Raw genomic sequence first — 72089 nt, 5'->3', positions numbered from 1 at the left:
TGCGTGTCATACACTCTAAAAATGTCTATGCGTCTACTTTCACGCACAACATTCGGAGAGCCAATTAGCGCAACTTACGCGGGCAGCTCCGCGAATGACGATGCGGAAACATATGTTTAGACCAAAAAACGCATTGCTTAATGTCACAACTCAGACTCCGTTTTTTGGTCTAAGCATATGTTTCAACATTGTCATTCGCTGAGCTGCCTCCGTAAGTTGCGCTGATTGGCTCTCCGACTGTTGTGCGTGGAACTAGACGCAGAGACGTTTTTTAGAGTGCAAGTCCTTTAATTTCTGCGAATTGAAAAATTCGCAAAATTTAAGGGCACGTGATAATTTCGGGCCTGAAGAGTTTCAATGCAGGCCTCTCGAATTTGTGAAATTTAGTGGCCGCGATTATGGTCTTTGTAACCAATTCAAGAAAAAAAGTGGCCACGAAAATAAAGATTTTACAGTATATCAACCTTCCCAATTTTTATGTTTTGAGGTAGTCCTGCTACGGTCGAAGATACAGAAACATTTTCTATGTAGGTATTTTTTCTGAACATATCGATAAAATGCGAGACTGAGGAATGCGAAAGTTCAAACCAAGAGAAAAGAAGGAGAACGTCGCAAACCTAGCAATGTGTTTGAAAATCTCGCACTTGTGCCGCGTTCTTCTGTCACCTTGTCCGTTCTTGCCTGACCTGTCACTCAACGACAATTGTAGAAAGCCCAAATACAAAAACGAGTCATATTTCTGAACTTCTTTTGTGTTTTCAAGGCTAGAGATCTTGCTTACAGCTCCCTTTGTCTTTTGCTCGTCATTTTCTCACGTGTTCTTTTTTTTTTTTTTGAAAATGGGGGAAGGGGCGTGGTTGTCGGATGTGCGTACAAAGGAATACAAAGCATTGTTGTGAAGCTCTCTGCCGTCCTTGGTACGCGGCATATTTCCAGGAGTACACGAATTTCCACCACTGCTTCCTTGGAACGATCATGGTGTCTCCAAAATTGCTGTCACTCCTGGCTAAGAGCGAGCGAGTCAGTTTTCATTAATAAATATACGCGAAAACACGTGTAAAATTTCTTCGTACCGCTAATTTAGTTCCGTATTTCTTTCGCCTTATGATCGCATTAGGCGATGTTCATCGGCGAGACCGAAAGAGACAAGTAATACTATTCAGAGTTTTACAGCGACTGATATCGGAAAGCCTCTCTCGGAGGCAGTCGAAACTTTTCTGAACAATCTGGTGGAGCCATTGTCTTCGTCGCTGAAGATTTTTTTGTTCCGTCAGGACGGCAAAAAGCTTCTTCCCTTTCGCAACGCTGTTGGTTCAATCAACAGCGCAGCATGATGGTATTGCGTGTCCGCCAAAACCGCAATAAAAAATAAATAAGAATACCTTCGGCCCGGCCGTAAGCAACCAAACAACCGCCACGCATCGCACAATAATGGCGTCGATTTATAGCTGACCACCGAATCGCGAGGTATCATCGGAAGGTAACGGTCACGTGTCGCCCACAATCCAGTTGATGCGAAGGGGAGATAACTTTTGAGACGGAAAGGCATGGTCGAAGATAAATTTCTCTTTCCTATTTCAGGCTATGGTTTGCGCTCCCTTTTAGTATATAGGGACCTCATCTGGTTCGGACCTCTAGCGCTACCTTTGGGCAAATCGTTGTGCGATGCGTAGTTTGTTTTTAAAGATAATTAAATCCTCCACATTGTTTGGGGAGAACACCATGTGGAACTTTCTGTTATAATGAGTTTAGTGATAATCAATGACGATTGGCATGTGTTTATTGTCAAAAAAGACCACATTTTAGGGCCTTCTAAGTATTACTCGATGAAGCAGAAGTCATCGTGAGACGAGTGACCTTCTGAAACGAGGTTTAAATGACTTGGTGGTGTCGTGTGCGGCTGCTGCCGCTATAGCAAATACGCAAAAAAGAAAGAAAAATATACTCTAAATAACTAATATTCGTGTAATAACACTCGAAGCCTGAAAAGCAAGTAAAGTTTTGAACCCGCGTGTTCCCTTTGGCCTTCACCAGTCACACTGGTGAAAAAAAGGAGGGGTCAACACGTTTTTGCGTGAATTATCGAAGACTTAATGATGTCACCAAGAAGGACTCCTTTCCATTGCCTCGAACTGACGATATCTTGGACGCTCTCGCAGGCTGTGAGTGGTTTTCAAAGCTTGACCTCAAGATAGGAGATTGGCAGGTTTCCATACACCCTGATGATCGACAAAAGACTGCCTTCACTACAGGTCATGGCTCATATAAATTCCGAGTGATGACATTCGGGCTCTGCTACGCCCCGGCTACATTCCAGAGACTAATGGAACCTGTGCTGTATGGTACAATAGGAACAGTTTGTTTGTATACCTCGACAACATTGTGGTATTGGGAAGACATTGTCCGATCACCTGACGAATGTCGAGCTTGTGCTTGCAAGCTCGAAAAGACCGACCTAGAACTTACACCAAAGAAATGCTCGCTGTACACAAGCCAGGTTGAGTACCTCAGGCACATCCTTTTGGCGGACGGGGTTTCCACAGATCCTCGGAAACTCTCTGCAATTGCCGGGTGGCCAACCCCGAGATCTACCGCTGACGTTGAAAGCTTCATTAGGCTGGCATCGTGCTACCGAACACTCGTCCCTAGATTCGCCCACATCAGCAAGTCGTTGTATAGACGCCTTCTGTTTCCTCTCCTTCTTAGTCACGTGGGTTCCGTATCTGGTATGCGGGACGAAAAAAAAAATGAAACATTTCAATCTGGAATATGCGAGAAATGTAGGTGGGGCAAAGCAAGAATGTGTCACAATCACGCATTTTTCGTAAACACCTTCCAGCGGCGTGGAGAGATCAAAACGATGTTTTACCGCTCACCAGAGGTGACGACGTTCAAGATGGCTGCGCCGTTGTAGAAAAGGTGTATATACCGAAAGAAAAGAAAGCTCCGGTCCCCAGAATGCCAACTGGCCTTCAAGACACTCAAAACGGCCCTCACGTCTCCACCAACTCCTGCCTTCCCAAATAGACGCAACACCATTCGTCCTTGACACGGAAGCTAGCGCCTCGGCAGCCAGTGCTGTACTATCGCAAGAACAAGATAGGCATGAGCGAGTCATTGCGTATTATAGTAAGGTTTTTACGAAGCCAGAACGCAACTACTGCACCACACGACGCGAACCTTTGGCCATCATTAAGGCCATAACCCATTTCCATCATTATCTTATGGAACGGATATTCATTATCCGAACCGAGTGCACATAATTAACTTGGATGTTGAGTTTTAAGACCCCAGATGGACAGGTCGCCCGATGGCTGGAACGCCTTCACCAATACAACTTCGACATAGAGCATCGCCCCGGCTCACTCCACACCAATGCCGACGGCCTTTCGCGTCCCCCATGCGGTGAGGAGTCCTGCAAGCAGTGCACAAGCCTTGGAAAACACAGCTGCATGTCGCTGAAAGCAATTTTTTGTGACAACGAAGCGTGGACACCGGAAAGTCTTCGGGCAGCTCATCTTGAAGATCCAGACATCGGCCTGCTTTACAATAGAAAATGAAGAATAGACGACCTAGAGGCAAAGAGGTATACAGCTGATCTCCTACCCTTAAGGGCTACTTGGTGCAATGGGACTCTTTATACCTTCGCGACAACGTTCTCTATAGACGCTGGGAGTCCGCTGCGGGTGGCTCTGTCGTCTGGTAACTGGTAGTACCACACAGACTCTGCTCCCACGTATTTCAACAACTGCACAGCAGTTCAGAAGGAGGGCACTTCGGCGTGAATCGCACGATAAAGAAGATTCGCTAACGCTTCTACTGGCTGCAGCGCCGCAGTGACGTGAAGCTGTGGTGTCGTCAGTGCGACATATGCGCCTCCCGTAAAGGACCTCACGCCAAACAGCGAGCACCACTTCAGGAGCATGTGACGGGGGCGCCTTTTGAGCGCGTTAGCATTGACGTGCTAGGCCTACTTTCCCGATCTAAATCTGGTAACAGGTTCTTGCTAGTCATTGTTGACTACTTTACTAAGTGGCCGGAGGTTATTTCAACTCTAAACCAGACCGCTCCTGAAATTGCTGACGCCCTGGTGAAGACATGGATCACCAGGTACGGGGCGCCCCTGAGCATTCACTCGGATCAAGGCAGGACGATATTCGACATCGCCAAGACGAGGACTACACGTTTCTACCCACAGTCAAGCGGCTTGGTAGAAGGAATGAACCGCACCATCTTACAACATCTGTCGATGTTTGTAAATGATCGTCAAGATGACTGGGACAGCATCGTGCGCCTATTTTTGTACGCATACCGTACAGCAGCTCACGAGGTCACCGGTTATACACCAGCGATGATGCTGCTCGGCCATGACCTTCGTATACCCTGTGAACTAACCATTCCACGAGCATCATGCCCGCTCACAGACCCTGTGCCTTTCGTGAGCAAACTGAGAACAAATCTCGAGCGATTGCACTCATTTGCCAGACAACGGCTGTCAGGCGACCTCGCTCGCATGAAAACCCAGTATGACGCACATGTCACAAAACGCCCTTTTTCACCAGGCGACAGCGTATGGTTGTATAACCCTATTCGGAAACGAGGACTGTCCCCAAAGCTGCAGTGTCACTGGCAAGGACCCTTTACAGACGTGATACGGCTCAGTGACGTGGTCTATCGCATACGTCAAAATGATCGATCCCGTGCTCTCGTGGTTCACCGTGATCGACTGTCCTTTTATGAAGGACTTCGTTAAACCTGGATAAAATTCCAGAAGACGGGAGTGGGATGATGTAGCGAAGGTGTTGTCGCGGAAAAAGAGACAACGAGGAAAAGAACCCAGAGTGCTCGCGACGTACCGTAGTGGGAAGCCTTCGAGCAAAACAAGCGGACGTCCAGTAAATGAACAGCTTGTTAGCTGTAAACGCTACAGTTGGTTTTACAGACAACATTGCTCAGCTTTTTAAGGCGTGTCACGTTCTAGAGCGCAGCTCTTAGGCGCCCGTTTCCGGCTTGAGCGGCGTCGCCTTCGGCGTCGGCGTAACCACCCGTCGCATGCAACCCATGGTGCATTTAGATTAAGTTGCACGCGACCCACGTTGCATGTTGCCCAACGGAGTCACCGGGTTTCATGCAACCCGGCGACGCCCCCGAGGTCACGTGACCCCCCCCCCCCCGAGTTCACGTGACCCCTTCTTCCTCCCCCCCCCCCCCCCCCCCCGAGGTCACATGACCCCAGTCAGTACCCTTCCCTCCTGCTCCTCAAGAGCTGCGCTCTACTTCGGCGTTACGGGCAGTTGTAAACGGCTTCCATTTTTTTTAATTCTGAAGCCATTTCACACCTTCATTTATCGGTACGATAAATTCAGGCGTGATTAACAATAAATTAAGGTCCCCAAAAATGCCAGGCGCCGGATTTCTGAGGGCTATTGTTCATAATTGTACGAGAGTTGGTCTGGCCGAGATGAACTCCACAAGCGCGCTCTTGAAAGCGAATTCGTTTTAGTGAAACACAAAGTGCAAGCAAAAATGATACGTTGAAACCCTGCACAGTGGTACAGGAAAAAATTCAAGGCTGTAAGAGTTAAAACTTTTTTTATTGTGCGGGACAGTACCGCAGATATTGTAAAACGACAAGACGTACAAGCGGCCCATTTTATACCACTGCACAATTTCAATCCTCGACTGCGTCACTCCTAGCTATAAACTCTAGAAACAGACTTCATGCGGATAAATATAATATAGTCTGTCAAACACCAGGAGATATTCAAATGAGACAAGACCTCTTTAGCTTCACTTTAAGTGTACGCATGTGTGAAGAATAATTCAAATGTTTAGATTATTGGCAATCGGGATTATAATTAAGAAGGGCTGCTTTTTTTGCGTTTGATATGTTGATGTTTTTGTGCGTGCTTCCACTTTGTGCTGGCGCTGTATTAATTATCATGCAGTTCCGTATATTTTTATATGGTATTATTGCTATATGTATTTCTATTCACATTTGAAGATTCGTGCTCTCAGTGTTGGATAAACAACGTCCTCTACTCGATTATTTCCGTGTCTGAGCACGAATCCGTGGAAGTGACCAAGATTTTAGATTACCTACAGCAATATACCCTGTGACTGCCGGAAAACGAAAATTCTGCTTACAGAGTTACGGGAATTAGCGTCCACGTGACCACCGGACCACACTTCTAAACTCCGTTCCAAAAGTCCGTCTTCATACAAAAATAAACCAAACTCCCTAAGTTTAAATAACGCGATATAAAAGAGTTAAAAGTGTCGTGACTCTTTCATGTGCCGTTAGATTGTGCTAGTAAGGCTATACAACATATATAGAGCGAAAGATAACACAAACTAACATCGGATTTTTTAAGTATATAGTTAGATTAGGTGAAATCGTATCTATATTGGCGTTAACATCGAATGTCCCAAGGAGTAGATTCTGTAAAACCCTGAATGTTGGCAAGCCCATAAAGGGGTTTTTACACCCCGAAATTAAGATATAAGACAACAGTACCGCAAGGACCAATTGTATGTTCCTATAATCCTGGTATATTAGTTTCGTGGATAAATCGATTTATATGCGGGTCTCTCGGAGGGGCGGATTCGGGCGGAGCTGGAGGCTGGTAACGTAGCCAGCCTCCCGCACGGTGTCTCTTTGCACGCACTCTCAGACTTGGCTCTCTTGGCGTCTCGAGCTTCAGGTTCCTCGTTTACGTCCTGCATTTTGATCATGCGCTACGTGACGATTACATCTACGGCATCGCTCGCCTTGTCAAAGTGTTCGACACTTATCGCACCAGCGGTGAGAGTGATTGCCATCACGAGATGTTGGAAGCTGTTCATTTTGACTGCGACCAGCTCCAACGACGGCGAGTTACGAACGAACTCGCCGTGGTCACCGTCGTCCGGGAATATCTCGCAAGCGCATGCAGGGTAGAATGTCCACGGGCGGGTTGCGAGAGCGAGAATAGCGTTCGGGTTACCGAGTTGCGTGATCGGTTTTGATCGTAACTTGGCGAGGATAGCTTGGGCGATCACGGGGGCGACTAGAATGAGAGAGCAGTCATGATCACGCGGTTTATGGACACCATGGGTGTCACTAACTTGGACAGTGTTGCCTGGTCGCCAGATGAAAATAATACAAATTCATAAATTGAATATTGCAATTACCAAAGCTCTAAAAACCGCGTAACTTGGCGCATATACTGCGTATTCCATTCCAAGAATAATTTATCCGTTTAATTTGCGTGTCATAACGCCCTTAATTTTCGCGAATTTCCCGAATTGCAAAATTTGAAAAATTTAAGGGCACGCGAAAATTTCGGTCGTTAAGGGTTTCAATGCTCGCGTCTGGATTTCGCGAAATTTAGTGGCCGCGATTATGTCCTTGGTGACCGATTGGAGAAAAATAGGGGCCACTAAAATAAAGGGTTTTACAGTATATCAACCTTCCCAATTCTTATGTATTGAAGTATTCTTGCTACGGTCGAAGATACACACACTTTTTCTATGTAGCTATATTTTCTGAACATAACGAAACAATCCGAGACTACGGAATCTGAAAGTTCACACCAAGAGAAGAGAAGGAGAACGTCGCAAACACAGCTATGTGTTTGAAAATCTCGCACCTGTGCCTAAAGGCTTTCTTCTGCCACCTCGTCCGTTCTTTCCTCACCTGTCACTCAACGACAATTCTAGAAAGCACGAAATCAGAATCGAGTCGCATTTCTGAACTTCTTCTGTTTCCAGTTTAAGGCTAGAGATCTTTCTTACAGCTCCCTTTGTTTCTTTCCTTGTCTTTTTCTGACGCGTGCTTTCTTTTTTTTTTTTAGAGGGGGATGTGCGTTGTTGGGTGTGCATACAAAGGAATACATAACATTGTTGTGAAGCTCTCTGCCGTCCTTGTACGCACCATATCTCTAGGAGTACACTCATTTCTGCTACTGCTTCCTTGGAATGAGCATGGTGTCTCCAAAATTGCTGTCACTCCTGGCTAAAAGCGAACAAGTAAAGTTTCATGATCAAATACGCAAGAAAAGGCGTGTCAAAGTTCTTTGCGCCGGTAATTTAGTTCCGTGTTTGTATCGCCGATCGCAGAAATATGTTGCAGAACAAACGTGCGAGCTGCTCGGTCGTTGGTGACTCTCCTTTCACGGACGCAATATGCTCGCGGTAACACTACAACTCTCTTTATTATATTGACATCCCAGTCTCTCACAAATCGTTCTCAACTCGGCCGACTCAAAGCAAGCAAGCTAAGAGCGAGTCAGTTTTCGTCATTTAATACGCGGGAAAAGACGTGTAAAAGTTCTTCGTACCTCTAGTTTTGTTCCGTATTTGTCTCTTCTCATGATCGTATTAGGCGATGTTCATCGGCTAGACCGAAAGAGACAAATAATACTATGCAGAGTTTTACAGCGACTTACCTTGGAAAGTATGTCTCGGAAGGAGTCGAAACTTCTCTGAGCGATCCGGTGGAGCCATTGTCCACGTCGCTGAAAATTTTCTTTTTCCGTCGGGATGTCGAAAAGCTTCTTTCCCTTCGCAACGCTGTTTGTGCAATCCACAGCGCAGCAGGATGGCATCGTGTTGCCGCCAAAATCGTAATAAAAAAAAACAAAAAACCTCCGCCGGGTTGTAAGCAACGGAGCAAGAGCCACGCATCGCTCAATGATGGCGTCGATTTTTAGCAGACCACCGAATCGAGCGGTTTTATAGGAAGGAAACGGTCACGTGTCACGCACGATCCAATAGACCATTTGCAATATTCCCAAGCGCCCCGCACCGCACTGAAGAAATCATGGGAACGGTGTTCCTTCAGCTTTTAAGAAATATTTTATTGACGTTGGGCACAAGGTCACGGAGGGTACAATGACGGGGCGAAAACAGGCCCAAGGAGGGGCGGACTAGACTGTCTCAGAAGAACGCGACACGACGCCAGGAAAGTACAACAAAACCACCGGTATTCCACCGGACAAAGGGGAAAATAGGGAATTGTAGTAGACCGTTTCCGCAGCCCGCTAAGCAGCCGGAGAGCGCTCCGTAATCCGCCACAAGACCTTGAACTATAGATACGATGGTGGTAACGCGCATGCGCAGCTGCGGCGTTTTTTTCGGGGATACCGTAGCGGAGGAAAAAAAACGATCTACTATAACTCCCCAATGAAACGATCAAAATAAAACTCCACTCACACCTGGGCGATGTGAGCAAACGATAAGGAAATGCGGCGGTGGACTAAAGTAACGTAGCCAGGAGAAGCAAAGCCAGGCCACCCCGTAAGCACTGGCCACCGAGAGCGAAGGCGGACTCCGAAGGGGCGAAACCCGTGGTGAACGAGGCGCCAGAGAGTTTGCGCTACTGGACATTCTTGGAAGATATGCAAAACAGTCTCTACTTCTCCGCAGTTGGGGCAACGGGGGTCTGGGAGTAAGCCCCCGTGGTGGTGACGTTGCTTCGTGGGCAGGATTTCCCACCCCCGACGCCACTCAAAATCGTCCACAGGCCCAGGCAGACGGCGGGACACCAATGAAGACCACGGGAAGGCGGTCGCCCTTCGGTGCTCCACGGGAGTGACGCGCTCAACGCAAAGTTCTTCGACAACACGAGCAGAGACCACGTCCCGAACCACAATGTTCGGGAACGCGCGCAGCAGATCGTTATGGAGGCTCACCACCTCCTCCTATAGAACGCGGAGTGGACTCGGCGCTAGGGTATACAGGTTACACAAAGCGCGAGGAACGAGCTCGCGGCGCGAGGTTCCCAGGAAATAGAGGGCGAGGGAATGCGCAGTCCAGTACTCCCAAAACTGTACGAAGGGCCAACAAACGGGTCATGATGCCGACACACGGCATGCCTCTGCCACGGAGGGACGTGGGGAGACGAAGCACCCCCCGGCTGACATGCTCGGAGCCCCCGTTCTAATAAAAGCGGAAGATACAAGAAGTGACGCGGTGAATGAACCGGAGGGGAGAGATGGCGACGTGAGTGGCGAAAAAGAGAGGACCGCAGAAAACGGCCTTAACAAGGTAAGCACGGCAATATGAGGTCTTATATATATTGGCGTTAACTCGAAAAGAGAATGTGACGAGTGACCTTCTAAAACGAGCTTTAGAAGACGTGGTGGTGTCGTCTGCGGCTGTAGCCGCTATTGCAAATGCGCAAAAAAGGAAGAAAAACATAGTCTGAATTACTCACGATTTGTAAAAAATACTCGAAGCCTAGAAAGTGAATAAATTTTATTTCGTGACCAATCACTACCACCCGGTTTGCGCGGTGTAGTACGCTCTCACGACTCGCACACATCAATACGGCGGAAAAAGACAGTACCACGCGGTGCCAGCATCGTCCAAAAATGGCAGCTCCCAGGAACCTCTGGTGCCAGTGTCTGTACATTCACAACAGGATAAAGGCTGGGAGGTAGGAAACTTCACAAACCTATTCAACTGGATCGGCCACTTGCAGTCATCTTTGATTTCAAATTTCCTCGGCCAAGGAAGCATTTAAACGACTCAAAGAAACCGAATGATAACGAAAATGGTTGGTTTTACAGAAAACATTTATCAGCTCCTCGAGACGTGTCACGTTTTTATTATCAAGCTTTTCACACCTCAATTTATCCTTCCTTATCCCACCCCTCTCTCCCCCAAAATCAAAGTGCCGGATTTCAAAGGGCAATTGTTGAAAATTGTGAAAGGGTTAGTTGGGCGGAAATGGACTCCAGCAGCGCGCTCTTGAAAGCGGATTCGTTTTAGTACAACGCAAAGTGCAGTAAAAAATGCTACGTCAAAAACCCTGAACAGTGGCACAGGAAAACGATTAGGCTCTAAGAGTTCAATTTTTTTTTGTGCGAGACATTACTGTGGATATTGTAAAACACCAAGACGTGAAGGCGGCCCATTTTATACCACGGCACAATTTCAATCCCGGACTGCGTCTCTCCTAGCAATAAACCCGAGAAACAAACTTTATACGCATAAATATATTATAGTCTGCCAAACACCAAGAGATTTTCAAATGCGAGAAAACATCTTCAGCTTCACTTTAAGTGCACACATCCGTGAAAAACAAATTAAATGTTTAGATCATTGACAATCGTTATGACAATTCAGAAGGGCTGCTTATGTTTGCTTTTGTTATCATGATGTTTTTTTCTGTGCTTGCAATTGGAGCTGGTCCTGAATTAGTTATCATATTTTTATCTGGTATTATTGCTATATGTTTTCCTATCAACGTTTGAAGATTCATGCTCTCAGTGTTACACAAACAACGTCCTCTACTCGATTATTTCCGTGTCTGAGCACGAATCCGTGGAAGCGACGAAGATTTAAGATTACCTTCAGCAATATACGTCGTGACTGCCAAAAAACAAAAATCCGGCTTACAGCGATACAGGAATTGGCGTCCGCGTGACCACCTGACTAAACCTATATAGCTTCTAAACCCCATTCCGAAGACATGGTTTCCAACAAAAAGAAACCGAAACCTCTAAGTCAATATAACGCGATTTCGAACTGTTTATAGTGTCTTGAATCTCCTATGTGCCGTTAGATCGTTCTAGTAATGCCATATACAATATATAGAGTAAAAGAGGACACAAACTAAAATCGGTTAAATTACATGAAGTCGTATATAAATTGGCGTTAACTTTGAACGCCCCAGAAAGTACATACTGTAAAGACCTTAATTTTTGCGATCACTTAATTTTCGCGAATTTCGCGATTGGAAAAACTCGCGAAATTTAAGGGCACATGAAACAATGCCACGAAACTAAAGGGTTTTACAGTAGTCTTTATCAATATTGAAAATATCGCAATTGTGCCAAACGGTTTTCTTCTTTCACCTCGTCCGTACTTGGCTCACCTGTCACTCAATGACAATTGTAGAAGGGACACAAATAATATGGAGTCATATTTCTGAACTTGTGTGTTTTCAATTCAAGGCTAGAGATCTTTCTTGCAGCTCACTTGGTCTATTACTTTGTCTTTTTCTCACGCGTGCATTCTTTTTTTTTTTCTTTTTAAGGGGGATGTGCGTTGTTGGGTGTTCGTACAAATGAATACAAAACATTGCTGTGAAGCTCTCTGCCGTCCTTGTACGCAGCATATTTCCAGGAGTAGACGAATTTCCGCCACTGCTTCCTTGGAAGGATCATGTCGTCACCAAAATTACTGTTACTCCTGGCCTTAATTGTTATAATTGCAACTGTGGAAACGTATTTAAATTATTCATAAACCAGAGCGCGTTTTGAGGATGCCGAGGAAAAAACAACGTACTTTGAGTTTTTTTTTTAACTGAATTTACTATATGAATTGTAGAAACTATTAACCACCATATCGACTCCGAGTAATATGGAGGGTGAACAAATTTGCGCATAAATGCTTGATGTTTAATAAAGATGTGTGCCAAATGGTGGAGAAATATTTAATATATTATAGAATTAAGGTAATGCTTTCATATCTTGGCATTTATTTTTGTTGAATTTTCTTTTCTAATTTAGGATTATTTTTAAACTATTTGTTTTTGTTTCTTTTCTATTTTAAATACAGCTATAGAACAGGATAAAAACATAAATAAATCCAGATATTTTGTCGAGCTTTTTTAATATTAAGTAACATTACTGGTTGACCTTCACTTTTAATTTCAGTGTATCACATTCACCGATCACATAAGAGCATTTATTATTAGTGTTGGAGCAGATAAAAAATAATATTGCGTTAAAAATGCAGTAAAACATATACACGTATGATTGATATGTTGTACGGCGGAGAACTGCAGATCTATGATTTGCAGTGTTGATCATCAAATCCTCAAAATTACACAAGGTTGAAAGTATTTTGCGTTTCGCCGTACATATAAAAGAACCGAAAGCTCTCCTTGTGTGCTTTAAAATTATCTGCTTCGTAACGTTCGATTTTAAACAATGTAACGTCTCAGTATAAAATTCATTTCCACGCATCACGACGTACAATGCGAAGTTAAAAGATTAAAAACTAATAATTAGTTCACTGCCTTGAAACGCTGGACGTAACAAATATTTATTATGCGCTAGATATACTGAACATTTTTGTACTTAACAGCCCCAGAATTGAAGAATCGCAGTCCCAGCCTACCTGCAGTATTATGCCTGTGAGTTTGTGTGCTCTGAACAATTACAGTATATTTGGAGAGTTCTTTACAAATATAAGTTTTCTGTCAAATTAGATCCCTGGCATAAACGCTGGTGAGCATTACGATTTAAAGGCACAGCGACTTGTTTCCGTAGTCTGTCAGAGGATGTTGGTTTCTGCACTAGCTTAGTGACAATAATAATACAAGTAGCTGTAATGTCGATGGAGCTATGATGAGCATTATTTAGAGGCCCTTTCAGTAAAGTGAAATATGGTGATCGGTTACAAAGACAAATTGGTGCCGATCTACTTTATGATTTAGAATATCCTATCACACTGAATAACTAGGCATTTACTCACCCACGTTATAGACATTCCGGTTCCTGTGGTCTTTCAATTGCAGGTATACTGCCCGCAGTTTACAGAGAATGAAATCACTAGAATTGTCACAGGCTTGGTTAGAAATACCCTGAATGGTATTTAAAAGATACAAACTAAAACTGGGATACATTACTGAGCAAACTTCCCTGCTCGGTTTCCTCCACTGAGCGCTACGCCATGCAGCAGTTCTTCGGCCACCTAGCGTTTCATTACCATGATATCAGACACAGTGCGCGCGTTTCGTATTGGGTTGGTGCGCACTGTACTTGGGCTAGCAGGTAAATAATTGTTGAGGATGAAAGCACTAAAAAAAAACGTCGGACAAGTGAAACAATGACGAGTGCCACAAAGCTATCTTTCTTTTTCACTCGACCGTTGTTATTTTTTTAGATTTTATCCTTTACAATTAATTATCAGGTAGTCCAAGTACGAATTCCGGTCGTAAGGACCAACATATTTGGAACGCGTTGCAAAATTTGAGTTTCAAAGGTACATACCTGAAACTGGGCACGCGAACGTAGTTTCGCAAGAAGTCTTCATTCTATTTTCTTTTCTTTCTTTTTTTCAGAGCTCATGTCAAATGTGGTAAAATAATAAAATTTGAGCAAAACCGGCGGCCGTTCATTTCTTATTCCTTCGTTCGCACGCTGAAATGGTTTATGAGCTTACTCCCAGGTGGTCATTGTTCTCATATTTCGTTGAAAGTATTATATGTCGCGATGATCTCGCTCATCGCCAGCCTCTACTCTTGGTTATTAGCGTTTTTGAGTTGAGCAAGCCACCCGAGAACGAGCTTATAAACCATAGTGCAAACTACAAACAGGCTAGTATAGGACATAGGAAGTACACAGCCTCTGATGCTGCTTTATTTTTCCTATTTCAATTCTTCCAAGCTGAGCTGTGAAAAAAAGAATGTCAGAAAGCGTTTTGCGAAACTACGTTCGAGTGCCCAATTTCAGGTATGTCCGTTTGGAGTTCATATTCTCTAAAGCGTGCCAAATGTGTTGCTTTACGGCCGCACCCTGTGCAAGTAATACATCCGTTACTTGTCGTATCGCGATACCACGAATACACCTGAAAATGGATTCGAAATCGCGCCTCCAGCTCGTTGCTCGCCTTCCCGCGGCGGAAACGGGAAGCGCTCTAGTGAGGGTTCCCCGGTGCTCCTGCTCAGAGGCACGGCGGTACTGCTCGCGATCATGGCTCGTGAATTGTCATTTCCGAATGCAAACAACAATCTTCAATGTTCCAATGTAGTGCTGCAGCCGGTATGGGATTGTACATTATTAGAGAGTTCTACTATTACGTATAAAAGCAAACGCAAGCACTGTATGTTTGCTTTGGAGTTGCGTGCTACCCGCAGCGCATGCACGTCGTCGCAATGCTCCAAAACCGTAATGTTGGTCACCGCGCAGGAGCAGTGTGCAACACGCAACGCTAACGCAAACACACACTGCTTGCGTTCGGTCGTATACGCATACTAAAACTCACTACTGTTTTACCAGTTCCCAACGCCGACGAAACGTGCTGCAGTAAGCATACGTGCAAGTGGGCATACGCGTTCCTTCGAACCGGAAAGGCTGAAATTGGCAAAACGACGGCGCGCAAAAATCAAGGGGATCCAATGTCCTAAAAAAATATAAGAATATAGAATCCGTTTGTATTTTTTTATTTATTTTTTATTGTGGAGCATTTCGCCTGGAAGGACTGGCGGCGACTTTATGAAGTTTTGCCGATTGTCAAAAGATGCTTTGCCCAGAATAGTGTAATTTGACATAAATATCTCAGATTGGCTAGAATGACTGCCTTAATTTTAGACTACTTTATTTTATAACTTGTTAATTAAAAATGCGGCAATCGGAAAGAGTGATGATAATTGGAACACTTATAGCAACACTTGTTCGCACGTTTCATTATCTACATTTCTGCTACCTGCCTCGGTTTCCGCTTGGATTTTTTTTTTTTTTTTTAGTAAGAACAGCGTTTCTTAATTATTACGCTTTGGGAACAAAATCTGAACTCATCACCCGTGACGATATTTTGTAAAAATTAGGATTGATTCTGATATCCTTGTGCTGTGAATAATGTTGAATGAAGTAATCCTCCAAATACCCCAAAATTAATTAAAAGGCCTGCAGCTCATTATTTCACATGACAATGATTTGAGCGAGAGAAGGCAGCAAGAACACACAAATATCAGCACTGATTTTTCAACAAACACAATATTTCATGTTACCTTAAGGTGTATAAAACTCCCTGTCTTTAAAGGTACACTGAACACCCCAAAATAAAGTTTCCATGAACAACTTCTTTACCTCAATAAATACGATGTGAAACACATTTTGAGTTACGAAATAATCCAGAAATAACACCTATACCGAGAATTCAATTTCAAAATACAATTAGTTTAGGTTTCGTTCCAGAATTTAAACGTGCCTCTTGGCGTAGATACTAGGCTAAACACCGTTTTAGTTTTCAGGACAAGGAGTTGGCTTTCGCTCATAAGACCCTAGCTTCCTCGCATTACCAGAAAAAATGTGTCGCTCAGTGAAGCCAGCACACAAGACATGCTCAGCGATTGGTATACCAAGCACGCATCCCCGACCCTCACTAAAACCGCTATTTTCAAAAATGAGTGGCAGCACCTAGAGTGAACTGGAATCGCGAATACTTAAAGGGTAGCTGCAAAGGAAAAATTTTTTAAAAAGCCTAATTGGCACAAGCATGTCACAAAACAAATCTTCCTCGAAAAAACAAATTTTTCCTAGCAATATTTACGCCACAGGACGTAATTTAGTCGGTGTCACAACTTCTTAACACTGGGAACTACCGCTGTTTTGACGCGCGCGGAGTGGCAGTGATACGACCCTCCGTGACGTATAGCAGCCACTCCGTGACGTCTAATACCAACTTTGTGGCGCGCAATTTAAAACGGACGAAATAACCGCAATGTAAAATCTGTTTCGCGAAATAAATATTGCTGAAAAAAAAATTGTTTTGGGCGGAAAAATTGTTTTGTGACATGCTTGTCCCGATTAGGCTGTTTAAAAATACCCATTTTTTCTTTGCAGCTACCCTTGTGGGTCGCTCTACTAAACTGCTGCCCAATCGATCCCCCTTCCTGGCCCGCCCTCCCAAGAAGTCACACGTGCAAAAATGTATTCAAACGTTTTTACTGTTTTCGGGTGGTCTTGCTGTGGGCCTTGCAGTCGCAGCCGTCGTCCGGGTGTCTTGCCTGTGCCTTGCCGGAATCTCTCGTGCTCTGTCCCGCGCGCCGGGCCGCCGGCCACCGCTCCTGCCCCCTCTCGCGCCGTCGCCCTCCTCGGCTTCCCACATTCCCCCCTTACCCCCTCAAGGCCCGGTGTTCGGGGGGAGGGGGGGGGGGCCGGGTGTTCACTGGTCTTGGCCAAGGAGTTGTTCTACCTCGGCCATGATGGCGTCGTCGGAGTCGAGAGGGACGGAGGGGGCTGGCGGACCACACTGGCCCGATATCATGGGCCGGAAGAGGTGGTGGCGGCCGATGTTGTGGGGGCCGTTGTGGTGGCGGGTTCGATGGAGGCGGCTACGGCAGCCGGTGCGGCGGCACGGTTTTCGGAAGACCAGGCAGGCTGGACGGAGGCCAAGGCAGTGGGAACCAGGAGGTCCGGGCGGCTTGCCTTCAGGGTCTGGACCGCTGCCGCCACGTTGTGTGTGCGTGGGGGGGGGGGGGGGCTGTGCCTCCAGCAGGTCGGTATGGAGTCGACCTGCTTCGTGGGTCTCATATGTATTATCGGGACCCCGCACAGCGAGCAGGTGTCAGGCGTTCCAAAGACCCGTGGCGCCGCCGGCTGCGTGTGGCCACGGAACGGGAGTGGGACTCGGTGGTCGGGCTGGCCAGGCGTTGCTCTAGGTTGGTGCTTCCAGCGGAGGCGGGAGACGAAATGGACCGCACCTCCTTCCTCCCATGCCGTCCACGTGGCCACCGTGTGGCAGGGGGGCCAACTCCAGGCAGGTCCCCCCGTCGTAGACGGACCCTCTCCGTGGTGCGGGGGTGCCGTCGCGGACGGCCCTGCCTGGTGCCGCGATGTTGCTGCGGACGGCCCTGCTCCGTGTCGCGCAAGCCTGCCTGCTGCAGGGCTTGCGGTACCTCCGGAGCCCAGGCGGCGTTGGCCCTCTCCGCCGTTCGGCCATCCTCGGTGTTGACGCCTCCCTGGCCGGCAGCCCCGAGGGTTTGGTCGACCGGACCACTGAGGTCCAGTCGCCCCGGGGCCTGGCCCGTCTGGTGGGCCTCCTGGGTATGGTCCCCTTGGGCGGTTTCTCCAAGGACGCATCCTGTGTAGAAAGAACACTCTCAGAACACCGGAAAATCATCACTTTCTTTGGCCGAATATGGCGGCTGCGGTAGTTTTCATTAACTATGTTCCCCATCGCGACGGTAATACCCTGTCAGTCCGCGATGTGAACTGGATCCGACTCCTCATACGTATCACACCGAGTGAGTTTATAAGTAAGCCGTGACATTCGTGTCTTTACCTCATAGGGTCCTTCCCATCTATGAGCAAGCGATGCGCGAAACCGCTAGCAGCGTTGCTCAGAGGGTGGGTTCTTCTCAGGCCAAGTCACCAACTTTGAATTCCAAGTGCCTATGTCTCCTGTCATACTGCGGCGCTTGCTGGATCCTTGCGGCATCAAGATTCTCTCTAGCATCGTGCAGCGCCCAAGACAAGTGATTCGTTAGCTGTCCTGCGAACCTAGAGAGCGGGCGTCCTGGTGTTTCTTGGTTGCCCTGTAACTCGTTCTCCAGCGGAGACGGTATTCCTTTACCCAGGTTCAGAAACGCTGGCGTGAAACCAGTCGATCTGTTCACGGTATTCCGAATGGCAAAACCCATCTCAGCGATGTGTTCATCCCAGTCTCGGTGCCTCTCCGTTAGCGCGATCAGCATGCTTTTGATATTCCGATTCACTCGCTCAGTGATATTGGCTTGGGGTTGGTACGGTGTTGTCCTCTTGTGCTTTATGTTCAGCGCCAAGCAGGAGTCCACGAACACTTTACTAGTGAAGTAACTAGCGTTACTATTAATGAGACACCTGGGTGTGCAAAAGCATAGCAAAGTATTTAGTAACTTTTCACAGATCCACTATGAAACCAGCTACCTCATTGGGTACAGCTCTGCCCACTTTGAGAAATGATCGGTAATAACCAAGAGGTACTGGTTTCCCCGCGGACTTCTCGGCATTGGGCCGATGATGTCGAAAGCGACGATCTCCCACGGGTAGTGACTCTCCACGGATTGCATCGAGCCCGGACGCTTCCCCCCTCCGGGCTTCACTTTCTGTCAGCCTGGACAGCTGCAGGCGTATCGGAGTGCGTCTTGCCTCATCCCCGGCCAGGTCGCGGCGAGGCATTACTTAGGAAAAGTCTTGCTGCCACTGCGATGACCTACCAGAGCTGAGTCGTGGAAGTACCTGATGAACCTCTTCCGTAGCTTCCTGGGAATCACCACCCTTTACTCGTTACCCTCCACTTCATCGATTGTTTGGATGTAGCGAAGCAATAAGCCGTCTTCGCCCAGCAGATATGAATCAAACTTATCATTAACTCGACCGCCAGCCTTCCCGGTGTCAACCGCAATTTCCGCCAGTTTACCCAACACCCGCTGACAAAAACCCTCTGCTTTCTGAACCTCGACCAGCTCTTCCTTGCTGATCGCTTCACTAGCTTCACCCCAAGCGACGATCCTTTGCTCCTTCGTGCCGCGAGCTAAGGCTGCTACGAGTGCCGGTTGCTTCGCCTCCTCCCAACCGTCCGTGAGGGACCTTGCCCCGGCGTCCGTAGACATTCTCCTGTTCTTCCCGCGCTTCTTGTTACACTCTGGTTGCGTCACCTCCTCCCAACCACCATCCTGGGGCGCTTGAGAGAGCGCGTCCGCGACCTTGTTGGTCGATCCCTTTCGGTACTAAACCGTGCACGAGTAGCGCTGCAAGGTTTGTACCCAGCGGGCAAGCCTTCCCGCGGGCTCGTTTAGCCTCTGAATCCAGGTAAGTGCTGAGTGATCAGTCTGAATAGCGAGGGTCGTATACCGTCTTAAAGGAGTCATGAAACGCTTTTCCAACTTTTTCCTGTTTCGCTTTCCTCCTCAACTCATAAATCGCGCATTCCACCAAACAGTTAAAGAAGACGAAAAGGGGGAGTCCCCACTTGCTCGCACTCTTATTTGTGTAATCCCGGGCACATCCATTCTCCCCCTAGAAGATTAGCCCGTCGCTCAAAATTCAGACAAAAGTTCCTTTCCCCACCCCGTTCATTCCGAAGCTGACAGTGCTGTTGAAGCTACGTGCTCGTTGGGCCAGCCACACTTGCCACGTGAGCGTGGCAAATGTGGCTGCAGAGAATGAAGTCAGGTGATGAAAGGGAGGCGGCTGATTGGTCCGGCAAGCGCGTAGCTTCCACCACAATGTCAGCTTAGGGGTGAAAGGAATAAGTGAGGTCCGGTTGCGTGTGACGTCAGTTTGGACCCGATAACGCGCTTTTGGGACCGCGGATGTATCACAGTGAAAAGGCAGAGAGGTTGCGAAGGGGAGGAGGTACGAAATAGTCCGCTCTGTTTTCAAATTTTCGCACTAAAAGTCAGGCTTTTGACTTTCTACCTTTTATCTTTTGATCCACTGAACGATGTGCTATTAGTAAAATCCCAATCTAAAATGATTTATCCCAACCCAAAAATCGTTTCATGGGCCCTTTAATAGAGGTCGAACTTATTCAGAGCAAACATGACGGCGAACCCCTTCTTTTCCGTCACTCTGTAGTTGCGTTCCGACTATGTGAGCGTTCGACTAGCGAATGCCACAGGGTGTAACTGTCCATCATGCTCCTGCAGCAATAGTGCTCCGACACCGTAGTCGCTCGAATCTGCCTGCACAACAAAATGCCAATTAAGGTCTGGTAACCGAAGGCTAGCGGTGCTTGATGTTGCCCTCGCGAGAGAAGAGAAGGCAGGACCCTGCTCTGGACACCAGACTCACCTCGAGCTTTCCGGAGCAGCAGATCCAATGGCCGCGCCAGCTCCGCCCACATCGGGATGAACTGCCGGTAAAAGCCAACCATCCCGAGAAACCTTTGAAGGCTCTTTACATCGTGCGGTGGTAGATAATCGAGAACGGCACTTAATTTCTCATCGTTCGGCTTCAAGCTACCGCTGTCTACGACAAAGCCTAAAAGGTTTACCTTTGAGGTGGCCAGTTGCACCTTTTTTCGATTATTTGTTAGACGGGCCTCACTCATTCGCCTTACGATAATCTCGAGATGAGTTAGGTGCTCTTTGAACGACTTGGAGTATGCCACAGCGTCATCCATGTACGCCATGGCGAATTTAAATTTCGCATAACCCAGCACGATGTCCATGAGCCGTTGGAAACTCGACGGTGAGTTCGACAACCCAAACGGAAGACGCCTAAACTCAAAGAACCCCCTGTAACAGGTGAACGCCGTCGTTTGGACATTTTCTGGCACCACCTGGATCTGGAGTAAACCCCCGCTACAATCCAACGTGGTGAAAACCCCCCTTGCACCTTCAAGCGAATACATAATATACTCAATAGAGGAAAAAGGATACGCGTCCCTTCTAGGGACCTGATTAAGTCTTCGGTAATCAACGCAAAGGCGCGCGGTGCTGTCGTTTTTGGTGCCAAAACTACTGGAAACGTCCAGGGACTCTGCGATGGCTGCGCCGCCCCCATGTCCAGCATGTCCTCGATAGCCGCGTCTAGGAGGGCCCGTTTATGTACGCTTAGTGGTCTAGGATCACACCCCCACGGCCTGGCCTCTCTTGCATCTATCCTATGTTGTAAAAGATTCGTAAGCCCCGGTCTCTCGGTAAACATAGCTGCGTGTTGGGACAAGGCGTTCACTAGCATCCGCCGTTGGTGGGCGGGCCCATCAAAAGACGCAATTATCATTTCGACGTTCGCGAACACGACTGGCGCAGCTAATACCTGCTCCTGATGTGACGCAATGAGCGAACGTTCCATCCCCTGCACCAAAGATGATGGGGCAACAAAGGGAATAAGAGGAGAAAACGCACTATAACGATACCCGTTGTTCCTCAAGTCCAGGATTATGCCCTCACGACAGACAAAGTCCTGCCCCAAAATAACAGGAACGGACATACCGGGCATGTAAACGAAACGTTGCCTCCTTCGTCTGCCGTCAAGGCCAAGGTGAAGGCACATCGCCCCTTGCGCTTCGGCCAATTAATCCTGTCGCTAAACCCAGCGGAGTTACAAGCTACCGCGCGCAAAGGTTCCTGTCACGGCAGTTCTCGTGCACATTATCGTCAATTATAGAAGGAGTAGAACCGGTACCAATTAGTGCCGAATATTCTCTACCACCGATCTCTACCCGCTCGTACGGGCCCTTCTCAGGTGTCGTGCTCTGAGCCCGACACGCCGACGGGGCCATCGCCACGCGGTCGCCGGCCACAATTTCCGCCCTGTCGGCACACTGATACTGGGCCTCGGCAGCGATCGGCAACCTCGACTCAGAGGACCTGATTAGTGGCGCCGGCCTCTGGCATTTCCCTGGGAACCCTGAGAACCAGATGCTGCCCACGTGCAATGTCGCTTGATGTGCTCAAGTTGGTGACAGTTGTAACACCTGACTTGTGGCCGGTCGTTACGCGCAATTTGTCTATCGTTACCGTCATGCGACACTTCATCTGTGGCAAACTGCGGTGAGTCATGATTCCCGCGACTGTCGTGACCAGTCGCGCCTCCGCAGTGGTTAACCGCTAAGACACCCCTACGGTTCTGCACTCGGGACGAGTGTGCGTTGGCTGCCTTGCGCCTTTGCTCATAAGTGAAGGGGTCCAAAGCCCGGGGCGTTATGGCTCCCCCGTGACCGCGCTCCACAACTGCCGTATACGCTGTACGGGACTCGATGTGAGTGCCAGCGGCGCGCCCTGCCCACGCACATCTCGGCTCTAGGGACTGCTCGGCCCTCGGAGGGGGGTGGTACTGCAGCTAAGCGAGCAAGCCCGCTTGGACCGTTCGCCCCTCTCTGGCAAGTGCCTCCAGATCCGCGAAATCCTGTCCGCGCAGATAGGCTTTGAATCTGGGGTGACATTGCCGTATCGTTCTAGCTACCTTCTCTGCGTCAGCCACGGATGGTTCGGCCCTCGAGTACCTCCTGGAGCGGGCGAACGTACTCCACGAGGCTCTCGTCGGGGTGCTGAGTGCGATTAGCTAGTTCGTCTCTAATCCGCATCTCATAATCAGGGGGCATAAATTTCTCCCTAAAGGGCGTCCGGAATCCGCCATCGATTGAAACGGTCGTTGTAACCGTCTCCAACGCGACGCGTCGCCCGTTAACGCGATCGGCACGATCTGCACCAAGTCCATTTCGTCTAATGCTCCCAACGCAGCTACATACGCGTCCAAGTCCTGTAAGAAATCGTGAACCGATTTCCGGTCGGAATATCTCGCGTACGTCGGCGTCAATACGGACAACCGTGGTCGGGGCAGAGACGTAAGCGGGGCACTCGCGACTCCTGGAACCGTCGCGATTTGTCGCGAGAACGTCTCCATCATTGCCGTCATGGCGCGCATAAACCCGCCGATGTCTGCCGCGCCTCCAGGTGGAGCTGTTGGTGAAATCCCAGCATCTGGAGATGCTCGCATACTAGAGCCTTCTCCGGCACCCGCAGCGTCAGACGGTTCCTGAGTTCCGCTCTCAGACGAGTCGTCCTCGTCCCTATTGGGGGTCGACCTCGTCTTGTTAGGTATCCTTAGCGTTTAGCCTTCTACACCACGCTGAACGCACATTAGATCGGTGCGACTCCCTGGAACGAACTGAACAAGCAGCAGACCAATCGGGCCCCACGTTGGATGCGCCAGTTGTGTGGGTCGCTCTACTAAACTGCTGCCCAATCGGTCCCTGCCTGGACGCCCTCCCAAAAAATCACAAGTGCAAGAATGTATTCGAAATGTTTTACTGTTTTCGGCTGGTCTTGCTGTGGGCCTTGCAGTCGCAGCCGTCGTCCGGGTGTCTTGCCCATGCTTTGCTGGAGTCCCTCGTGCTCTGTTCCAGGTGCCGGGACGCTGGCCACCGCTCTTGCCCCCTCTCGCGCCGTCGCCCTCCTCGGCTTCCCACATTCCAACTCCGCCTTCCCCCTCAAGGCCCGGTGTTCGGGGGGGGGGGGGGGGGGGGGGGTGAGGGGGGGGGGCGGGTGTTCACTGGTCTTGGCCGAGGAGTTGTTCCACCTCGGCTATGCTGGCGTCGTCAGAAGTCGAGAGGGACGGAGGGGGCTGTTGGACGACACTGGCCCGATGTCTTGGGCCGGAAGAGGTGGTGGCGGCCGATGCTGTGGGGGCCGTCGTGGTGGCGGGTTCGATGGAAGCGGCTGCGGCAGCTGGTGCGGCGGCACGGTTTTCGGAAGATCGGGCTGGCTGGACGGAGGCCAAAGCAGCGGGAGCCAGGAGGTCCGGGCGGCTTGCCCTCAGGGTCTGGACCGCTGCCGCCAGGTTGTCCGGGAGGGGCTGTGTCCAGCCTTGTACACGTTACTAAAAAAAAGTAATCGATTACAATTACTATTACTCTTGGCTAAAAAGTATTCGATTAGATTACTTGATTACTCGACGACAAAAGTAATTGGACATTACTTAAGGAAGTAATCGTTACTTTTCCGATTACTTTATTGCGTGAAGACACATCTTTAGCGTTCATAACAAAGAACTACTTCCAACTTATATATTTCACATTTGCACAAGTATTGAAGAAGGAACCCTGGCTCCCTCTTCGTGGTCGTTGCACCTTCACAATGCGGACACAAGCATAGAATTCGTTTGAAGACGTTTAATGATTTGGGCGTTCGCCAGTGTGTGTGTGTGTGTGGGGGGGGGGGGGGGGGGGGCGGGGAAGCGGAGGGGGTTCGAGATCTTGTTAAGCTTGAGCAAAGGTTGTCGTTCAAAGTTTGCGTCGCTCATTTTATTATTCACATGTGGATGAGCTCGCATGTTATTCAAAAGAGCAGCAGCTCCAGGATTTGAAACGGATCATGTGTAGTATTTATTAGCGGAAGAGATCGCTCCGACCACTTCTCAACTCGGAACATTGCTTGTCACAAAGACCACGTAGGGGAAATGGGGAAATATTTCAACTGCCTTTGTTATATTTTGCATCCGCTTTAGGCATTCTTCGGTTCTGGTTCTCCTACGGGCTGCCAGTAGGTACCCTAAGCAGGATTTTTTTTATTTTTTTTTTGTTTCTGTGTGTGGTGTGCGTGAGAGGGCTACTTTGAACGAAGGACTCACAAAGCTACATTCTGCTTTCTCAAACTTCGCCCTGAATGGCCTTTGTCACGCACTGTGGCTTTCCTGGGGCTTCCCACTCCCCAGTCCCAGCTCGAAAAAAAAAGAACAAAAACGGACGTTCCACAGAAACTCTACATAGAAAGAGATTGACGTCGTTTCCTACAGGTCCGCAAAAATCTTAATTTTTTGCGGTCGAAAAAAAAAAAAACAAGTTTTATTTTTTGTCATCTCAAAAAAAAAAAAAAAAGGCGTGTGCCGGAGGGGGGGGGGGGTGTCCCGTGGACAAATTTTAACGGTTACAAGTAATTTTATTACTTTCAAAAGTAATCAGATTACTCTTGTGATTACTGCCTAATAAAAGTAATCAACTGATTGCAAAATTACTCCAAAAGTAATCGATTACAAGTAATTTGATTACTTGTAATGCGTACGGTACAAGTCTGGAGCCTGTGTCTCCAGCAGGTCGGTATGGAGTCGACCTGCTTCGTGGGTCTCATATGTATTATCGGGACCCCGCACAACAAGCAGGTGTCAGGCGCTCCCAAGACCCGTGGCGCCGCCGACTGCGTGTGGCCACGGAACGGGAGTGGGACTCGGTGGTCGTTCTAACCAGGCGTTGGTCGGAGATGGTGCTTCCAACGCCGGCGGGAGACGAAATGGACCGCACCTCCTTCCTCCCACGCGGTCCACGTGGCCACGGTGTGGCAGGGAGGCCAACTCCAGGCAGGTCCCCCCGTCGTAGACGGACCCTCTCCGTGGTGCGGGGGTGCCGTCGCGGACGGCCCTGCCTGGTGCCGTGAAGTTGCTGCGGACGGCCCTGCTCCGTGTCGCGCAGGCCTGCCTGCTGCAGGGCTCGCGGTACCTGCGGAGCCCAGGCGGCTTTGGCCCGTTCCGCCGTTCGGCCATCCTCGGTGTTGACGCCTCCCAGGGCGGCAGCCCCGAGGGTTTGGTCGACCGGACCACTGGGGTCCAGCCGCCACGGGGCCTGGCCCGTCCGGTGGGGCTCCTGGGTATGGCCCCCTTGGGCGGTTTTTCCAAGGAGGCATCCTGTGTGAAAAGAACACTCTCAGAACACCGGAAAATCATCACTTTCTTTGGCCGAATATGGCGGCGGCGGTAGTTTTCATGAACTATGTTCCCCATCGCGACGGTAATACCCTCTCAAGTCCGCGATGTGAACTGGATCCGACTCCTCATATGTATCACACCGAGTGAGTTTATAAGTAAGCCGTGACATTCGCGTCTTTACCTCATAGGGTCCTTCCCATCTATGAGCAAGCGATGCGCGAAACCGCTAGCTGCGTTACTCAGAGGGTGGGTTCTTCTCAGGACCAAGTCACCAACTTTGAATTCCAAGTGCCTATAGCTCCTGTCAAACTGCGGCGCTTGCTCGATCCTTGCGGCATCAAGATTCTCTCTACCATCGTGCAGCGCCCCAGACAAGCGATTCGTTAGTTGTCCCGCGTACCTAGAGAGCGGGCGTCCTGGTGTTTCTTGGTTGCTCCGTAACTCGTTCTCCAGCGGAGATGGTATCCCTTTACCCAGGTTCAGAAACGCTGGCGTGAAACCAGTTGATCTGTTCACGGTAATCCGAATGGCAAAACCCATCTCAGCGATGTGCTCATCCCAGTCTCCGAGTCCATCCGTTAGCGCGATCAGCATGCTTTTGATATTCCGATTCACTCGCTCAGTGATATTGACTTGGGGTTGGTACAGTGTTGTCTTCTTGTGCTTTATGTTCAGCGGCAAGCAGGAGTCCACGAACACTTTACTAGTGTAATAACTAGCGTTACCATTAATGAGACACTTGGGTGTGTCGAAGCAAAGGAAAGTATCTAGTAACTTTTCCCAGATCCGCTCTGAAACCAGCTTCCTCATTAGGTACAGCTCTGCCCACTTTGAGAAATGATCGGTAATAACCAAGAGGTACTGGCTTCCCCACGGACTTCTCGGCAGTGGGCCGATGACGTCGCAAGCGACGATCTCCCATGGGTAGTAACACTCCACCGATTGCATCAAGCCCGGAGGCTTCCCCCCTCTGGGCTTCGCTTTCTGGCAGGCTGGACAGCTGCGGGCGTATCGGAGTGCGTCTTGCCTCATCCCCGGCCAGGTCGCGGCGCGGCATTACTTACGAAAGTCTTAATGCCACTGCCATGACCTACCAGAGCCGAGTCGTGGAATTACCCGATGAACCTCTTCCGTAGCTTCCTGGGAATCACCACCCTTGAAGGGAGACTCATTACCTTCCACTTCATCGATAGCTGGGATCTAGCGAAGCAATAAGCCGTCTTCGCCCAGCAAATATGAATCAAACTGATCATTGACTCGACCGCCAGCATTCCCGGTGTCGACCGAAATTTCCGCCAGTTTACCCAACACCCGCTGACAAAAACCCTCTGCTTTCTGGACCTCAACAAACTCTTCCTTGATGACCACTTCACCCCAAGCGACGATCCTTTGCTCCTTCGTGCCGCGCGCTAAGGCTGCTACGAGTGCCGGTTGCTTCGCCTCCTCCCAACCGTCCATGAGGGACCTCACCCCTGCATCCGGAGACATTCTCCTGCTCTTCCCGCGCTTCTCGTTACAATCTGGTTGCGTCACCTCCTCCCATCCACCATCCTGGGGCGCCCGAGAGAGCGGGTCCGTGACCTTGTTGGTCGATCCTTTTCGGTACTAAACCGTGTACGAGTAGCGCTGGAAGGTTTGTACTCAGCGGGCCAGGCTTCCCGCGGGCTCTTTTAGCCTCTGAATCCAGGTAAGTGCTGCGTGATCAGTCTGAATAGCGAAAGTCGTACCGTCTAAATAGAGGTCTAACTTATTCAGAGTAAACATGACGGCCAACCCCTCCTTTTCCGTCACTCTGTAGTGGCGTTCCAACTATGTGAGCGTTCGACTAGCGAATGCCACAGGGCGCAACTGTCCATCATGCTCCTGCAGCAATACTGCTCCGACACCGTAGTCACTCGCATCTGTCTGCACAACGAAATGCCAATTAAGATCTGGTAACCGAAGTCTAGCGGTGCTTGATAATGCCCTCGCGAGAGAAGAGAAGGCAGCACCCCGCTCTGGACCCCAGACCCCCCTCGAGCCTTTCCGGAGCAGCAGATCCAATGGCCGCGCCAGCTCCGCGCACATCGGGATGAACTGCCGGTAAAAGCCAACCATCCCGAGAAACCTTTGGAGGCTCTTTACATCGTGCGGTGGTAGATAATCGAGAATGGCCCTCAATTTCTCATCGTTCGGCTTCAAGGTACCGTTGTCTACGACAAAGCCTAAAAGATTTACCTTTGAGGTGGGCAGTTGCACCTTTTTTGGATTAATTGTTAGACCGGCCTCACTCATTCGCCTTAAGACAATCTCGAGATGGGTTAGGTGCTCTTTGAACAACTTGGAGAATACCACAGTGTCATCCATGTAGGCTGTTAAGGAGGAGATCCCGGGCACGTCCGTTTCGATGGTGTCGGTTTATCGTTCCCTCTCGTACCGTTCATGATCTCATGGTTCTGCGCTCCTCTACCTCCTTTCCCTCTTGTCCTACTACCAGATCGCATAATCTACAACAACTTCCCACGCCGGCCTGGAGATGAGACCATGCATTCCCATACCGCGATATCAGGAAGTTTAAGAAGGTACAGAGCAGTGCAGAAAACACGAACTCATGAAAGGTCAATGGGGAATACAAAAATACACAAACAAGTTGAATGAACACTTTGCCGGGTCCCACACAGTTTCAGTGAAGTCATGATAACACAATGCTTGTAGCAAACAAGCATTGTTTGCTACAAGCAGGTCCATCGTTCTGTGTAAATTCTTAGTTTGATATGTTGCCTTCAAGAAATAGAAGGCCTTGCATAGGGCGCTGAATTTCTTGTCTGCTCGCAAGGCGAACCGCGCAGAGTCTTGGTATGCCGTCTCTTCCAGTAAATGCTGCTGTTATTCTTCCAAGTTTCCATAGGAGCTGTGGCGTGTCGTCCTTTATAATAACAACGTCTCCCGGTTACGTCCGGCGGACGCCCTCAACGCCGACGCCGACGTCGACCGAGGTCTCGGCTTTCGCCACAAACCCGGCGCGTTCCTGGGCTCCTGCTCGAAGTCGAACTCCTCTGGATCACTCCTAGGCCATGGCGAAGTTAAATTTCGCATCACCCAGTACGATGTCCATGAGCCGTTGGAAACTCGACGGTGAGTTCGACAACCCAAACGGAAGAGGCGTAAACTCAAATAACCCCCTGTAGCAGGTGAACGCCGTCTTTTGGACATTGTCTGGCACCACCTGGATCTGGAGAAAACCCCTGCTACAATCCAGCGTGGTGAAAACCCCTCGCGCCTTCAGGCGAATACATTATAGACTCAGTAGAGGGAAAAGAATAAGCGTCCCTTCTAGTGACCTCATTAAGTCTTCGGTAATCAACGCAAAGCACGCGGTTCCGTCTTTTTTGGCGCCAAAACTACTGGAAACGCCCAGGGACTCTGCGATGGCTGCACCGCCCCCATGTCCAGCACCTCCTCGAGAGCCGCGTCTAGGAGGGCCCGTTTATGTACGCTTAGTGGTCTAGGATCACACCCCCACGGCCTGGCCTCTCTTGTATCTATTCTATGTTGTAAAACAGTCGTAAGCCCCGGTCTCTCGGTAAACATAGCTGCGTGTTGGGACAAGGCGTTCGCTAGCATCCGCCGTTGGTGGGCGGGCCCGTCGAAAGACGCAATGGACCTTTTCCAAATACCGACGGCACCAGGCGGTGGCTGCACGAACTAAAAATCGAGGAAGTGACCTACCTGCGCTACCAATCGATAATGGGAGCTACGCTACCAGTTGCTTCGCTCTCTGAGCTGCGTCGCGTGCCCAACGCGACTTTAAAGAGGGAAATCCGTTGCGTCCACCCAAACGTCGTGTTTTAGAGCGCAGCTCTTAGGCGGCCGTTTCCGGCTTGAGTGGCGTCGCCGTCGCCGTCGGCGTAACCAAGGTCATCCCAAACTCACCCCAAGGTCACTTGACCCCTCCAGGTCACGTGACCCCCAAAGTCACGTGACCCCTCCCAAGATCCCCTCAAAGTCACGTGACCCCCAAGGTGATCCCCACGTGACACCCAAGGTCACGTGACTCCCCAAGGTCCCGTGACCCCAGGTCACGCCTCCTCGAGGTCACGTGACCCCCCCTACCCGAAGTCACGTGACACCCCCCCCCCCGGTGCCACGTGACCCCCCCGGAGCATATTAAAAAATGAGGGGAGGAGGAGGAGAAGGAGGAGGGTTCTACCCTCCCCTCAGTACCCTTCACTCCTCCTCCTCAAGAGCTGCGCTCCAATTCGGCGTTACGGGGAGTTGTAAACGGCTTTCACTTTTTTCTTTCCGTCCACTTTCTTTTTTTGTGTAACACAATTATATATATGCTGCAATTAAGTGTTCTACTCGTCGATCTACAGCCTCATTCCGAATTTCCTCGATTTTTCGTGCCGACTTCCACCGCTTGGCATCGGGCGCTCGCGCGTGCGCAGAACGCTTCTCGGAAAAAGTCCATTATCATTTCGACGTTCCCGGGCACGACTCGCGCAGCTAATACCTGCTCCTGATGTGACGCAGCGAACGAACGTTCCATCCCCTGCACCAGAGATGATGGGGCAACAAAGGGAATAAGAGGAGAAAACGCACTATAACGATACCCGTTGTTCCTCAAGTCCAGGATTATGCCCTCACGACCGACAAAGTCCTGCCCCAAAATAACAGGAACGGACATACCGGGCAAGTAAACAAAACGTTGCCTCCTTCGTCTGCCGTCAAGGCCAAGGTGAAAACACGTCGCCCCTTGCGCTTCGGCCAATTAATCCTGTCGCTAAATCCAGCGGAGTTACAAGCTACCGCGCGCAAAGGTTCCTGTCACGGTAGTTCTCGTACACATTATCGTCAATTACAGAAAGAGTAGAGCCGGTACCAATTAGTGCCGAATGTTCTCTACCACCGATCTCTACCCGCACGTACGGGCCCTTCTCAGGTGTCGTGCTCTGAGCCCGACACGCCGACGGGGCCATCGCCACGCGGACGCCGGCCACAATTTCCGCCCTGTCGGCACAATGATACTGGGCCTCGGCAGCCGTCGGCAACCTCGACTCAGAGGACCTGATTAGTAACGCCGGCCTCTGGCGTTTCCCTGGAAACCCTGTGAACCAGACGCTCCCCACGTGCAATGTCGCCTGATGTGGTCAAGATGGTGACAGTTGTAATACCTGACTTGTGGCCGGTCGTTACGCGCAACGTGTCTATCGTCACCTTCATGCGACACTTCATCTGTGGCAAACCGCGGTGAGTTATGATTTCCGCGACAGTCGTGACTAGTTGCGCCTCCACAGTGGTTAACCGCTACGACACCCCTACGGGTCTGCACTCGGGACGAGTTTGCGTTGGCTGCCCTGCGCCTTTGCTCATAAGCGAAGGGGTCCAAATCCCGGGGCGTTATGGCTACCCCGTGACCGCTGCACAACTGCCGTATACGCTGTGCGCGACTCGATGTGAGTTCCAGTGGCGCGCCCTGGCCACGCGCATCTTGGCTTTACGGACTGCTCGGCCCTCGGAGGGGGGTGGTATACTGCAGCTCAGCGATCAAGCCCGCTTGGACCGTTCGCGCCTCTCTGGCAAGTGCCTCCAGATCCGTGAAATCCTGTCCGCGCAGATAGGCTTTGAATCTAGGGTGACATTGCCGTATCGCTCTAGCTACCTTCTCCGCGTCAGCCGCGGATGATTCGGCCCTCGAGTTAAGCTCCTGGAGCACGCGAACGTACTCCACGAGGCTCTCGTCGGGGTGCTGAGTGCGGTTAGCTAGTTCGTCCCTAATCCGCATCTCATAATCAGGGGGCCAAAAATTCCTCCCTAAACCGCGTCCGGAAGTCCGCCATCGATAGAAACGGTCGTTGCAACCCTCTCGAACGCGACGCGTCGCCCGTTAACGCGATCGGCACGATCTGCACCAAGGCCGTTTCATCTTATGCTCCCAACGCGGCTACATACGCATCCAAGTCCTGTAAGAAATCGTGAACCGATTTCCCGTCGGAATATCTCGCGTACATCGGCGTCATTACGTACAACCGCGGTCGGGGCAGAGACGTAGGCGGGGCACTCGCGACTCCTGGAACCGTCGCAATTTGTTGCGAGAACGTCTCCATCATTGCCCTCATGGCGCGCATAAACCCGCCGATGTCTGCCGCGCCTCCAGCTGGAGCTGTTGGTGAAATCCCAGCATCTGGAGATGCTCGCGTACTAGAGCCTTCTCCGGCACCCGCAGCGTCAGACTGTTCCTGAGTTCCGCTCTCAGACGAGTCGTCCTCGTCCCTACTGGGGGTCGACCTCGTCTTGGGGGGCATCGTTAGCGTTTACCCTTCTACACCACGCTGAACGCTCAATAGATCGGTGCGACTCCCTGGGACGATAAGAACAAGGAGCAGACCAATCGGGCCCCACGTTGGATCCGCCAGTTGTGTGGGTCGCTCTACTAAACTGCTGCCCAATCGGTCCCTGCCTGGTCCGCCCTCCCAAGAAGTCACACGTGTAAGAATGTATTGAAAACGTTTTACTGATTTCGGCTGGTCTTGCTGTGGGCCTTGCAGTCGCAGTCGTCGTCCGGGTGTCTTGCCCGTGCTTTGCTGGAATCCCTCGTGCTCTGCCCCGCTCGCCGGGCCGCCGGCCACCGCTCCTGCCCCCTCGCGCGCCGTCGTCCTCTTCGGCTTGCCACACCCTTTAAACACAAAGTACAAAACGGGTTTAAGGCCTTGGATCGGGATACGAAAACGTAATAGGTAACGTATTTCTGAAATACTAGCACGACTGCTTGTAGGTCTGTAAGTTTTAGATAAAATTTTCTATTTATTTTATCTTAATGATAATTATACGTATTTAATTTTTATAGGTGATACGGAATTAAAACATTTGGTCGTAAACATAGAAGCCATAGATTTCGGAGTTGCTTATAGAAATGTATTCTTGGATTTAATTACTTTTTGTATTTATATGCTTGGTTTCGGCTTAGTGTCGGCCTCAGAAGCACCCAGCGAAATCAACATTGGTTTCAAAATACAGCCTCCACAACGCTACACCGTGAATTCAAAGGAAAATTAGAGAGTTTTAGTAGATCGTTCCCATGACTCCGATACCGATACCCGATACTTCGCCACCGCCTCTCTTGTGCATGCATAGTATCGTTATCGGGGCTATCGGAGGTATCGGAACGATCTACTAAAACTCTCTATTGATTGGAAACGGGAGCAGCGCTTCGGGGACGAGAGAATTCCCAGAGTGAATTTCGTGTTGAACTGCCGTGTTGGGATACGACTCAGAAAATCAGAGTCAGAGTATGTTTATCGTATATGGCATCCTTACTTAAAACAGTGCTCGTAGAGTGAATTGTTTGTAGTCTATCAAAAATGTAGTTCCGTAATTAATTTTGAAGGTGATGGAAAAGATGTTGATACGTTATAGAAATATTATTCTTGTTCCCAGATTCAAATGTCTTATGTACTACGAAGATAACCGTGAAATTTGCGTTTAGACGCGCATTGTATTCGTATTTATTTTTAAAATCGAATCAGAGCACAAAACAATGCATACGTATTTATATAAATAAACAGGTCGCCTTGACTGTTTACAGAAGGAAACACCCTCAAAGAGTGTCATCTGCAATGTTATTTGAGAAGTAATTTGGATGTTTGACTTGGAGGAGCATGCGAACCAATAAGATTAAAGGAAAGATCATATTTAATTTTGTTTGGGTGTCTTTCAGTGTACATCTCACACCGACTGCGACCAGCAAAATGGGTGCAGATGTAGGGGAACAAGTGGAAAACCAAGAATATGTGTGCAAATAAAGCAGCGTGTAATTGCCTTATTATATGGATGTTTAAGCATGCCTTATAACATGTTTAAGATATACGCTGTGCTAGGTTTAGATTTCGTCCTACGTACTAATAATTGATAACGCATATCTCTAGAGGGAATGCTACATAAGAGTTTGCGGCAGTTTAATCATTTAGAAAACGACTTTAAACCTGTTTCAAGAAAAAACAAACAAAAAGAAACAAGGTTTCTAGATGTTTAAAAGGCATGTCTTTGTATTATGCTTGTGAAAATACTAGGCAGTGTAGAAAAGCAGCCAGCTGGTGTTAAATCCTTACCTCGATATTTCTTCGTTCCCGTTGTGCCCATTGAAAAGCACGGACTTCATCCCACGGAAGGACACGGCGGCGTGGCGAGAGCACGGTGCGTTATTGGGAGATCGTTCGCTGTGCTTTTTAACGGACGGAACGTGAACAGAAAGAGTCCAATATACGAACTTCTACGCGGATGACTGATTTCCTCTAGCGCCTATATATTTGACGAGCCTTAGACGAAAAGCAGGTTTTACACTGAAAATTTGCGCTATACCCTGTGACAGGTTAAAACCTCTTTCTACTTTATCACAACGAATGCTGTGATAAAGTGGCTGGAGAGGAGGTCGCCTCCTCTCCAGCGTTCTCTCTGCCAAAGTGGAAAGAGGTGAAAGGAGCTTTCATTTTACTCTGAAGGGGACTGTTCAAAGTTCCTTCGTTTTTTGGTCTACATCAACATGGGGTTGTGCTAAGGTGGTGAGCGTTGCAACAGATGATCGTATAGAACCCAACACAATGTGCACAAACACGCTTGCGTTTGCCCACACGCAGTGCGCATGCGCAGAGACTAGATTGTTATGAAGAGAAGGGTTTGCGAATGTGCCGTGCCGACAGCAGCGCCACCGCAGCGATGTAAAGTCAGAACCGCGTTTTGATCTATACTTGGGAGCGCGTTGAGGGAAGCTGCCTTGGTCGGACAGATATGCAAATGTATGACTTTCAACACAGCATTTATATTGCTATCTTTCCCAGCAGTTTCTTCTAATGTCCTCCTATAAAGCAACAGCAAATTTACCCATCTAAAGAGAAAAAAAAAGCATAGAAGAAAGCGTGAAAGCAAGCAGTTTTTAAGGAAGTTTGTCATATTGTTAATTCGGTGCCGAAGAGCGTACTTTTTTATAACTCATTTATTGTTGAATTGTTTTTACATATTATATATAGAAAGAGTGCACACCCCTTGTATGTAGTGAACGAACCAAAAAAAAATCAACATCCGGATAAGAGCATTAAAGACGCTTGCACATAACGGAACAGGCTGATCGGCTGTACATCTTCTACTTCCTGCAGAGGTCACAAAAAATCCTCATGCACTTTTTGAGCATCCATTCGCGCTTGTTGAAGATATTTGGGTCTTCCAAAAAAACTTTAGCAAACGATTGCCTCTCTATTTGCGGGCTCAATATTTCGCGAATTTTGCGAAGAGCAGGATTTGTGAGTACATTGTGGGGCGCAACATTTTGCGATGGAGAGTGGTATAATATGCGTTCGTCTCCATATTCTGATATATTCGCGATATAAATTCTTTGGCAATACGGAGGGAAAGCCGTCTGATCTTTCGCGCAGCCCGGGGCCGTGACGTCACTTCGCCGCTCTCTGATTGGAGGATGACTCCAGGCGGGAGCTCGGGGTTAAACAAAGCGGTGTCGTCGTCTTTTCTCCGCGGCCGCCATTGCGAAAGGCCTTTCTGTGGCTCTCGGAAATTACTGCTAGTGCTTGAACGAGGACGCGGCATACGGAAAAACGACACCGGGAATACCTAGAAATGTACGTCACTTCGTCTGACGCAAAAGACTTAACCCTGGAAGCATACGAAGCAGAAATATGCGTCCCGGTCTCCGGCGGTCGGATGTTGACGTGAGCCCCTCCAACGTCGGCATGGTGATGTGCGACGCGAGTGGGCCTTTCTACTTCTTGACGGAAACCCCTTTTCGCTAGCAAGTGTCTCAGTGTCTCCGTGAAGCATCGAGGTGTAGCTACAACCCTCTCCGGCGAGTTGAACGGGCTGCCGAGCTTTCGAAGGCCGATCTCCCGCAGCGCTGGCACCCGGAGAACCGCGCCATGGCGCTCGCTGGGGCGACTTGCGTCTTCTTTGTACATTTCGCATCATTCACTAACAGTTGCACGTTAAAGGAGTATAGCAAAGTAAAATGAAATGTTACTGAAAAGCAGCGGATTAGGCGATCGGTGCGCTACGACCGAGCCGAGTGCGCAGTCGTCTCGAGTTTAACACCTTAGGACGGCGCTTTATCGCGCGCGTGAAGGGTTGGCGTAACCAAGTTTTCTCCGAGCCCGGGGAGGGGGGGGGGGGGTTTATTTGGGGTGCGAGGTACTGAACCCCCCTCCCTGCCTACACCACTGGCATAAAGGATGTCCCTTAGACACGGCGCAATCACTCCTAAAACAGGCTACCATTCAACACTGAGTCGTGACTGCGAAGTTTATGACCCACATACATATATTCTACCACGCTATCCGTTCGGGCAACTGGAATCCCACCTGTCGCTGGGGGAGAAGCCTAAGACATACTGTTTTTCTGACGCGTGTTCCATCAGTCGCCTCGCCGCCGATTTCTTTCCCCATAAAGCGGCAATGAGGTAAACGCTGCGGGGGCGAGGAGCATGTTTTCGTACCAGTCTACTAGTTTTCTTAGGTCCGTTAATTTGCAAATGCTTGAGTTCCCCCTACCCCATCATTCCAACAGAATCCTCAGGCTGCCGGGCTACTGAAAGAGCCCTCTGCTCAGAGGACATGCTACAGGCCCTCTGTAATGCCCTCAGCGCCTGTGTGACTCCCGGGGGTCTGAGTTTCACGGCCCCGTCACCAGCTGGGTTGTCTTACCTCCATGGAGGTAAGATTATGAAAGAAACCACTCTATGCATTCAGAGGCAGCTTTCAGAAGTTGTGGAAGCCAAATACAGATGCTGACATCTCTAGTAAAAAACAGATTAAATTATTACTTGTTTTATGACTTATGCATCTCTATTTTGCAAGCCACATATAACAAGAAGGTAACACGTGATATCAACCTGGTTGCTCAATGCACTGAAAACATCCTGTTGCAGACCACTGTACCGTTGCCATTTATTATATGTTATTCTTTGGCACCGGGGAGATCGGTGGCCGAGTGGGCGACGGCCAACGTTATTAGATTAGCTCAGTTACGGAACTGCTCATAAGCGTCGCATACACGAACAGTACCCACCCTCACTCACCACGACTCGCCAAGCGTCGCTCGACGCGCCGCCAGACGGCTGCTTTGGTAACTGAATCAGGATACGTACGTTTCAACGTTACTAGAAACGTAAAAACCAACGGAAAAAAACTCTTTTTGTAGTTACTTTCATTGGAGTTTGGTACAAAATGGGAGGCGCGTGATGTTTTCGAAAATATTTAGTTTGCAAGGTTTTGCAGTACAATTAATATTATTTTCATACAACCATGCCTCAGCGGCGATTTCAGGCAGCGCGTCCCCGACCTAGGCTCATCTTAACTTTGGGGCATTTCGCGGCGCGTCCGCTGGGGACACGGGGGTGGCATCCCTGTGACCCTTTCCATTGTATCTGTTTCGTCTCCGAAATGGCCGATCGAAGCCAACATAGATGTTACGTGCAGTTCCTTGAGTGACCGCTGCAGGATAAATGGCGGCATTGCGATCGCCATTTGGCGCTTCAGCTCAGCTCTTGGGAATGCATAGTTATGTGACGAAAATATAGATGGCGCTTCATTAGACGCTTGGCGGATTGGAGTGAGTGAGGGGGGTACCCCCTTCCGCGGGAGTTCCACAACTGAGGTAATCTAATAACGTTGGCTACCGCACACCAGCTCGGAGAACGTGGAGCGAAAGCTCGTGCTGGGCAGGACCCAGGATGCTGTGTTCGATCCCCACTCCCGCCCGTTTCGATCTGGATGAGCATCGTAGTGGCGTGCGGTCGTGTATCACTACTGCGAGATGAACGTTAATGACCCCAGGAATGCGGTTATACTGCACTGGCTAAATTGCTCATTTACAGCTAGGAGACTCATCGCCCGTTGAGGCAGACCAAGTTCTAGGCTGTATAAACCTACACACAACCCAATGCCTTGGTACGCTGCTGGTATTGCTGTGCTGATGTTTGGACGTCCTTTTCTTGGTCGTTGAAATGACTGCTGCGATGGTTGGGTGAAATAACATGGTCAATTCCCTCCTCGACCGTGGAGTGTCGTTCACTTGTTCCTCTCTCTTCTCCTCTGGTTAAAGGGATACTAAACCGAAATTTGGATATCGCAAAGTAAGGCTGCAGAAGTGTTGAACGGGACGCTACAAACCCCAAAACATCACTCTTACATCGATATCTCAAACGGATGGCCGTGCTTTTGGAAAAGAAGGGCTCTATCAAGCGAGTTCTTCGATGTAGCTGTCCTCCGGGAGAATTTCAGAATGAGGAGAAACGGCCTCGCTTCTCTCATCCTGGCCTCGGTTCACCAGCTTGACGGGGCGTAGCGAGGAGGACGGAGAATGGGAATCGTGACGTGCCGTGTCTCGTCAGCCTCGTCGGCCGGGTTCAATCGCCCACTTCTTTTCCAAAAAATACGGCGGTCCGTTAGATATATCGCCTTATGAGTGATATTTTTTGGTTTTGCAGCTTCCTGCGTATCCGCCCGGCCTTGTTTAGTAAGCTCGAAATTTCGGTTCAGTATACCTTTAATGTGGCTCAGATAACAGTCATGCAGTCAGCCCGGTTGAAGCTTTCTGGACACCACATTCTCACATCTCTGGCCAATCGTCCTGCGCTCACGCAAAACTCACACACCTCGTCTTCTTCGATACTCCCGAATGCGCCTCGGTCGCCCGCTCAGCCGCTATGTTCATTCCCGTGCCCACTGTTTTATGACAACCTCCTTGACATGACAAATCTAGCTTCTGTATCCGACCGGCAATACGGGTTAGTGTTCCATTTGTAAATTTGATGCTTCAAAGTAACAGAACGAGCTTCCTCCAGCATCTACCAGCAACCAAGCAATGACAAAAACCAAAGCTTTAACTTCCAAGACTGAAAACCCAGGATTATGAGGACAGAAGCGACAAGCGTGTAATGGAGAGGGGTCCTCGAAGTGCCCAGCTTTGAAATTGTGGTAAAGTTTGAGTTGGTTTAAGTTCAAAGAGTCTCAAGAGAGCAAATAACGCAAAGTTATTTATACTGATTTGTATCCCATAGATGCTGTCAGGTGTTCAGTACAAAGGGAATGGAATACATATGTTCATTTATGCATTCTGTTGCGTATAAAAATAGGCTTTCACAAATTTTCAGTTGGTAATGACATGGGAGGACAAATATGCTGCTCAAGGGTGTAATCGGATCGTTTGACTACTGGGGCGACTCTTGTACAGGAGACAACGTCCTGTCCAGCACCAGCTTCACCACCTGGGACCAAGTGCACGAGGGGGTAGCACTGCAAGCATATGAAAGGAGGGCACTGCGACCTTGAGGTCAAGCTTGCACATCTATTGGTAAAGTCCTGAATGGATGCCCTGACGTGCTAATTGGTGCGGATGGCCTTATGATGGTGAAATGTCCCTGGATGTAAAGGGAAAATCGGATGGCAGGCAAACTGAAGTTGTTTCTGACTTTATCCCCTTATGACTTGAAAGTGATCTGCCCACTTCATAAACTTTGAAAATGCAAAATTTTTTCCGTAACTGTCCCCCTTCAACGTAATGTGCACATTGAAACATGCTCTTTTTTCTGCTTTCCGGTGAGAAAAAAAAAGCCAACGAATCTTCCTCTTCCTTGTCGTAATGGGAAGGAATGCAAGACTGATTGCATATTTTGTATACGCCAATCAGTTTCATAAGTGAATACAAATTCACTTATGAAACTGTCTTCTGCATAATTTATAAGCAGTGTAGCCCCGGCTTTAGGCTACATTATCGCGGGTCGGTTCGTTAATAAACCTCCGTGGGTGCCAATGATAGCTACAGTCTTTCTTTCCCTTTCTCTCCAATTGTAGCAGAAGAGGAGACACACCCACCGGAGTAAGGACAGTGTTCAAGAGTATTTATTAAACACTTTTAAAAGCAATGCCACGTCCCATCCAAAATGCCCCCCCCCCCCCCCCCCCCGCGCCGGCAAGGTAAGAAAAGGCTCTTACCTGGCCAACACGGGGCGCCCGAGAGCCAAGGTCTATAATCGAAAAGGTCGCCGATCAACGGCGGTTCAGTCCAAACCGCAAAACGGGCCCGGGACCCGACCGGAACCCTTTTTTTATATCTTCCGGAGCCCGTTCTGGCTGGAAAGTGTGGCGTTGCGTTTTGAAGACGAAGATATACTTGGTTTTATGATAACTAGGGCGAACTGTGGAGGCTACGGGCCCCGCAACCCATTAAGAGCTTCGAAGTCCGGATCGAGGCACGTTACCTCACGTCACGGGATCGTTCGTGCCGCTGCGCCTAATGCAAAGTCCGGAGGAACCGGTTGTCGTCTGCTGGCCAAAACTCTACTGTAAAACCAACCAACTTCAGATGAACGTTCACCACAGCAACATTGCCGTTCGCTAAAGTAGCGAGCTCTTCGGGAACAATTCACGAAACAAACATATGCTCGGTTTACCCGCGGATCTTTGCCATGGCGACATTTTGAGCGCAAGTGGTCGAGGGCTGCGATCGTTCAAACTTTATTGAAAAGCCACGTTGTTCTAGGAAAATACGAGTCTCGGGGTTTTCGGTTGATTCGAATTAAGTATCCTTGAGAAGTCACATGTCTTCGTCTTTCTCCCGTGTCGCGTAGTGCGGATGGAGATGCAATCGCGCGAGTTCGATAGATGCTGATACGGTACACCGACAACGACGTATACGACGTTCCGCCGGATATGCGCCCGGGACGGCGGATGGCTGCGATACACAACACAACAACTAAAGCCCAGGCACAGGGTGTCACAAAAAATATTTACAGGGTTTTTTTACCGCAAAAATAAACTAGGCATCGCCGAACGCTCATTCTCTGCCCAAAGGCCTAGAGGTCACAACCAGATGCCAAAGTTTCAGCCCGATCCGATTACTTAATCAAAAGTTATAAGTGATTTCTCTGAAAATTTCATCGGGAAAATGGCGGCCGACGGAGTTTTCGAATACATGGAGCTCTATGGCACAAAAAAACCGAAAAGGGGCAAAATTGACACCGTTTCCCTATTGAAAGTTTCGAATAATCACTTATAACTTTTGAATAATGTATCGGATCGGGCTGAAACTTATGGCATCTGGTTGTGACCTCTAGCGCTACCTTCGGGCGGAGAATGAGCGTTCGGCGATGCCTAGTCTATTTTTGCAGTGAAAAAAAACCTATACATTTTATTTTGGTGACAGCCTGTATAGGTTCCCGTAGGGAGCGGTGTAGGGCTATTGATTGATGATCGAGTTCGCCGACAATCCGGCAACATTTTCCCGCGCTTTCGCAAAAGGTTTTAGTCTTCGCGGCAGGAGCATTGGCGCGTTAGCGGCAGTCGTTTTTTTTGCAACATTTCGAGCGTTGGAAAGGAACGCGCATGCCAGGGTGCTGCGCTTTCGGGTGTAGTAACGGGCATGAGGCCGGGAAACAGGTGTTCGTATCACGGAGGGTGAGAGACACCGCAAAGAACGACTTGTGTGGCTGTCGTGGATCAGTCGGACGGACTTCACTCGCACCTCTTGTACACGGCTGTACAAGGTAAGTTCTATTATTAAAGCGGTAGGTAGGGGTTCATTCTTTGGACTGTAGACTTTGTTCCGAACTGATTACGAGCAATTTAATTGTGTCAAATGAATGCTTTTGGAAGCTTGCTCCAGCACCCGCGCGGCAGCACGATATAAATGTTGGCATCGTGCATGCTTAGACTACCCGCTTGACCTGCTAGCCTGTGTTCCACTGACGTCACGGCACTGAAAAGCGCGGGGATATTTGAATGCTGGTTTTGGAACCATATTTTCGTATGTAGATTTCACAATGACTGTTCTGAATTTCGCGATAGTAAATAGCATACTGGAAAGGGCAAAGGCCGGGGATTTAGAAGATATAGTTATTTGGCTAGAAAAAAATGGCCCACAATAACGTTTTTCGTTTTTAATCTAAAAGGGGCTTATCTAATTACCGACCCGTAAAAAAAATTCTTCACTGTGTGAGGGAGACAAGTGTTTCTTTCCATACATAGTGTATCTCAAATACCCAGGCTCCACTAAAACGGGCCACGAATATGAGCGCCTGCACATAGCAGTATAAAAAGTTTTCGTGAAATATGTATTTTACACGTCGGTGTTATCACGCCAAGCTCCAAAGCGTAGCTTCCTTTCTGTAAAAAAATAATAGGGCCAAAACGATTTCCCGTGTTAACGGCGGATGGCGACGCAGACGACCGAGTCGAGTGGCCGGGCGCGTTTCGCGCACGTATTGGGCGCGCTAAGGCCACGCTGCTTTACTCCTACTACGAGCGCAGCAATTAAATGGAACAGTGCGTACAAGAGCGCGACACACCGAAACTATCGACGAGCCGCATGAGCCACTTCTGACCGCACCCCTATTGAGAAACCTAATTTGTATGAGCAATTTCTGTGTCCAATAAACACACATGAATCATACACTATATAAGAACCATACAAGAAACCTGTTAGAAGTTTCTTATATGGTTATAAATGTTCTTATATATCTTATATAGGTTTTCTATAGTTCCTACATGGTTCTTATATACTCTTACACATCTTGTATTATTCATATGTGTTTATTGGACACAATAAATTTCTCAGACAAATGGCTTTTTCACTAGGGACGGTTATGACTAACCCGGTATCTCGTGAATACGGGTGGCAGAAGCCGAAATTATCATCGAAGATAAATTGATTAAGGCCTCTGTGAAGAACCAGAGTGTAAATTTGTAAGAAAATGACGGTGGCGTTAGGAAGTTTCCAAGAATGTTTCAATATTCGTAAAAGGTTTGAAGGCTCTCTTCGAGCACACATGCGGAAAGTTACCCTGAGTGATCTATATATTCATTGATTATGCATGCTGTTCAGATTTAAATGAAGCACAACATTCTTGAACTCACTTGTCGACGCAGGGCGCTGTCAAACTTGTCAGATGTTCCGTGGCTCCGTCTTCCAGCGCGAGACGAAAACCGTCGATGTGCTGCGCCGATACCAGAACACCACCCTTTGATATCACGTCAATTTGTATTCAGGCGAGGTGCACGAACAAACCTATTCCGCAACGCTAACTGATATCTCGGCTTTCCAGTCGAAGTATCTTTATTCGCTGGCCTAAGCAATTTAAAAGAGGCAGAGTGGTCCGCATGTCTCCTCATCTTGACAACTTTTCTGTCGCTGTGCTATCGGCACGTCACCGTTGAATAGCTGAATTCGTTTTCAAGCAAGATGCATGAACAAGTCTTTTCCGCAGCTCTAGCGGATATTTCGGCTTTTCAATCGGAGCACGGACTTAACGCGCCTGAGACGGTCGGCCGTTCAGCATGGCCGCTGCTGGAACTTGACAAGCCAACCACCGCCCTCACCAACTGGTCTATCCAACGACCATTCACAACTGTCCCTAGCAGATGCGTAACCAGGGGGGGGGGGGGGGGGGCTCCGGTGGCAGAACACCCCCCGAAATTTTATTCAACCTCCACCCTCCCCGGCCGCCGCCGCCGTCGCTGCTTTCTCTTTCGGGCACTCGCTATTTATCGCATACCTCGGCTCGCAGCCTCTTTGAAACCAGACAATGTCCACGCGTTTGGAGTCGTTTTTTATAGCAACACGGCAGCAACGCCAAGGCGCCCAAGGTCAGCTAAAGAGCGAAACGCGATCGAATTGCTAAAGGTTGTCATTCGGTTGACGTGCTCCCAGCAGCAGCTAATCGGGACGCTTTCTTACCGCCCGCATTTTGTTTGTTTTCTTGCGCTCCAGGCGGAAACTACGTCTTTTTCGTGGACGTTGAGGACTCGTCCATATTTATAAAAAAATCGCTGTAAAATCAAGGCCATTTTTAGAGTGTATTTCAATTGTTAAACTGACCTTCCAAACCGTCTTCATTGTCCCTCCTTTCAAGATCAAGAAAAACGTCAATACTGCGAAACGCAAAGAGAAATGTTACGAAATAAAAATCAAGCAAAATGTTTCGACAAAGAAATCAAGTGAATTGTTACCAACGAAATATCAAAGGAATGATCATCTCAGACCTACTACCAAAAGGTTCCTCTAAAAGCAGCTTTGCCTCGTACGCAGAGTCAGTCTTGACCAGAGATCCGAAGAAGCAACTTATCTGCCAAGGTGAGCCATCAATATCCTGACCACTCGTTTCTTTCTACACGTATGCTAGTTCATATTGAAACATTATGACCAACGAACAGTTTTCTATTTAACTTACATCTCCCTTTCTGGTCAAGCTGAAGAACTCAAAATGTATCCTACACTACTTGTGGTTGCTAGCCTTGTGGCCGCCATCACCAGTGTTGGCTCTGAGAAGACCTCGCCAAACGGTTCACCTGTGGACGCCTGGAGGGTAAGAACTGGGAAAGGATTACTTGACTATAACAATGCTTGATTCTCGTTTTTCCTTCAGAACACATGCAGTTTTTGAAACTATATGTTTCGTAAAGTCCTAATGTTCAAAATACCGTTGTAGATTTTTCAGTAGCTTCGCCGTTTATAGTATAGTTACTCGGATTTAAAATTGTAGTTTATATAATTTCCGTTATTTCACTTACGTATCACAATAAAGCTGCATAAAGAGGCCATGGAAAGCGAAATGAGAAATCACGTGGTGTGTGACGTGCTTGGGACGATGGCTCCAAGCTTCCACCTTCCTCTTTAAGCAAACCATGGAACGTGTCATTCGCAAGCGACGATAAGTGCCGTCACGGTAATCATTGGCCACGGACGCGAATTCAAATATTAGTCGACGGATTGATTATTGACGAGCGCCTACGTTCGAGTGACGCAGTGCTTGTGTCCAATGCCCGAGCTGGTGTAGGCTGGCGTGCTTTGGGTACCGCGGATGTAGCACAGTGAAAAGGTGGATAGTTTTCAAAGGAAAGAAGGTACAAAATAGTCCGGTATATTTTCAAATTTTCCTACCGAAAAGCAGGTTTCATTTTCTACCTTTTTAATTTGGCCCACTGAACGATATGCGATTAGTGACATTCCAACCTAAGATTATTTATCCCAGCCCAAAATGTTTCTGATGGTCTCTTCATTTCACTGAATTACCATGAAGCCCATTTTCGGTATTCTGCTGCCTATCTAAGAAACGTGCAGGATCTGCAAATTGCTGTGCGGTTGAACCTGCTCTTTGTTTTTCCTTTTCTTCTTCGTTTATTTTTCTAAAGCATGTCATTCATGCCCGAGTCCCACTAGAGCGACAAACCGAAAGAGACGACAGTGCAAGCCTCAAACGAGTGTCTTTCGCGATTTGACATGCTTTGTAGAATAAAGGAGTCTATGCTCAAACACGAGCATCATGCAGGCGAGGGCATCATTTGCAGGCTTGCAATCACTCGTGCTTACTTCACTAGCACCGAACAACTAAACGTCTGCCAAAGGTTCTTTCTCGAGCATGCTGCATGTGTTTTAGACATGTAGTTCTTGTTTGTGTACGTTTGTCGCTATAGCGGAACTCGGTCATACAGTGCGAGAACTGTTCAGCCCTCCTGTGGCGCCCGAAAAACACCTATAGGTGCGTTTGCGGGCTTCTCGTTTTAGATAGAAACCGCGATATTAAACGTTGTGCATCACTTTGATATACGGAAAGCAGCAGCAGAGTCTTGTGGCCTCCTTTTGATTAAGAACGTTGATCGTTCTAAACCAGACCTAATGCGTTGAAACTTGCAGCAGTGTCCAGCAATAAACACGCTTTCCGATTCCCTTCTACGTATATACCGTTTTACATTAGGTCCGCCCGCGGCAAACGCCACGATCCAATGGAGCCAATCATACAGCGCCAAAAGTGCATTATCACGGCACTCGTTGTCTTTCTGCGTTTCCCAATAACAGCTGAACCAATCACGGACGAAATAAAAATGGCACAGTATTAAGCAGCATTAATTTCGCATGATTGGTTTACACGGTAATAGTAAGCCTATAAAGGCGACCAGCGCCGTGATGATGTGCTTTTGGCGCTTATTTATTCACTTCGTCGAATCACAGTGTTGGCTGCGGTCGAACTTAAAGGGAAGCTACTGAGCTTCTTGAAACAAAAATGAGTTAGAAGTGAATTGTAGTGTATTTTTACCCCGGGAACCGGAATATCTAAACCATTTGCTGCAGAAATATTGTTAAACGCGAGAAAACGCGCCAAGGACAGTCGTTGTACGCGACGTCATCGACGGATCTTTTGGCTGCCCAAGGCTAGGAAGGCGGGCCTTCAGCCCTATTTTGAAATCGCTCTCCGGCGGGTCGCATTGAAACATAATTGTGGTATATGTTAATTTAAAGGCCAAATGAACGCAATTCCCGAGTATTTTTTTCTCAAATATAGAAGTTCCCCATCTTCCCTTTACTGGGCAACTCCGCTCAATTCCGAAGACATTGGAATAATGAGTGATTTTGCCTTAAAAAGCCCTGGTAAAAGACACTACGGCATTTGCTTCGCAAACAATGGGATATATATTTTTAAATTTAACCTTAAACACGAGCAGAAGTCGAAACCGAAACTTCTGCTCTGTCCGGCAGCAGAGACCTCGGGCCGTCAAGAGCATGGCTATCACGTGGAACGAGATGTCACATGTTCAGGGGTGGATTTAGGGGTAAGAGGCAAAGATGGAAGGATGAAGGGGGAGGAGCGGGGGCGCCCCCCCCCCCCCCCCTTCCCCCCTTTACGCGAATAAGTGGGATAAAAGCAAAATCCTGAAAGTGGCGATTAGCGGAGCCGAAGCGGGACAATGGATTCGGTCGACTCTTTTTCCTTAACAACGTCCTTGACATCTCAATGAAAAATAAATAAAAAAGCCGAGAGATTAGTGTACAAGTTCACCAGACGCAAATTGTACCGGCCAAGGGAGAGTGGTGCTACTTCGAAGTTAAGAACGTGAGATGGCAAGTTGGCGTTCCACTCAACACACATTGGGTCGGGAGTGACGACGCTGTTTTACAGTTCAGAGAGAGACTGAGAATTATCGCACAGACATTAGAAACGGTTTTCTAGTGGCGAAAACAAAGCCCGGCTGCCAAGGCAACATCCCTGCTTAGCTCAGTCCTGCAGGATGCCGGCTTCGTCATTGCCACCCTAGCTCTCTACGACGTTCCCTCAGTCACACTACCCCTGAGTTGGCTGCTCCAAAAGCCGAATGTCGAAATGACCAGTGCCTCGGATATTGTAAAAGACCCGATCGTCATCCTGAGCGAAAAGTGGAACCCGTTGAACGTCGAGAAGACTTTCAAGAAATGTTCACACATGCAGAAGACATTGCCGAGAGCATGGGAGCCGGGAGCCCAATTAGATGTGCCTCATCTGGTGCAACGATAAAGGTACTGCGCAAAATTGTCTCCACAGACAGCCGACTCATATTTCTGCGCACACGTCAACATTCCTTTTGCAGAATCCATCGTTGAATATCTGAAGCAGCGTTTGCCGGAAGAGGTGCTGGAGGTGACCTGCCTCAACACACTGTTTAAAATACTGGGTAAAATGTCAATGTAGCCAAATGTGTCCGTTTCCAAGCGCTATATTTCAGACGGAGACAAAGTAATGCAACATGCCTTTCATTAAAAACACGACGATGTGGTTTAAAATGTTTCACCTAATTTTTTATTTTTTTTAGTTCAAAGATGGGTGTTTTTATTCGGACGTTGAAGTTTCGAAACTTTTGACCTTAGAACATGTTTGAAGCGCTGTAAAAGGTGTCTTTAAAACTACTAGACCAACAAATTATATACAGACTGTACCCCCCAGGTGAACAATATTGGAAAAAAATTAAATACTTTATCCTAAAGAAAATAAGAGATATAAGTAAAAAATTCAAAGTAAAATTGTCAGAGTGATCCTGTTTGCGCGTTTTTGACTCACAATGTATAGGGTGTCTAAGATGCGGAGGCTCAACCTAAAATAGGCCGTAAAAATCGTCGTCTGTAGTTAGCAACCTACACTTGTCGTTAACGGTGTATTTTAGAATTGGATTTAAAATTGTGAAATTACGAGGCGCACCTCCCTTTACGTAAAACAATATGGGGCTAAACTCTTGCCATGGTCAACGGCGGACGGCGATGCAGACGACAGAGTCCAGTGGCGGGGCGCGTTTGGCCCATGTCTCTGAAGCTCAAGACTACATGTTCCAGCACAAGGAACTTTTTTTTTTTTTTTAAGTCTGCAGCGACCTTCATTTTTAAGGTCGTATAATAGATCGATCTCTCCAGCCAGTTTGACTACGCCACCGCTGCCGCCATGCGTTAAGGTAACTTTAGTCTTTCTGCACGTGCGACAACCCCGAAAGGGCTCCGCGCGTGTAGAGCACAAGACGGCACGAGCCCTCGCATGCACTGCTGTCTGCCTCCTGTGAACTAAAGTTATGGCGGCGTCACGGAAGCGCTGACAGCTTAGTGAGATCGGTCTATTCATGATGTGTATACGGAGTAGGTGAGGCATTTGGTGTGTCACATGACTATATTTTCCCTCCAAATTTAGCGGGGAAACTGGATTGGTGTCTAGGTCATAAGACGTGATTTTTCCCCCTAATTTTATATGGGAAACATAGTTGACGTATAGGCGTTGTGCCGTCGATTTCCACAAAGAGCATAGGTCACGTGACGTGAGGTAACGTCTTGTGACGACACCTTTCCCGCTAAATTTGGCGGAAAATGCACAGACGGACGGGCGGACGAGCAGACACAATTTAGGAATGGCGGGCAGCGCCAAACAACATTTCAAGCTTTAAAACAATATAACGTCTTGAGTTGTGGCATTCAGCCAGGTGAAGCATTAAGGTCAGTGCCACAGCGCAGTCAGTTTTCTTTTTTCAGATTTAAACATATGATCAGTTCCCTCATTCATAGATTGCAGGGATGGCTCTCCTAAGTGCTCTGCGGAAGAGCAGACACTGCAGAATGTTTAGAGTGTTGGAGGAAGTATAGATACCGCACTGGGGGGCAGCTCAAGACAGTGATTGTTTTCAATGCCTTTTTTTGCAGGTTGTGACTCTGAAGGACGCTTTTTTCCTCATCTACCGTTCCTACGAAATTGATGAGGGCTTCGGAGACACTGGGAAATGTGCCTCCATACAATTGTCCGAGGCAAACGAAACAGCCAGGACTACGAAGACCAAAATAATGTACAGGGACCCTCAGACGACCGAAATGTAAGTCTAGACTTGCCCTCGGCTACCTTCTTTGTTTCGCCTGATTACAAAGAACTGACTTTATAATTTAGGACAGAATATACTGTGTCTATCACGGTGCCTCGTTCAGACGGCAGCACAGTCTGCGACACCGTCCAAATAAGCGACGAGACATGTAAGCCGGAATTTCTTACTTTATTTAAAATCTAGATATCATACTGTACTCTAAAAAAAAAAAACGGTATATTCTTACACCCCATGACCTATATACGACACCCCAAAACTTAATTTCTATGCACAGAGCGCTGACTTCGAACAGACGACCTCAAAGTTTACGAGGCGCTTGAGAACGGTGAGATATATCTCATTAAGCAGCTAAAGTGCGTATCGAGGACTAGAGAAAAGAAACACCGAGGTCTTGCAGTAGTACCAAGAAAACCGCGATAACTTTTTTTGTAGTCAATGGCACGTACATTAGCTATTTCAATAAGCTGTACCATTCGGCTATCAAGCCGCCTGTTAAAGTTGGGAACGACGGCTCGACGTCAGCGCGCTCTACGTCGAACTGAAGTTTTGGGGTGTCGTATATCTGACAAGGGGTGTAAGGATATACCCTTTTTTCTCTGAGAGTGTATATTTACACAGCACAGTACCCATTGCGGTTTTACGTTGCGTGTAAGGTCCCGTTCACACACATGCGTCTGCTTGGGACCGAGTTCTTGTAATATTTTACGATGAGAGAACACACTGGCACGCTGGCGCCATCTATGAGGTAATCCTGGGAACTGAATTTCACTCGATCGAAGGATTTGCGGCATCTGCAACATCAAATGTATGTACTGTGTATCAGAAATGATATTTTATAACATTGTCAAAAGTTTTTCAATCTAATGAAGAAATGATGTGCGAAAAAGAAAAGGAAATACACCGAAAACCGCAAAAGTTCTACAGCTACCGGAAATACGGCACCAGGGCTCCTCGATGCGCGCTCTCCTGCTGACTTCTAATGCCCCTGTTGTGGCATTAGGAGTCGGCGCTTTACCAAACACCGGTCCAAGTCCGTCTTTCGCAGCGTTCACATTAGCGTCGCCGCCATCGGCGGCGTGGTAAATAGCGTCGCTACCGACAGCGGCGCTTCGGTGATGGAGCGCTCTCATTCAAGTAAAAAGTAAATTAGAAAACTTCTTCATATAACAGTAATTTCTATAAAACGCATTCGGCGCATCATGAAAATATAATGCAATTTATTTTCTATCTTCATTTTTATATTTTTCTTTTGTTCCGAAAACAAAACCAAAAACCGACCGGTCGGCGCTTGCATGAGCTCTCAAGTGGCACGAGTCGCTGGCACACCGGGCCTCGGCGCCGTCCAACACTGCTTAGAAGCTAAGGCCGTTGCGCTCTTTTTGTGACGTCGCAAAGGAAGGCCATCCAGGGCGCGCGCCGAAGCGCCGAAGCGAAGGCAACGTGCGTGGATCAACCGTCGTAACAATACACTCTCGGAAAAAAGGGTGTATTATTACACTCTTGGTCCCATATAATACACCCCAAAACTTCAATTCGACGTACAGCGCCCTATAACAGAACAGGCGGCCACAAATTTTACGAGGGGCTTGATAGCCGGGTGGTACAACTTATTAAGATTGCTAATCTAGGTATTACTGAACACAAAAAAATATTATCGGAGTTTTCTTGGCCCTTCTGCAAAAACTCCGTGTTTTCTTTCTTTGGTCTTTCATACGTACTTTAGCAATTTAATAAGTTATATCGCACCTTTATCAAGCCCTTCGTAAAATGTGGGGCCGTCTGTTCGACTATAGGGCTCAGTACGTCGAAATGAAGTTTTGGGGTGTATTATATGGGACAAAAGGGTGTATGGTGATACCCTTTTTTTTTAGAGTGTGCATGCGTGTCTTATTAGCTAAAACAAAAAATGCACAGAGCAACTGGTCTAGAAAACACTTTATTACATGCGCAAAATATTACACCTCATAATAATCGGTAAGGAATAGCACGAGGTATGCGTATAAGACGTCTACAAAAATATGTTATTTTATTAAGTCGAAAACATTGAGTCACATCATTATTGCTGTAGGAATGCACATTTTATACAGAAATTTTTTGACAAAATGGCGAGAAACGCATTGATTGGACACAGCAAAACAGATCACAGATAAAAATCACGTAGACGTAGTCAATGCTAACACGGCTAGACAGGTGCAGTGATGTGATATGCCTAAGCCATTTTGGAGCACCTTTTGGAGCAGCCAAAACAGTGTTTTAGAGCAGCAAAATGGGCCTTTGAGGCAGCCAGAACAGTGTTTCGGAGCAGAAAAAGTGACTTTTGGAGCAAATTTTCGTAAAAAAAATAAAAAGATAAAAAAAATATTTGTTTTAAGTGCTGGACAAACAAAGGGCACTTTGTGCTGGGTTATGGCGGAACTCGCTGTTTGTGTTTTTACTGGCGAGACACCCCACAAGTGTACAGTGTTGTGGGCATTGCTGAGAAAATCGGAAAAGAACGCTCGCTACCGTTTTGCTGGTTCCTGGTTCCCGAGGTGCCAGATTTTTGTTAAAAGTAAGCGAACGTAAAAAAAAAATGGATTGCAAGCTTCCCGGCTGGTGCTCTGTCGTGCAGTTATATTCATATGCACGTGAGAGCTACTTCAGCAGGCTTGGAGGGGCACGTGCTTCGTCACGCAACGGCTGTTCAATCGGAAACAAAACCATGCCTCTCTGCTCCGTCGCCAACTGGGTCCCAAAATAGTGTGCAAAATGCAACTGTCCAGCATTCGACAATAAAACAGACCAGCGGCGCGTGCTTGCCAAGCCGGCAAACGAGGTACAAGCTAAATACAGAGAAAAACAGAACCTGAGCGCATTGATGCATGACATCGCGAGCCAGGGTCAAAAATGTTTTGGAGCGCACTGAGCAACGACTGAACTCGAGACAAACAAGCGCGCTGTGTGGGTTCAGCGTGCAGACATTGACTTCTTTGTTTTAGCTCACTTCCTCTCACCAACTTTCTTTTGCGGCATATTTTTCACGTAGAGGGGTCCTTCTCAAAAGAAAGCCCGCCGAGAGATATTTAGGTAATAAATATTTCGACAAGCAGTCTTTGAGTAAAAGAGGGATTTTTGTAGTATAGTACGATCTGAACAAGAAGAGGAATGTTGATGAACAAGTTTAGAAAGCGCCATATCTGCAGCGACATGGGGACGGGAACACCCGTCGTCGCACGACCACGGTGACAGTGGTCGCGCGAGCGTTTCAGCTCACAAAGTAACTCTCGCCGGGCAAAAACGTGGTTTTGTTTCACAGCATGACGGCATGGCTGGCGCCCGGCACACTAGCGACGGAGCGTCCGCACACGCTCGTGTCTATAGATGAAAAAAGTTTAAATAGAAGACGCGAGACGAGATTCCTGTGACGTCGAGGGCAGCGAGCAGTGGGGGGAACATGCCGCGGCTTCCCATGCAACGTCTCAGAATTTACGGCCGCTCCGTGGGGGCCGCCGTATTAAAACTTAATACCAGTGTTGCTGCATTTGTAGGTCATCTTTAAGTTAGAGCTGACGGAGAAAATCTAGCCACGGCACAACGCCGATGTACGCTGGAAGTTAGAGCCGGTTTGCTTTCGTTGTTTTTGTTTGGTCGGAGAAAATCTAGCAACAACGCACGTTCAAGAAGGTGGCGGTATTGTTTTGGTTCGACGCGGTTTGCGAGCTCATGTAGCGAAGACGTGACCAAAGAAGTGCCCCTGTGATGTTCCCGGAAGACAGAAAGTATCATTCGTAATCGTCGTGTGGGCTTTGAAAGCGAAGGGAGTCACAGAGTGTACGATTGCGCAACCACAAGCCAAGGCTCACGACAGCGCTGCGGTGACTTCGGCAATCTCGCTCTGTTTGGTGTGTGCAACAGGGCGATGCAACAAAGAGTTGAAACGTTCGTGGTGTGTGTGGTGCGGTGCTTGGACGTAGAAGCCCATACTAACACGAAGCGCAAATTGGTCATTGTGGGGTTGAGGTTCAACGGGTTAGTCCCGTCGTCGTCAGTACTGCGGAGAAGACGCCGTGTAACCAAGCTTTCGGTTGCACGTCAAAAGATCCCCAGGGGGTCGAAATTAATCCTCAGTCCTCCGCTGGGCGTGCCAGATGCCCGTCGTTGGTTTGGCACATAAAACCCCCAAATATGACTTTTTCCGTCGTCGTCAGCTGGTCCGGGAGGACGCAGCGAGCGTTTTTAAAAGTAAATCTTCCTTCGTTCCGTTTCAAAATGGAAGATTCTCGACGCATACCGTGAGTAAAAAGCTGCGGGCGTTTTCAACAAAATTACGTCGTTTTAATTGAACAATCGACTCGGGATAGTTGTCCTACATCTGCCGTATTTATGCTTCGTGTTTTACTGCGTTTGCACAGCGCGACGCACACCGCTCGAGGAGAGGATTCGGTCCTGCAAAGGACCGGTTGTACATAATTTTGAGGAAACTTAAGTCACCACCGATATTCTCCTGTAAATCTCGTGTGAGTTTGTTGCGCTCGTCGTTCGGTGTGAATGAATTAGGGCAACGTTTCCTACTTGCCTACAGATGCATGAACTGAGATCATTTTTTACGTAGTGAACATAGTGATTCTTTATTTTGGGAAGGAGTGTTGGTGAATATATTATGGTACAATCACTTGAGAGTTTAAAAATTGTGGAGAGCGAACAAGCTTTCCCAACTTTGTCTCTTTTCTTTCTGGCACTGCCCCTAGTTTCAAGTTGCAGTTTCAGTAGGCATACCTACTAGCAGGTACAAACTGCTCTAAAGCAGGTAAAAGACTGGTAAGTCAGGACGGTGCGGACTCCGTGTTTCGCGCTTTTCGCAAGATGACTGGGTAAGTGTTTTTGCGAGGTATGCGGAACATGCAAACGATTTTGTTATGCCAATCTTTTGCGTCTCTCCAGCAAAACGAATAAGATCCTCTACAAAGGCACAATCACATGCCAAAATTTACGATAACAGTGCGTTTGATTCGGTGGTCCGTGTAGTTGTATTTTACCCTGCTTTCTGCAACGCCGTGTCATGACGAAGAGCTGGAACGTTCACGGTTTGTGCTGGGTTACCGGTTGACAGAAGCCCGCATCGAATGCATCGGCACTCAGTTAACTTGGGCTGTTGTAGTGGCTCTAGGCCAGTGGTCTCAAACTCATTCAAGTGTGGGGTTCAAATAGCCCACACCGGAAATGTCGCGAGGAAACGGAAGCCGGAGGAGAGGGAGGGGAGGGGGCATAAAATTTCATAGAGAAGAGATCTCACTCTCTATGCTTTTTGTAAAATCACAGTTGTGCCAGTGAGGTCTTTCGCTTTCATGTGTTTTATGACTACTCTGGGCCCTGCCGTGATGTGATAACTAGAACTAAAATGACACCGCCCCGGCCAACGTGCTGCCATTTTTAATAAAACAAGGGGAGATGTACACTGTCGTTCCCAAGCTCTAAACATATTTCTAAAAAAAAAAAAAAAATCGGTTAATTTGTCAGTTCTTCCTTTCCTTACGCTTTTTATTACAACACTGAGCAAATACTTGTTTTTTAATTGTGACATTTTTTGAAGGCGAGGATCCCGAGCTCGTAGCTTTATTTTTGACTGTTGATCCGGCTGATCGAAAGTTTGCGCAGCCGAGATGCACCCTTCAACAAAAACCTCGCGCTTGCGGCCTGGTAGCGGAACAGTTGTACATTACAGAAAAGCTGGGAAGCAAAAAAATAAAGCGAAACACAGGGCAAATAAACACAGATAAGTATAAATTATGTGAATTTGTTAAAAGAGCAGGACTACTTTTCGTGCGAAAATGAATCGGCGAAAAGAGATCACGAAGCCGCATAGTTTTTTTAGCGCTCGAGACATGGGAACCGCGACTCGTAGCCGGTTGCCTGCGGGCCGTGACGCAGCGAATCACGGGCCACGTGCGGCCCGCGGGCCGAGTGTTTGAGACCCCTCCCTGCTCTAGGCTGTTGATGCTCAAGCTTTTCATCCGCGGATTGCCGCCAGCTGATCCGGCTGCTCGACGGTGAGGAATCGGCGAAAGTGACCTCTGAAGTAAATCTAAATCCTTGTCCATCCAGTTATCCGGTGTCAAAGTGTGGAAGGTGTCCAACGTGTACTGAGGGCGGGAGCTACGAGCGTTTTGCCTTGCTTTTGTAACCGAAACCAGAGCAGCGAGATAACCGTCTTGCGTACTCCAAAATGATGAAAGCAATAAGTCGTCAAAAATCCGTTTTTAGGGTTTCAAACAAAGTAAACAAAACAAATATAATTAAACTTGGTTGTCTGTATGCAGGAAGACTTATGTAACACAACAATACATTCTCTTTCCAAAACGAAAAAGAAAGTAAAACTCAGTAAGCCGTATATAGCAGCAACTTCTTCATTGCAAAACCCATGCTGGCAAAGTAAGCGGTTTTAATATAGCCGCCCCCGCTTTGCGCCGCGTTCCCTTTCCCTGTTCCCTCCCTCACCCCTCCACCCCACCCTGGCAGCGAGGGCGCGAAACGCGAGACGGCGGCAAGAACCATGCAAGATCAGGTGGACGATTGATGCTGGGTACTTTGTGTCGGGACGGCCGCTTACGCCACCTATAGCTCACGCATGCTCAATTACGGTTCTCAGTTTAGTTTCGGTTTTGAAAGGCGACCGAAATTGGACCTTTCGAGCAGGCTTGGCGCAGATTAGCCATATTTTGCAAAATGTAGCAGGATGTAGCAGGGTTAGCCCCTTGGCGCAGTTTGGCACAATTGGCGCAGCAATCACATCACTGCAGGTGTAACTTACAATCATGTAAGCGATGTAAACGCATGCGGGCACTGAATTCTATCATTAAACCCAGGTCACATTGCAAAATTAATATAATTTTCATTCACTAGGTTTATAGGCTTGGCAAATCAGCTTGCGATTTTCGTATCTTTACTCAGGATCGCGAGGTGACTCAATCCTATAATATCATTTAATAAAGATATATTAACTTTTCCGTTTGGCAGGGGTGCGAAACTTACTTAATATTTGCAATCAACTAATCCACATCTCTCATTCAGCTCAAGCTGCCTAAGAACAAAATATAATTTTTTCTTGGTTCAATATAACTATAACCGCAATACAGCTAGGATCGTAGTGTGAACGAGGTAAAGGCAGTAAAAAAAATCGGCAGAGACACTTAAGACTGCTTACGTGTAGGAATGCGAAAGCATTCATACACGCAGCGTATTCTTACAAGCAACGCGCCACGTCTCCCTTCTCCACACGGCGCTCCGGCGGTGACATGACATATGGTGATATAGCTTGTAAACAAGTGCGTTTTCTTTTTTTTTTAATGGACTCGCGCTATGCATGCCGGCCGTTCGTTGTGGGTGCCGTAATGTCGGCTGCTGGAGCAGACGACGCATATTGTCCTCACCCTCCGCAGGGAGGGCGATGGCATCAGGACACCCTACTCTCGCCGTGAGAGATTTTTTAGAGGTACGGTCTTTAAGCAGTCGAAATTGGCTGAACCAGCCGAGGACACGTACGCGTTTAAGCGCGTTTGAGGGTGGAGTGGCGTACTTACAGCCAGAAGCGGCTGCTTCCGGACCGATGCGCGACGTCGCGCAGTGCCTCGCAACGCGCCGCAAGGAAGACCGGGTAATCTTTGGACGGGGCGGTAGCGGGAGCGTGTTGCGATAGACCAGTTAGAAGTCAAAAAAGGAGAGGAGGGTGTCGTGTTCGCTCACGCCACTCGACGATGCGGTCCGGTTCTCCGTTCACGGAAGCGGCTTCTTCGTTTGGGGAGCGGTGGGGAACGTCTCGAGCAAAGTTTCTCAAAAGCTGCGATGGTTCAAGCCGGGCAGAATGTCGAGGAAGCCAGCGAGATTGTCTTAAGATCGACCACTTCGACGCTGTCTCCGGGCACCGCCATGTTACCTTGAACTTCGTTATTGTTCAGCCGTCAGCGACAGTAGCGCGTTCTTATTGGCTCTTGACTGCAATCCACTGTGTGTCAACGCAACTGTGTGTACAAGCTTGGCACAAGCTCTCTTAGCAACGGTACGCTTCAGCTTGTCGCTTCTAAACACACTGCACTCGAGAGAAGATGTGTTGATGTGCCTCTAGTCTTATTTCAAAGTTGCTAGGCAGATTCATACCTGAAAAAGAAAATGACATGTGAAACTTTAAGTTTATAACTTTATCGGTCAAAGAGTTACGTAAAAGTACATAAACTAACAGCGTGTCCCCTGAGTAAAACTCAATCAGAAAAAGTAATGATGATGAACCCTTCCTTCGGTGAATCATAGAGTGTAACACCCCTGTCACGCGGCTCTGAGTATAAATTGCAGATATCATACGACTTTTAACAGAAAATAAAAGTCAATGTGCAAAGGTTTATAATTTTGACGTGAATTAGGTTTAAACAACTGCAGCTTTCCACAACTAAAAACAATGAAAATATTGAAAGTAATCTTACAGCCGCGTTCATTACAAAATTTGAGTACGGAAACTTAAAAAAAAAAAAAAACTGGCTCCACACACATAAGTTCTTATGAAATTTTATTGTTTTCCCAAACCAAGATTTGATGGTGAAATATTACAGGAGGACACAATATTGTCTACGTCTATGAATGCGAAAGCATTAGTACATGCACCGCATTCCTACAACGAGTGCGCCAAACTGGCCTCAGCAGAGGCCGGCCGGGTGGGGCGACATGGCTGAGTGCAGAACGTAGAGCACGTGACAGAGTTGTGCGCAGGGAGAAATAGGGGAAATTTCCCGCTTCTCCTCTACTCCCCTCCCCCCTCCCCTTCCCGCCACGCCTGACACGTGACCCGAGAGGGAGGAAAAAGCGGCAGCCAAGCGTGCGCCACCCTCTCCCTTTTACCGGCGCGTGGGCCACAAAATAAGCAAGATGGCTTCTCTGGGGACATACCGCACATTTACTTTTATTTTCTATTAATAATGGTATAATTTCTGCAATTTATATTCATAGCCGCGTCACACGGGTGTTATGCTGCACGTGTCACCTTGGAACTATAATGCTTCGCAGCCAATATGAATTTAGCCGACGTTTTTCGCCGCTACAGACCAAATTAAGACGCCGTTTTCCGCGGTCGCAGACAACGCCGACTTCGCTCCATGGGACAGTTAATGTTTTCGCAATAAAAATGGAATCGAGATAAACGCCTTCGAAATTCAGAAAGGTGCGCCATAAGGCCTGTCCAAATAGTACACTGCAAAAGACGTCAGACGACACGACTCCGACAAATCCTTCGAGGGCCCGCTTCCGGCCTCTTTTTTTTTTTGTTTGGGGGGGGGGGGGGGGGGTTGGGAAGAGGGGAGGGGGAGTTCTTTCGTTTAAAGGTCGCCCGTGCCCTTTACGGTGCCCTTTATCTGCTCATCACGTGGGTCCGGAGAGCTACTCACACGCTCTTTTGACTGTCGCTCAATCGCTCAAGGCCTCCGCCTTTTTTCCAGTCCCGAAAACGGGAAAGGGAACGACACGAAGGTGTTGTTCCCTTTTAATGCGAGAAGCGAAACACGCGCTTCGACGCAGGAATCTCCCAAATCCACCAGAAGCGGACCTCTTTGGCTTTCCAGACGAAACGACGGCGGTAGCGATGTCAGCGAGCCGCGAGAGAACACCAGCGGCAGGTGCCGTGTGATGTCAAATCTGACGAGCACCGACGTCAAAGAAAAGTGGAGGAGGCGAGGAGAAAAGTCGTGATGTTGGCTTGGCCACAAAACTTGTCAAGGCCTGTCCAAAGAGGATACTACAAAACTCACGACTCCGGCAAATCGTGCCGCGCTCCGCTTCCGGCCGTCAGGGGGGAATTTCCCTCCGTCAAAGCTCCCGGGTGGAAACTTCCCTCCGACTAATGTCCCCCTCGCTTCCTCCACGGCGGCCTTGCTCTGGTCATCACGTGGGTACGGAGAGCCACTCACAGGCTCTGTTGGCTGTGGGTCAATCACTCAAGGCCTCCGCTCACAATGCGGAACCGCGTCGGACGCCATCACGACGAAAGTGAATCTCAACAAAGAAAGCAGATCCGAGGCGGGCGAAACGCACCCTTCGACGCAGGAATGTCCCAAATCCACCCGAAGCCGGTCCTTTTTGGCCTTCGGGCCGGGCGAAGGCGGTACGCGAGGGCGTTGGCGAGGTGAGCCAGACGCAGCTAGGTGGCGTGTGACGACAGAGAAAAGTGGAGGAGGCCAGGAGAGAAGTCGTGATCGTGAAAATTTTTACGACTCCTGCAAAAATTTTCACGACTCCGACAAATCGTAAAAGTAGAAGCGTCCGCTTCGATTTTCACGATTTGTCGGAGTCGTGCGTTTTGTAGTGTCGTGTTTGGACACCCCTTCAGACGACACGACTCCTTCTAGAGTCGCCAAAATTGAAGCGTCCGCTTTAATTTTGCCGATTTTTCAAGAATTCGGCTCGCCTAGCGCTTTTTGTAGTCTCCTGTTTGGACAGGCCATGAGATGGTGCCAGCTTGTCGGAAATAATTTTTTTGTTTTGCTGAAAAAAATATTTTAGTTATGAGTGCAACTTTTTGACAGCATCTATGAGGATATTTAAAAGCTCACGAGACCAATTTTGCTAAAAAAGCGACTTCTAAAAAAAAAGTTTAAGGTAGCGCTTTTTTTTTAACTATTTGCTTATATATAGTAAGTCAAGTGCGTGCGGCACGACTCATGGCAAGTATCTACTTATTATTGGTCCTGAGTCAATCAGATGGCGGCATTAGCAGACAAGACCGTTGAGGAAGCGAGAAGCTTGAATAGAATAAACCACACCTTGTCTTTCGTCAGCTATCAAGGACTGCGGCGATTGCCGTTCCTTATATATTTCTATTATGTTTGTTCGACGGCAGCGACAGCTGAATTTCAGTACGTTTATTCGGATTACGGAACCTGTGACGTGCTTCTCTTTTTGGGAACAGGAGAAAAAAGTAAGTATTGCGGCCTTCACAATTTCAACTTCTTCCCCACGTTGTTAATTTTTTTATTACATGTAGTTTCTGCACATCGCTTTATATGAAAAATAGACGCAAATAAGCAATGCACGTTATTATGACGTATCGCCACTAATTGCTGCGACAAGATAGGGCGCTTTATGGAAGCAATACAACTCGTGTTTTATAACCTGCGAACCGACAATTCTACTGCAGCTGTGTGATTAGTGCCGATGTAGTATATGACTTTCACTGTGAACGCGGAGTCAGCGGATATTGCCTGGCATGCGCCATACCGAAAGTCCCCGCTGTCCGGTATTGGTTATCTATGTAGGCTCGCTCATCTTTGTAATGCCCAGTGACGGTGACGAACAAGAGCATTTTGACAAGCGGGAGGACGGGTCCGGCAATGAGCTCGACCTCCAATTGGCTATTCCTCAGGTTTGCCCGAAGGTAGGAGTCACTTCAGGCGCGGTGCAAGCTCTCCAACAAATAACAAACGGCTGCATCTTTGTCCGTCCAGTAAAGCAAATCTTGTTCGAAATACTTTGCATGGGCACTGCATCTATGACTAAAAAATGAACCGTAAAGTTCACGGTCGAAAACCACCAGCTGATGCTGCCACTATTGCGTCGTGAAAATAATGGTGCACTGTAAATCTCGTTTACATTAAATTTAAAAAGTGACCGTAGAAATCTACAGTCACTAGGTGTTAAAATTGACCGTAAACCAAATTTACAGTGCACCGTCATAATTACGGCACTGTAACGTGGTTACAAGTAACGCGTCACATTTTTTTTCGGTAACATGTAGCTACTCGTTACTTTTTCAGAACAGTGACGGCTAACGCATTGACGTTACATATTTCGAGTAACGGGTAACGGAGTTAAGTTACTTTTTATTCCCGAGACTTAAAAAAAAGATGGACAATTTTTTCTGTGTTTCTAGGTGCCAAGCCATGTGATTTTTTTAGTTTTTGCGTTTTTCTTTGCGTTTTTGTAAGCATTTAGGTGAAACCGTAAGAAAGATAAAATAACTAGGTTCAGTGTCTGCATGGACGTAATATTTCTTAAAATATGGCGCGTATGCATACCCGTAACGTCAAAACCGGGAAGATTGGTATTTCATAATGAAAAAAGTTACGCAAAAGTAACCTACGTTACTTTTTATCAGTAACGTTAACGGTAACGCGTTCCTTTTATTTTGATGTAAGGTAGGACGGAAAAGCGTTATTTCACGCTCAAGTGACTGGTAACTTATTTGCTTACTTTCTTTCGGTAACGCCTACAACACTGCTTCGGTTAACAACTTCGTGGTACGACACGGCCACAGTCTCCTGGCAAATCTGAAAATAGAGATTCATCACGAGCACTTGTGCCTGACGCCCAAACGTGCCTTTGCGAAAGGACGTTTTGAAAGGACTCGGTGAGGAAAGCAGCGAAGCATATAATTTGGCCATTAGGGGAACAAAATCAAACAATAAATTCGAGCGCTGCAGCTGTGTTGCCAACAGGTGTACTGTTTTCACCAAACCACATGCATTTACATATTTTTAATAAAAATATAAACTTCAGATATTTCATTCCTTTAGTTGCAAATCATTCTCAGCAGTACACATCTGAAATATTGTGCAATGTTTACGCACAAAACAATTATTAAAAAAATATTTTGCGGACTACTTTGTGGCGCGTAGGACTGCTCTTCTCAAAGTTACGAACCGCCCCTCAGCCTTTGGCTGCGCTTGGAAGAAAGCTGAAACGAGGTATAGAGAGAGAGCGCTTCACCGGAACCCCGCGCGTCCCTGATTCGCGTCACAGCGCACGTGACTCGGAAGAAGGTGAAGGAGTGGAGAGGTGCTGAAAAACTCAAGTTTTGTCAATTTTTAAAATAAAAACTAGGACATGCAGACAAAGGCGTTTTTTGTTCTTTGCTTCAGAAAGGTCGGGACACCAACCCCCAAATCATTTAAGCAAAGCACTGAAATTGTTGCACAGCTCCTCTAAGTAAGCAAAGGACAGGGAACACGAAATAAAAGAATCAGGCTTGTTTTGTATTCTACACCATCTCACCTTAACATGCCACTAGCATTGCCAGGAGCTCTCGCTGCGCAAGTTTTCAAGCAAGCAATGCACATTCTAAAAAAAGAGCTCACATCTGGAGTCATTGCTGCAGGGCTGTCAACGCGAGAGAAATCTCCCAGAGTAAGGTAATATTCAGGTCAACGTGAGAAAAAGGGAAGTCTCGCAAGTTTGAGGGAAATTTTAGGCACCGTATCTATCTGAAAATTTAAAGGTCAATTCTGAATTTTTTCCGACAGAACATCGCATTTGAGTGGCTTTTGCTACATTTGGATTATTCCATCCATCCGTTTGGCGGTTTGTTCACGGCCAGAAATTTGTGACAAGCTGTTCTAGTTCACTTATTTACCGACACGTGGCGTATTCACCTTTAACTTTTACGTCGTGTGCAAATTCCCGCCAAACCGAAATGCGTTCCGCGTGCAATGAATAAAATTGTGAAAAATAGAAAATAGAGCTACGTTATCAGAGCTTCTCAAACAGTACTACAGAAAGGGGGAAGATCAATTGATGGACAGCACAAAGAACACGCAGAGAGCGTGCTGACGCGGCAGTAAAAAGCCGCGCCAGTGTTGGTGGTTAATTCGACGAGACGGGTTGTTTGTGTGTGTCAGTGTGTGCGTGCGTCCGTGCGTGCGCGTGTGCGTGTGAACGCGCGCGCGTGTGTGTGTGCGTGTGGTGGGGGAGAGTGTAAAAGCAGCCTGTGAGCGCATTTTGAGGCAAACAAACGCTAGACGGGCGCAAAGAGCGGACGAGCACGCCGTATCAGCGCCTCCCGGTTGCAAGAAGTCGATAACACTATTATTCCGCGTTTTCATATCTAGCGATATGGAAGCAAAAAAGTAAGATCTGCGGAAGAATTCCGAACAAGTATTCGAAAAACTACCCGACAATGCATATGCGATATGTTTGGAAAGTTGTTTGCAGATTGGCGAGTGTGTCGAGTAAACTACAACAAAAAGGATCCATATTATGTGTTGCCTAAATTAGGCTTTCATGAACTCCACAACCATCGTATCGCTACACTGCCTCCGCTGAAGTCATCAGGAGCGAAATATTCTCTTTGGTATGACCACTCGCTGTGCTGATGTCTGGCTTCCTTTTTTGTTGGGATTTTTCTTGAAATTGGTAAAACTGAAAAACTCCGAACTGAAATTTTTGAATTAAATGAAACCCCAGGTTAACTGGAAAAATTGCTTTATTTCTGTTGACCCCGAAAACAAACCGCCCTTTTCCGCGAAGCTGCTTCCTTCTGCTGCAATTATTGTTTCTGCATGGGCCACTTAGTGATAACTGGCGCGAATAGCATTGTGTGTTGTAAAAACGCGATAGATGTGCAATAGCTTTTACGACGTAAGCCCTGATAAACCCCGATTCCTGGTCGACACCAGAAATAGATACCGAAAACAGAGAACTTTGAAAAAATGAACACCCAAAGACACCCTTAAATTTAAAAAAAGAATACACAAAAATACGGAACCCTACCTATAAGTTATAACGAAATCTAAAAGCTGCACCAACATATACGAAATCCAGCTAATAATTAGGATTCTGCGTTTTCGGAGTTTATTTCTGCTTAAAATCGTGGAGTGTTGTTTAGTGCTTATTTTTTACCATAAATTCGGAGTTCTTTGGAGCTTTCTTTCATCGTACAGAGTTTTTCGGCTTTTTCGGTGAAGTGAACGAAAGGTTGAAAACAGCAGTTTGTGAATTTAGTAAAAGTATCCTTTTCAATGAGAAACGTGTTCGACGATTCCCCTTTTTTAAAATAGAAGCTAAACGGAAGTTCTTTGTGATCCTACAAACGAAAGTTGATACTGCGAGGGCCTGAAAAAGGCCTGCAGTTTTTCAAATAAATAAATAAATATTAGATATAGAGAAGTAGAGCAAAACTTGTTCGAAGGTCCCTGGAAAATATTAAGACCAGTAGGATTCATAGCAGTTGGCGGTCCTGAAAAATCTGAGTTTTTTGGGTAAATATAAATATTAAAATATTTTACCGGAAGTATTTTTTCGATTTTATCGAATTTGTCCGAAAACACAGAAGCATACTTATAGTACCCACGTCCGCCCCAGAAACCGGAATACGCCTCCCAGGCAGCACCGAGTTCTGGGCCAAAACTTGGCTTGCGTCTGGCAGTTTAGGGCATTAAAAAGCCCGAAGAAGCCAAAGTAGTGCCAAACCTGACCTCCCTTGGCAACAGTCTGGGTATCTTGGCCCTAATTCGCCAAACAAGTGCCAAACTTAGGCTTCGCTGCCGGGTAGTTCGGTTATTATCTGGCATCTTCGGGCCTAAATCGCCTAACAAATGCCAGATTTAGGCTTACTGCCCGTTAGTTCGGCAGATCTTTGGCATTTTTGGGCCAAAATCCCCAAACTAATGCCAAAGTTAGGCTTCACTTTTTCATAGTTCGGCTATCACCTGGCACATTCGGGCCAAAATCGCCACAGATGTGGCAGAGTTAGGCTTACTACCTTGTAGTTCGGCAGAGCTTTGGCATTTTTGGGCCAAAATCGCCAAACTAATGCCAAAGTTAGGCTTCACTTTTTGACAGTTCGGCTGTCACCAGGCTCATTCGGGCCAAAATCGCCACGGATGTGCCAGAGTTAGGCTTACTACCTTGTAGTTCGGCAGAGCTTTGGCATTTTCGGGCCAAAATCGCCAAACTAATGCCAAAGTTAGGCTTCACTTTTTGACAGTTCGGCTGTCACCTAGCACATTCGGGCCAAAATCGCCACAGATGTGCCAGAGTTAGGCTTACTACCTTAAAGTTCGGTTGAGGTCCGGCATCTTTGGGCCCAAGTCGCCAAGCGAGTGCCCAAGTTAGGCTTCGCTTCTCGATAGTTTGGCTGTGATCTGGCAGCGACGGGCCAAAGGTGCCAAACAAGTGCCAGAACTAGGCTTACTGCCTTGGAGTTCGGCTGATGAGGTATTTGATGTACGCGGGTGGTCTTCATCTTAATTAAATAGAAATAAAGTTTTATTCGGCTGGCAACTTTATCTTATTTTGGTTGTCTCTTGATTTCTGCAGTCCAAAGGTTGGCTGAATGTTTTGACGCGGCTGGAGCAGGCTTTGCAAACGCAAATTGTGCCAGATGTTTTACTCGCGCGTAGGTACACAAGCCAATATCGGGACGCGCCGTGAGACTGGTTCGACATTATGGCGCGTTCACACAGGCGACGCGATCTAGTCGCGCCATAACTTTCATCGCAAAAGCGACCATCGCGGGCAAAAAGTGACGGGTTTTGAGCAGTCGCTTGCTGACCCGACGTTTTGCGATGCACTCTAGTCGCGGGGAGGCTGAGCCAACCAACGGCGTTCGGAGCGAGAGTTTTTGAGACGCGACTCGCCAACGAAGGCATTGGACTCGCTCATCGCGCACGCCAAATTGACCAACTAATTACTTTTTTTTTTTTTTTTTTTTTGCGATGCGATTTAGTTGAATCGCGCGACTGCTATCCCCGGTGTGAATCCGCCTTTACAGAAAGTGCTGCCGTTGAGCTAACACTGCGTAAGACGGATGTGCGCACGTCTCAACAAGATATATCATTATTGAGGGGTGTCCAAACAGGACACTACAAAATGCACGACTCCTACAAATCGTGAAAATTGAAGCGGACGCGCCCGCTTCAATTTTCACGATTTGTCGGAGTCGTGTCCTGTTTGGACACACCTTTAGGCGGCGCATCGCAAAAGCGAGCGTGGCTCTGTGCGTGTCTTGCATCGTGATTGAGCACTGTCAAATCCTAGCGATAACAAAGTGCGGAAACGACCGTGGCTCTATGGCGCGGTTCCCGCATCACACTTGGGCGATGAAAATGAAATCCCGGAAATTGTACTATTTAGCGTGTTGATACTTTTTAAACATTAACAAGTGGCATAGCCTCCTCTATACGGAGAAAGCCTGGCACATCGACGACGGTGCAATAGGGCGCGCGGCCGCAGGAAAAAGGAGAGGAGGAGCGCGCCGAACGGTGACCAGTATGGTAGCGCAGAGCAGAAAAGGCAGACCTAGACAGCGAGCGCTTGGGTCATGAGCGGCCGCTCCCCGAACCACGCTTGTTTTTGTGTTTTCGTCACCGTCGTTTTCGTACTCCGGGAGAAACGGGCGCGGCGATTCGAAAGGGCGCAGGGAGAAACGGGAAAGGGGGGACGTTGAGTTTCTCCTCTTCACGATAGCGACAAGAAAAGAGAGAGAAGAAGAAAAGATTGTTTCTGCGTTTGGCCGCTCGCTCTTTTGTGGCGCTAGCAGCAAAGGTTCTCTCCGCTCCCGTTTCTCCACCCCTCCTTTCCCATTTACGGCGGCCGTCTTTTCACGCGACGCGCCAGGCTTTCTCCGTATAGAGGAGGCTATGCAAGTGGAGACGCAAAAGGGACGATAAAGACAGGACAATCTTTGAACTTTAAAGGCCGCTGTACAAACGGGACGTTCTGCAGAGAAGAACCTTCTCTCCGGAAGCCGGGGGACGGGGAGGGAAAGGTCAAGCGTTGGATGAAAAGAGATTTAGAGAATGGGATTAGCCTCGGGGCGAGCCATCCTCTCGAGAGGGAGTGGGGACGGAACAAAGCTGCCGTGGGGTTCCGGCTAAAAGGTGGAAGAAAGTTAAGCTTGTCAAACGGCGACCTCGGATCCGAGGACGGGCACGCCAGAGAATTTGAAAATAGCTGCTTGATTAGCCGGACGACCCAGTGCGGTCTACTGGTTCTAGAAGGTGACTCGGAAGAAGAAAACTCGTTTTGGTCGAAAACTCTAAAAGCATTCTGGACGTGAACTCTTGCCACAAATAAAAATAACACATGCATGAAAAACTGCGAAGGCACCTAAGCTTTCGCCTATGATGTGGGAATGCGTGAGCATTACAGGCAGAGTTATGTTGGCGCAACTTGCAATAAAGAAAGAAAAAAAAAGTTATGTTGGCGCAACGGATAGCGCGCTAGTTTCACGATCAAGAGGGCCTAGCTTCGAAACCGGGCAGGGGATGGTTTTTTTTCTCGTGTTATTATTTTTTTTTTGTTTGGTCACGTGACAAGAAAAATCGCATGAACAGAATTTTTTTGGCCAAGTCACCAGAGGTTTTTTTTCTAATTTCTCCTTTTCTTCAGTCTTTGTTTCTTTGTTTGTTTCTTTCTTTCTTTCTTTCTTTCTTTCTTTCTTTTTCCTTTTTTTCGGTTTACGCTTCCTATCGCAAAACTCTATGCACCTATTTCGCGTTACATTGGCGTTAGCCAAATCGCTTTATTTATGGCAGGGAATTCTGCCGTACGTATCTTATGTTTCTTTTACCAACCCTGGATTTCGTCCGGCAACCAGTTTGGGAATGACGACGCCAAATTTGTGTTACAATTTCTTTGAGCTCTAAGGCCTCGTTATCCGTCGGTCTCTAAGATTGGCTCTTCAAGTATCTTTTGGGAAAGGGTTGACGACAGGCATTTTTAAGGAGCACGTGTGTCGACCAGAGTGAACATTGCTGAAGCGCCTCTAGTGTGATTTTGGCCGTAAATAACTGGAGGCCCCGGGCAAACCAACTCAATGGAGAAAAGTATCTACCTTTCTGGTTTCATAGATAGTTATGAAAGTCAGAAGGGACCAATCCCAGCCGAGTTAAACTACCGGCTCGCAAACGCAATCGTGTTGATAATAGCGCAAAGGAGTTTGTATGACTCTCTCTGGCGGTGCGCAGAGGGTAAAGGCACGGAGGTAATATATGCTTTTGCCCAGTCACCTCGCGAACGGTTGGGTATTGGCTGCAGAGATCCATTTCGCGTTGTTTTATTACGGGATTATATCTTGATTTCTTTGTTCCTAGTTTCCCAGACGGAACGAAATCGCTTTTGTCGTGTGGTGTCACGGCAGGAAGACAGAAATCAATCAGAGTACCGAAATTAGACGCTTGTGCTCGTTCTATAGCGCTTCTGAAAACCGTGCGATCACGGCTGTGTATCGTCAACATTGCATAAACTGCCGTTACTTGTACTCGTATTGCATCGTGAGGGAACGACTATGACTGGGTAAACAGAAATAGGGAGAATGGGTGCGTGTGATTTGTTGAAGTTCGAATCAACAAATCGAGCTTCAACGAATGCGATAGTATTGCATTCACTCAACCAGCTATATGAGTTTTCAGATCCTTCCAAGTATGCGATTCGTGTTCTGCCAGTGGTACCTCAGTTAGATTAAAAAACAAAATCAACGTTAAAAAAAAAAAAAAAAAAAAAAAAATTACGGTGACTTGAGTTGCTCCCGCGCCGAATCATGTTTCACGTAAGCGTAATTTTGGGTTCGATGCACGACGAAGGGTCTTCAATTATAAAAATATTTTGATTACGATTATTTGCGGCGCTAAAAATTTGAAAGCCAAGCAGTGAAGACGATGGTGTTCTTATAAATATTATATACATTTTATTTTACACTGTTTGAATACGCTGCCGTCGTTATGTCCTTGAATTATTGGCTAGCTTGTGGCGGACAGGGAAGTCTTGCAGGACCATTATCATAGGACCTACACTAAACCTGCCGCGCTTCGAAAAATGTTAGTCCAATGCATACCAGCTTGTTCAAGGCGGGCGAAGCGTTACGGATCCGGCAAAGCGCATTAAATCGCTGCCCGCGACGTTTTTTCTCTTTTATTATTTATTTTTTTTTTTGTGCAGCGATATAATCTTTAGTCAAGCAGCACGCCCCCTCTACGGCGGGTTATGCCGGATTAACGGAGGCGTCTCCTAATGCATTCTCCGCGTTGGCCCCTCGGGGGAGGGCGGTGAAGGGAGGAAAGGAGGGCAGGAGAGGAGGAAACGCAAAAAAAAGTGGAAAGAGCGAACTTTATTTTCGGCTGCAACCTCGAAACCCGCCCGCTCCGTGGGAGTACCGGAAAGAGAAATCTTGGCGGAAGGAGAGGAAGCGAAGGAAGTGTACGCGATCCCCCTGTCCTGCGGGACCAGGTACATCGGGCAAACGGGGCGATGCCTCAACGACCGACTCCGAGAACATCAAATGAACGCCGAAAGAGCTGCTTCGGAGTCCAAGCACCCGATCGTCATTCACGGGAGAAAATGTCCCGGTTGCGCTCCTAATTTATGTAATAACAAAAACGGCTTGACATAACAAAAATGACAATTTAATTAAACGTTGCGCCTCCAATGCGGGAGGCATCTTCAGTAGAGCACAGAGCGAGTGAGAGTCGCACAAAAAAGTTCGGCTATTTAGGCATAAAGTTTGTGTACACGTCCGGCAGGGGGCCACGGTTCTTGTTTACCAGCGATGAATCACTTCCGCGTTTGTCGTTCTGGATGAACCAAGATTCCAGCAGCTTCCTCGGTTCCCACCTTTTATCCCCCTCCAAGGTCGATGCCTTGTCAATGTCAAATTGGTGTCCTGACGTCCATGCGGGTCGACGAGTTCGGACTTGAAGCCGAACGCTGGCAGGCTAGGCAAGGCGACAAGGTCACCGGCAGAAGCGGCCTTTCCTTTTATGCGTTGTTGATGCCCCTTCGACCTCGCCTTTTGCAAATCCTCCCCACCTGGTTTTGCGTCTTCGTGTGGCTGTCAGCGAGCTCGACAGCCGCTTTAAGCAAATCAAAAGGATGAAGCGAGACGCGTGGCTCAGCGTGACCTCTCTACATAGGACGCGTAGGACAAAAACGTTTGGACGAAAATTTGTCACGTCACTTTCTCTGTCACGCTGATGGGATCTCCGGGGCTGTCGTTTTCGCCGTTTGCCTAGTTATAGAAATAAGCAGGCCACGTAGGTCCGGTTTTCGAACTGGGCTCTTCAGTGTTCTGTTGCTTTCGTGCGTTGCAGACGCGGCCGTGTTTTTTCGTCGTAAACGGTCGGAATACGTCCATGCCAATTTTTCGGTAACAGTCATTTTTTGCACCGGAGTTCGTGGAATACTGGTGATGTGTTTGTTGGACACGCTTCGACAAAAACTGCTCTTCGCCGACGACGAGACGTCAGTTGAATGTGCGCAACCTTCTTCCTCGAATGTGTTTGTGGGGTGCCTGAGTTGGATTATGCATCTATCAAGGATTACATGATATCGCTGTTTTATTAGTAAGTGCACTGCAAGCATGATTCTGATAGTCGTCCTGCTTTCCTTTCATTCTCCGCGGTTTTACGTGTGATGAGTTTTGCTTGGCATGAGGACAGTGTTAATTGTATTTTATAATTTGCTTTTGGTTTTACAGAGAAGTGTGACCTTGTAAATATGTTGAGAATACACTGTGTGTAATATAGTTGTTTAATAAACTTCTGGGAGCGATCGAAAAAATTTGTTTGCCCGTGTAAGTGATTGGATATGCAACAAATGACATGCAACGTACACATACTTGCACGACGTTCGGCCAATACGAAGCTGACGCATCGTAGAGTTTTCGCACAATATTACGTGAACGCTAGGCCGGGGCGAAACAGCTGTACGGCAATACCTGCCGGGTATCAAACGGTGGTGCAAAACTGGACAGTTGAGCGATATTGGAACCGACTTTCGGCCGGCACTGGCACGATACTGCAAAGTATTGCCGTGCGGCTTGGGAACGGAGGTGATGACATCTTACTATCGTGCTTCCAACGCTTATTTATTTTATTTCTCTTCTGGGACGCGTAAAAGAGCACTTCTGTGACACACCAGAGATATTCGAAACTTGGGCTGGCCTCTCGGCTTTCTTTACCACTTTTGGCACTTAGTTGGCACTTCAGTGGGTAGCCAGGAAAGAACGAAACTTCGGCATGCCCCGAATCGACAAATTAAGATTTACTGCGGCAGTTATGGCTCAAGTCTGGCACTTACTTTGGCACAACTGTGGCGGACCAGAGAAAAGCCAAACTCGGCGAGGCTGGAATACCGAAATTAGGCGTTGCTTTGGTAGTAATGGCTCAAGCATGGCACACTTCGGCACTCCTGGGGCGTATCAGAGAAACGCCAAATTTTGGCGTGTCCGAAATACCCAAATTAGGCGTTGCTCTGGCAGTTATGGCTGAATTATTGCATCAACTTTGGCGCTCCTCTGGCGGACCAGAGAAACGCCAAACCTTAGCACGTCCCAAATACCGAAATGAGGCGTTGCTCTGGCAGCTATGGCTGAAGTATGGCACCAACTTTGGCGCTCCGCTGGCGGACCAGAGAAACGCCAAACCTTGGCACGTCCCAAATACCGAAATTAGGCGTTGCTCTGGCAGTTATGGCTGAAGTATGGCACCAACTTTGGCGCTCCTCTGGCGGACCAGAGAAACGCCAAACCTTGGCATGCCCCGAATTCCCAGTTTAGGTTTTACTATGGCAGTTATGGCTCAAATCTGGCACCAACTTTAGCGCTCCTCTGGCGGACCAGAGCAACGCCACACTTTGGCATGTCCAAAATACCCAAATTGGGCATCGCTCTGGCAGTTATAGCTCTAGTATTGCACTACTTCGGCAATCCTGTGGCGGACCCGAGAAAAGCCAAACTTTGGCACGTCCCAAATACCGAAATTAGGCGTTGCTCTGGCAGTTGTGGCTGAAGTATGGCACCAACTTTGGCGCTTCTCTGGCGGACCAGAGAAACGCCAAATCTTGGCACGTCCCAAATACCGAAATTAGGCGTTGCTCTGGCAGTTATGGCTGAAGTATGGCACCAACTTTGGCGCTCCTCTGGCGGACCAGAGAAACGCCAAACCTTGGCATGCCCCGAATTCCCAGTTTAGGTTTTACTATGGCAGTTATGGCTCAAATCTGGCACCAACTTTGGCACTCCTCTGGCGTACCGGAGAAGAGCCAAACTTTGGCATGCCATAGGATCGCCCAACTAAGGCTATAGTTAGGCACCGTACTTTGGCACTGATGGATGCCATGGTGCAAAAACCTAACTGCGCCAAAGTTGGGCCCTTATGTTTGCCAGACCTTTGCCCAAGTTGGGCATTCCTCTGGCGTGCTACCTGGGCTAATATATTTAGAAGCCTTTATTAAGTAAATGGAGGAAGGATATCCACGGTGACGATAAAAATAAAAAGCCGGTTTAATTATGCGAACTGTGTTAAAATAGAAGGAAATAATGAATTATTTATTTTGGAGGTATCGTTGAACTGTACCCGACCGTCATCTCGATCCTTTCAGTGCGAGCGCT

General features: G+C 47.9%; 1 protein-coding gene across 1 annotated transcript; it reads left to right on the top strand.

Moving 5' to 3' along the window:
• Positions 1–44082: 44082 nt before the first annotated feature.
• On the top strand, positions 44083–49159 carry LOC120842370. Its single transcript, XM_040213464.2, has 3 exons — positions 44083–44184; positions 48804–48970; positions 49042–49159. Exons 1-3 carry the CDS (start codon positions 44083–44085, stop codon positions 49157–49159), a joined length of 387 nt encoding a protein of 128 aa, XP_040069398.2.
• The last annotated feature ends 22930 nt before the right edge of the window (positions 49160–72089 follow it).

This window comes from Ixodes scapularis, unplaced genomic scaffold (genome assembly GCF_016920785.2).
Source record: "Ixodes scapularis isolate PalLabHiFi unplaced genomic scaffold, ASM1692078v2 ptg000683l_1___fragment_1__unscaffolded, whole genome shotgun sequence".
Taxonomy (NCBI): domain Eukaryota; kingdom Metazoa; phylum Arthropoda; class Arachnida; order Ixodida; family Ixodidae; genus Ixodes; species Ixodes scapularis.
The sequence above is the reverse complement of the archived record's forward strand: the minus strand, read 5'-3'. Positions and strand labels throughout refer to the sequence as shown.

What these genes read in the sequence shown, in the direction of transcription:
- LOC120842370 (XM_040213464.2), top strand. Translation starts at nt 44,083, where the DNA reads ATGTATCCTACACTACTTGTGGTTGCTAGCCTTGTGGCCGCCATCACC. An exon ending in CACCTGTGGACGCCTGGAGG is followed by an intron (nt 44,185 to 48,803) that starts GTAAGAACTGGG and finishes CTTTTTTTGCAG; the next exon opens with GTTGTGACTCTGAAGGACGC. An exon ending in GACCCTCAGACGACCGAAAT is followed by an intron (nt 48,971 to 49,041) that starts GTAAGTCTAGAC and finishes TTTATAATTTAG; the next exon opens with GACAGAATATACTGTGTCTA.